General features: G+C 35.1%; 1 long non-coding RNA gene across 1 annotated transcript; it reads left to right on the top strand.

The window, feature by feature from the left end:
* The first annotated feature begins 32,668 nt into the window (after nucleotides 1-32,668).
* LOC143660989 (uncharacterized) lies at nucleotides 32,669-60,356 on the top strand. Its single transcript, XR_013164365.1, has 3 exons — nucleotides 32,669-32,842; nucleotides 57,859-57,967; nucleotides 59,555-60,356. It is a non-coding gene; the product is annotated as an uncharacterized LOC143660989 (long non-coding RNA).
* The last annotated feature ends 11,733 nt before the right edge of the window (nucleotides 60,357-72,089 follow it).

The raw sequence follows: 72,089 nt of genomic DNA, 5'->3' as shown, positions 1-72,089 counted from the left end.
AGAAACATGGAAGAGTATGGGGAAAAACAGATTAGGAAAGGGAGAGGAGCAAATCAAATGTGTCATTTCAAGTGAAATCAGACTCTCAGCCTGATAACACAGGCACTCTGACATGTAAACTACATTGCAGTGTTTGTCCTCTCACAGCAAGAGCTGGGCTTTATATTCCTTTACCAATCTGTCATTGACTACAGGCTGTCTTTGGAGGAAGGGGTATGTGACAAAAACTCCAATACTTATATAAATCAATTTTCACTAAACTTGAAGCAGTTGTGACCAGTAGTGTTCAGATACCTTTTCACAGAGAAAATACTTCCTGACTTGATTGTTCCTTTTTCAAATGTGAATTTTTTAAAAAGATATTTAAACCTTTTTCTGTATCTTAAAGATTGTGTAGATTGGTCTTGGGGAAGGAGGGATAAAATTTGAGTAAATCTAATGACAGTGATATAACCAGGGACTGAAACAATTTTCCCATCATCCTTTGGTTCTGAGCATTTGTTGTGCCCTTTAAGATATCCATCCTTTTCTTTTAAAATCTAAGACTTTCACTTGAAAGATTTTATTGCAAAAAAAAAGTTCCAGAAGTCAATAAATTTAGAGGATAGTGGGTATTAGGAAAAAATAATCAACATTTTAGGGCTTTAATTTTATCTTTTTTAATTGTATAGGAAGAATGAAAAAATAAACATGTAAAGCAGAACTGTAATGTGAAGACATTTGTGTTGTCATCATGAGATGCATAGGCATTGTTAGTTTAGCATGTGTGCAGAGTTCATGGCCCATAGCTTTCCTCAAGTGTCTCTTATTTTTATTATGAATTCCCTTTTAGTGTGTGTATTTGTTTTGTAGGGCTGCTGTAACACACAACCACAAACTGTGGGCTTAAAACAGCATAAATGTATTTTCCCACAGTTTTAGAGGCTAGAAATCCAAAATTAACGTGTCAGCAGGCCTAGGCTCCCTGAGAGGCTCTAGGGAAGAAGGCTTTCTTGCCCTGTCTGACTTCCAGTAGCCCCAGAGGGAAGGCTGTGGCAACATGATTCCGGCGGGAGCCTTGGCCTTCTTGCTTCATCCCTCCCTCTCTGGGTCCAAATTTCCCTCTCCTTGTAGGGGCACACGTCATATTGGATATGGCGCCCACCTCAATCAAGAGTGACTTCATTTTAACTCAATGACATGTACAAAGACCCTGTTTCCAAACATCTGGCACAGACTGAGACATGAACCTTTATTATAGAAATTTACAGGTGTGAAAGAAGGAAGCCAATCAGGGGATCACGCAGCTCTAAGAGTAGTTGGTAGGGAGCTCCATGTGAAAGTGTTCAACACTTAGGGGAAATCAACAAGGCCAGTTCTGGGGCTGGAGACAAAGACTTTCCTCAGCCTATGAGAATGTGGGCACAGCAGAGGAGTCTCGTCACACAAGGGTAGACTTGATTATAATTAGTGTGCGCAGAGGAAAGAGTGTAGATTGCTTTGCAGATAACAGTAAACATGATAACATGACAAGGACTCGGAAGGGGGTAGGGTACAGGTTAACATCCTTTGCAGAGAAGAGTCTGGTTTCCTACCTGCATTGATGCTCTCTGCACATCCCCCCTCTGGTAGGGCGCTAAGCGTAAACACCGACCCAGTTCAGGTTGCGTGCTTTCAGGGTTTACAGAGACTTGGGGAATGGCTCGGCCCCTGGGTTCCCACAGGGGTTTAGAGCTTGAACGTTTCTTTCTGGGGAACAAAATTCAACACACACCAGAGTGAAGCGAAAGGATAGGCCCACAGAGTTGAACTGAACTGGTAGCCAAGCCCTGACAGCAAGCTCTAAAGCAGAAGTTTCAAAGTGTGATACACAGGCCAGCAGCATCAGCACCATATGGGAACCTGTTGGAAATGCAAATTACAATATCAGTCTTTCCAGTCTTGTCTTTTCTCTCTTTTTTTTTTTTGCATAATATCATTTAAAATATTACTTTAAAATCCATGCTGGGGACTCCATTATCTGAAGCCACACAGCCTCTTCCTATGATTTTTCTCTTCACATCTTTTTCTCATGTGCCATGTTACTTTTAATGCAATGCTGGCTTTCTGACGTCATGTTATTCTGGTTTTCCCTTGTCTCACTTAGAATTTCTCATGTATGCAAGAGCCACTTTATGTATTTTAGCGAAGAAGTTGATGCTTAAACTGTAATTCGAAGGGCTGGGACACCAAAGGGATTGTATTGGGTTTTCAGAAAATTGGAAAGTGCAAGAATTTCAAGGGAGGCACCAAAGGTGATGGCACCTCTGGAATGACCAGAATGGGTGATTCGTAGGGAAATGCCTGGATGGCTCTGGAAAAACCACGTGCCTGTCATATACAAATACCCATGTGTCTGCTATAAACTTTCATTGAAGAATAATGGCTTATTATTACTATTATTATGCTTCTGATAGCGTACATGTTCTTCTCATTAAACTAACCAAAACCTACTGGCAGAGGCTAGGAAAGGTAATTTAAATTCATTTAAACCTTTTGACTCAGAGGGAATTTTAGAAGGTTAGGATTGAAACTATGTATCAAACAAAGTATCCGGGCATATCTTTTCATTCTATTCTTTATTGTAGTGAGTTTACCTAAACTTTTACCTTTACCTTTTCACCTTTTTCCCCCTTTTTTTTTTTTTTTTTGGCATGGGCAGGCTCTGGGAATCGATCTCAGGTCTCGCGCATGACAGGAGTGATTGCTGCCACTGAGCCACCACACCACTCAGTTTTCACCTTTATAACCTAAAAGTAGGTTTGATAATAGTGAGTATATCACATAGCAGCACCCCCTAACAAGTATATAGACCTTGGCTAAGGAGGACTCTAAAGGGAGATTCTGCAGAAATCTAGCATGGTCTTTGGAAATCAAAGTTCTAAGAAAAAAAGAATCCCAGTTCTGTAGTTTTAAGTCACGCCCATGGGAGATGTTTCTTAATATATTTCCCATACTGCCTTGCACACAGATACCATTCAATAAATGCTGCTGTTATATCTATCACTGTCTTCACCAACACCTAAGTTTGTGCACTCTAAGAAATAGAACCCTAATTTTAATAGGATGACTGGGCCCGTTTAGTTCAAACAGTTATATTTAACAGCACATGAATTTGTTCTTAAATCAGAACATTATAAAGATAACAAAGAGATATGTTTGAGAATGCCTAAACCCATATTATCTAAAAAGAGCTATAAATATTTTACTTTACATGCTGTTGGCCTTTAGATAAAAGAAGGTACTCTCTGTAGTGTGCATTTTGCTCCTTACTCTTCTTTCAGTGAAAAATCAGTAAAAATTTATTTCTGTTCAGTCCTAACAGGGAACTCTACTATGGGTCATCAAGTCAAAGATATCTCACAGAACACTGATGGTCTGCATCTATCTTGCTATTCCAAATAATCTAAATTCCACAGGACATAATTTTGTTTTCATCCCCATGAGTGTGGAGACTAGAAATGAAATTAGAAACCTCCAGTTCCCTCACAAAGTGGATAAGGTCATCTGGAATGTCCTTGACCAGGCCCTAAACTTGCCACCCTTTGTACAATGTGACAATCAATTAAGAGCTCAGTGATAAAAGTAAATACTTTGTTTTTTTGGTTTCTGGACTAAAGGAGCTGTCCTCACGATCCCTGTTATCTTACTAGGCCTTACCCTGAGCTTTGAGGCCAACCTTTTTAATAAAAGCATGTAATCTTGCAAATTTTGTCCTATCTTCATATATTCCTCTGTGACATGTGTAAAGAAGAGGTATTACAATATGATTTGAATATTTCTGATACCCTTTGACCAAGTAATATCTTATCTCATTTCATTCCTAAAACATTTATATGAAAACACTATGAAATTATCTGGATAAAGGTTTTTTATTTCTTAAACTAACAAACTTATGGTAATCTCTAGAGAGTAGCTAACCATCTCTATTTAGACTTACGAGTATCTCTGTGGGTACCACATTTTCCTTGTCACAGGATTCTTGTTTCAGAGATCTCATTAATGTCATTGAATATTGTAATTTTTCATTGTATTTGAAAGCTAACAGTTGCCTTCAAGTAAAATTATATATATTTTTGTTCACTCATTTATTTGTAAGGAAGAACAAATATATTCTACAAAATCTCTTAAAATGTAGAACTAACAAAAGATATTTCATGTGTTAATAATCACAAGGAGGTGAAAAGATTAATGGTCTATGGCAATCATACTTTATAAGTATGAAGTGTACAAATACTGCTGTTCATAGCATTCAATGACTAATTTTCCCATAATAAACATTCACAGTACAGTGCATGAAGGGATTAAACTGAGAGATGGTTAATGGTGCCTAACCATGAGTAGTTAATCAGTAATTCTTATAATCATCAAATTTACAAAATTTTCAAAATCATATGAAAAGTTATTTTCACTCTTATATAGGAGGAATTCAACATCTGAATGTTTGAGAATGTAGACCATTAAATTGTTTGATGATTTTTAAAAATCTGCTCTGCTTTCATGTCTATCTAAATAAAGTTTAATGGATAATTCATTTGTTTGAATTCTCAACAAATGTAGGTCAAGATTTCTTTCACTTAATATGTTTAGTTTAAGCTGTAGTCTTCTGAACCATATTTCAATTTTAAATTTAATCAAGGTGGAATTAAAATTTTGGAGTGCATAATTTTTACAACAATATCCCTAAGAGTCTTTTGTCCTAGGATTATTCAAAGTATAGTCTTTAGTGATTATTAATTTCTATCAAAGTTTTTCCTGCCATCAAGAATTTTTATGAATTCCTGTGGTGTCATTCTTTGGAGAAGTTGAACTCTTTATTGCTCAATCAGTGGTTTTTTTTATGCTGTATGGTGGGGGTCACACTTCATTCTTTTTCAGTGTGAATATCCCATTATTGCAGCATCATTTGCAGAATTTTTTATTTTTTGGTGGTGGGGGGAAGGTGCATGAGTTGAGATTCGAACCCAGGTCTCCTGTATGTTAGATGAGAATTCTACCACTGAACTCAATCAGTATTTTCTATGCATTGTTATGATAAATAATGGCTTTTGAATTCCTTTGGGAACTCTCTCTCTCTCTCTCTGATTTTTAAGTTTAAAACCAGAAGTTTATGCTTGATTAAATGAGGTTCCACCAACCATCACTCAGTTTATTCCCTTCATGTATAATGTAGTATGAGTTGAAATGATATTTTTATTTTTTCACATGTAAATATACTGGAAAAGTTAATTCACCCGAAAAGCCTTAAGTATCTCCACTGAGGAAGCATTAATATGACAAGATAAAAATGAAAATGCCTCAAAGGAAATAGATAAATGGAACAATGTTCAGCATTAAGAAGGAATGAAGTCTTAAAGCCTGCAAAAACATAGATAAATCTTGAGGACATCAAGTTGAGTGAAATAAGCCAGATGCAAAAAGACAGATATTGTATGATCTCTCTACTATGAGCTACTTATAATAAGTAAACTTGTACAGTTAAAATCTGGAATATAGTTTAATTGGAAATAGAATGGGGGTAAAGAACGGGAAACTGACAATGTGTGCAGAATGTTTAACTAGGTTGAATTTAAGTGTTTGGAAAGGGATAAAGGTGATAGTAGCACAATATGGTGAGTGGAATTAACAGCACTGAATTATGTGTATGATTGTGGTTGAAAAAGGTGGTTTAGAGTAAAGTATGTCACTAGAAGATAAGCTAGGGGATAGAACTGGTGACTGCATAACACAGTGAATCCTGTGGTAAACTTGCATGAAGGTTCTTCCATGAATTAAAAAGAGTTACTATTATAAAGAGTTAATAATTACAAAGAGTTAATAATACACTATTCCAAAGAGTTAATATTAAGTGGTATATGGGGAAAATGCACCTACTATAAACTATGTACTATGGTTAACGATAATATTTTAATATTCTTTCATCAACAGTAACAAATGTACCACACCAATGCTAATGGTCCATAATAGGAGAGATAAGGAGTACAGGATTTTTTTTTGTTTTTTGAGTAATGAAAATATTCTAAAAATGGTTGTGGTGAGGAATGCACAACTCTGTGATGATACTGTGAGCCAATGATTGCACACTTTTAATCAATTGTATTATATGTGAATATATTTCAATAATCTGCTAAAGAAAGAGAAAGAGATAAAATATGATAATAATATATAATTAACCAAAATGAAAGAGTAAATAAATTAATAAAAACAAATAGCTCAATTGAAAAAGAAGGACAGGTAAATTCCCCAATTGCTGGGAGTGTGTTCTAGCACCTCCACAGAGATAACATGTGGCCTTTAGCCAGAAAGGTAGGGGACTAGAAATGAGGTCCCTGTGTAAACCAGAGTGTCTGTTCCTCCATTCATGGAGATTAGAAAACCTGCATAAAGCACTTTTGTGTCAGTGTAGGAAACCATGTTTTCTTCCTAAGTCTCTACGTATAAAAAACAGTTAAGTCTCCCCAGTACGGAAAACCCGGCTGCGAATTAACATAAAACTGTCACAATAATAAAGTTAAAAACTGAGTGACAGAATTTATCATAAAGAACATTTATGAGATGCAACAAAACTAAGATGCAGATCCTTTTTGAAAGAAGACACAAGACGTGGGGATAAAATGTTCTGTACAATCTATAGAATAAGCAAGGGAGTTTGCAGCTTTTGGCCTAGGGAGGCCAAGGTGCAACTGTCTTTGGTCTTCAAGTCTGGGCTCATCAGACACCAGTTGCCTCTGTCACACCACCCACGTTTGACCTCAGTGAGACCAAGGGCGTGCACTTGAGTTGCATTGGTGGAACAGGCGTGCCACATGTGCCCACTGGCACCCAGGTTCTGCCCCCTAGATCAGTCTTCAAAATGTACTGTTGATGATATTGCCAAGGCATCAGTTGACTGGAAAGGTATAAGGATTTTGGTGAACTGACCATTCAGACAAGCCAAGACTAAGGCGGGTACCTTCTGCTTCCCCTCTCATAAACAAAGCCGTTGAAGAACCACCCAGAGAAAGAAAGAAGCAGAAAAACAGTAAACACAGAGGAAGTATCACTTTTGATGACATTGTCAACATGCCCCAACAGATGTAGCACCACTGATCTTGAGCCAGAGAACTCCATGGAAGTATTAAAGAGATTCTTGGGATTGCCCAGTCTTGGGCTGCAAGGTTGGTGACTGCCACCCTTGAGATATCATAGATGACAGCAGTGGTGCAGCTGATTAAGAACTACAAAGGAAAATATTTGAATAAAGGATCATACGACAACCAAAAAAATAAAAATGTAAAAGGAGGGGGCAAGGTTATGCCTAAAAAGATGAAACAAGGCATCAAAATCACAATAAAGCAAAACAAAATAAGAGATGGCTCTGAAGACAGACTGCCTGGGTTCAATGCCCAATTCCACCATTTGGATGTATTAGGTACTTTTCTTACCTGCTATTTATCAGTGTTCCCACATGCAAAGAAGAGATAATTATAGTCTTTTTCTGATAATGTCCTGTCAATAAACCCTGTCCATAAAGGAATAAACTTAAAAAGATAAACAATAGCGTAAAAGATATCCTAAATGTCTGAAAATTTCTAACAAAAACCATTCAATAATTCATAAGTCAAAGAGCAGTTATTATAGATATTACCAAATGTATTTAGGGTTAGGAAAGAAGAAAATTAGTAAATCTGTGGAGTAGAGATATATGGATAACTATATGAAAATTTGTAGCCTTAGATATAGCTACTAGAAAAAAGGTTGAAAATAAATGACGTAGGCTTCCAAATCCAAGATTTGGGTGAGAATAACTAAATAAGCCCAAGAAGGTGGATGGACTAGCGTTAAAACAGAGATCCACAAAATGGAAAGCAAAGAAACAGTAGAAAAGCCAAAAACAAGAAGGTATAAACTCCCAAAAAAAGAGGTGAAAATATAAAGTTTTTTTCCGTTGGGTGCATAGTGGGGAATTGATCCCACGTCTCCCCATGAGAGTGCGTATTCTACCACTGAACCACCCATGCACACTATAAAAATATTTTGAAAGCAAACAGACAATTGTCTAATAATGTATAAATAGTCAAAATGAATAAAAAATAGAAAATGTGTTTCAAATTATTACTGTTTACAAAATTAAAACTCTAGCCAAAATCAGACTAAAAATACCATCATTAATTAGGTTTGATCATGTAGTAAACTGAATAAACTGCAAGAAAAAAAAAGAACAGAAAAGAAAGAAAAAAGGAAGACAAGAATGGATGAAAAATAAAGAAAAAAATCCTCCTATATAAACTTCCAGAAGCTAGTAAAAAAGGGAAAGTTCTAGCTCATCCTATGAAGGTAAGTCACCTAGATAAAAACCAGGCAAGGTCAATTAAAGGGAAGAAAATTATATTCAAGGTATATTTAAATAGAGATGTGAAAAATCATGAATAATATATTGAAGACAGCATCAAGCAATATAATGAAATTACGTCTTGCTCCATTATGGAGTTTTTCAAGGAATGAAAAAAATGTGTTAACATTAGAAAGTCATTTAATGTCATTTACCTCACTGAAAAAGAAGCTATTGTATGAAAATCTTTTATGTGAATACAGTACATGCATTCAACATAATCAATCATGACCCATGTTGGGGAGGGGGGGAACCTCTTTGCAGTCCAGGGATACAAAGAAATTTCCAAAACCAGATGAAAGTAAAACTCCAAAACAAGCACAATAATTAAAGTGAAATATGAGAACATCCCCTTTAAAACATATAAAATTAGATGGATATCTGATAATGCTCTTATAACCAATAGTTACTATATCCTACCCAGTACAATAAGATAAAGAATAAATAATAGCTGTAGTAATAATAAAGAAAAAACATTTACAGACAATATGACTATCAATATAGAAAATCCATTAAATTGTAAAAAAACAATATTATAACTAATAAGAGATTTCAAGAAAATTGTTTGGAAACAGCATCAATACGAAAAGATCAAGAACATTTGTATAGGTCTTTAATGAATTCATTGAACATCAGGATACATCAGTGAAGAGAAAAAAAAAATCAGGTCCATGAAACTTACAATCAGAAAATACAGCTACAAATTCTGGGTAGCTGATCACGTAACTCATTTAATTATTTCAGGTATTTGATAAACTTTAATTCTTTTTGCCTTTTTTGAGATATTAGTCACTATAAAATTAACTCTTTTAAAGTATACAATTAAAAAAGCATAATTCCGTGCTTTTAATATATTCCCAAGGTTCCACAAATGTCACCACCATCTAACTTCAGAATATGTTCATCACTCCAAAAGGAAACTGTCCCCATTAGCTGTCACTCCCCTGCTTCCTCCTCCCCCAGTTCCTGATAGTCACTTATCTACTTTCTGTGGATTACCCTACTGTGGATACTTTATATAAATGGAATCATATAATATGTGTCCTTCTGTGCCTCACTTCTTCACTTTGCCTAATGTGCTGGGGAGCAAGCGGGACAATTTGAACTTTCATGTGTTACAGGTTGGAATGTGAAGTGATCTAACGAATATGCCCAGGTCTTCCCTGCACAGAGCTCTGCACACAGCTTCACTGCACTGCTGGGGCTGAGAGATGCTTTGCTGACAATACCATATCCTCATTATTATTTATCTCAATATAATGAAAACATGTTCTTTTCTTCTTTGGCAGGGACTCCCAAGTAGTCAAGGCGCAATCGCAATGCTCTCTTCTCCTCACAGAGGTGTAATTTAAATTCTGAGATCCTGGGAATGAGAAATTAGAATGCCTTTTGCTTCATTTATAAAAGCTGACAGCTTAATTCCGAAAACTCTGGACATTCAGTTAATGAGATGCGAATCAACCATTCAACATTAAAAGGAAAATCTATAATTTGGCCTCTTCTAGAGAGCTGTGTGAAATGTCAAATTACTTTAGTCTACAGATAGGATTTTCATAACTTTTATGATGTAAATGTTTCATAATAATGTCAGAACTTCTGCTCTATTAAGTTAGCATGCAGCTGATCCGATACAAATTGCCTTCGACACTAAATTGTATTGATGTTTTACTGCAGAGATAAACTTGGCTGTGGAAAAGTGGGCCATGCTCCATCAGCAACAAAAGGAAGATATTTGGGAAATGAAGTGTCCAAGCTACTTACCACTTCCGGAATTGCTTGCCTGGAGCAACAACTCTGAGGTGTACCTACTTAAGCTTGAGTAACAGAAATAGAGAGATCTACATTGGAATTGACAGTCTGCTTTTGTATGGTAATGTTCTATTTACTCTAGCTTCTCTTTTTATTCAGCTTTCAAGTATATACAGTGTATTCATTAAAGGCACTCTAGGCTGCAAATTCTGTAGAATGGTAGGTCAGAGGTTCAGCTTCCTGATCCGAGAAAGCAAATGAAGATGTTGACAAATGAGATTTCTACAAGTTGCTGCATTCACATGACTTCCCAGAGAACATGCATTTCTCCCCCAAATGCCAGGACTGATTACTGGCTACAAATAATTTGATAATAGCCTCCATCATAACATGTGTACACGCATTTGCATTTCTAGAAGGTTTTTATAGCTGTCACAACGCCTTTAGTTTGTAAGTTATGGCAGATTTTTCAACAGAAAAATACCTGTAGGAGCTTAGAAAAAGAAATTCAAGAATGCTGGAAATGAGAATTCTTTTTCTTTTTTTAATAATTTATTTATTTTTAATTGTGGCAAAATACTCATAACATAAAAATCATTTAAACCATTTTAAGTGCACATTTCTTTCAACATTAAGTGCATTACCAATACTGTGTAACTTTCACCACTATTCCCAGACTATTTTATCATCCCAAATGAAAACTCTTATCCCTCCACAGATATTTTTGCAAGGCAAGTATTTTTTTTTTTACTCTGAAGCATCATATAATTCATTTATTTTTTCCATTTTTTTAAAAGCCAATCACTAGAAAACATCACATCCCAAAGTAATCTATGCAAGTTCTGGAATTCTTTATCCAAGGCATGTACTGATCACCTGTAGAATCTGAAAAGCTCAGAGGAACCCACATCCACTTCGTCAAAGTCATCATATTATTATATGGGGAATCTCTGTGTAGTGCTTCCGGGGCACACTCAGGAGGACTGAGACCACTGAATTGTATAAACGTAATTTTAAAAACTAATACTGTTTTTCACCTGTCATTCAAAAGCGTAATGGTGTGTTGTATAGACCAAAATAATGGTGCTAATAGGACAGAGCCACCTCACCTCTGCCCTTCTTCACACCATCTCCATTATAACTGAGGTTCTGCATTGTGACTTCATGTATTAATATCCTTTCACTGTGAATCATGAAAAGAAATATATTTAAATGCTGGAAATTCTGATCTATTGCATGCAAATGTTATATCCAAATAAGTAAACCTTAAACTTCAGACTCTATTTTATAAATATTTATACTATTCACCTGAAAATTATATTTCAATGACTCACTTCACAAAACAGACATTGATCTATATTAAACCTAAGAATATATGATCTTTTCTCCTGGATTTCTTAAATTAGACGCAAGCATTCAGTGTTAGTGAGATAAATTATATCCTATAGTTTTTATTTTCATAAATATAAATTTTAGCTTCAAAGACTCGTATTTTATCAAAATAGATTTATGTCATATTCTTAGCTGATATTGTTCAGATTGTTATAATGGGTTAAATGCAGATATATGTCCATATTACAAAAGTAGGTACTATTCTTTATAAACATATTATTAAAGGATAATGCTCAATATAACCAATATCGTCCTGTAGAAATTCACGTTATGTTATTAGCTATATTGACTTGCCAGGAGCAGATTACAAATTCAAAATAAGTAATGATGGAGGTCAGATGATATTTGTCAGTACCTGTGCATTGTACAATGAGATATCAGGGGTAATGTACTCTTTCATCAGTCCTCCTTTTTTTACTTCATTTGACTACTCTGTTATTACATACACCGTTTAGTTTTCAGTGCTCTAAATGTCCCATGACTGATTGTTATTTATTCTTCAAGCCATTGATCTCTGGTCTTGGATCTGTTAGTCTTGTCTGTTTTCACTCTTTGCTGCATCCTTTAGCTTAGCAGGTCTCAAAAATGTTAAGAGAACTTTTAGGAATGCATGAAGATTATCCAAAGGATATGATGCCCTAATAGTTATAAGGGAATTGGTTTCCATATCTTTAACTTCCGCATTCCTAAATCTGATTTTCTTCAGAATGCAGCTGGATTCTTTTTAAGCTATATTCTAAGATTGCCTCTCTCACACTATGCAAAAGAAAGCCTCCAGGTTTTAAAGAGGGAAGGGTATAAGATGGCGTGAGTTCAGTAATAAATATTCATGTAGGCCAAGTCCTCTTATATTCATAGTAGAACTTTGTGCTTTTTCCCATATTACACATGTTTTTAAAGGGCAAAAGGAATGCTAGAAGACGTTTTCCCTTGTTGAATTGTCCTGGGTCCAAATATATTGTCAAGGCATACATTACGCCGAAGTGATAGTCCTGAGAGTGCAAAGCAAAGAGACTCTAGGTAAGAACTATATTAAATGGTTGCATTTTATCTATCCAGTTAACAATTTTTGGCAATATTCCTCACCTTATATAACTAAATATTGTGTGGGTATGTATGTCTTATGTATCTATCCATGAACTATTCTAGAAATGAGATTTAGAAGTAAGAAAATTTTCAAAGGCCTATACATTAACGGGTATGACTAAATTCAAAAATAAAGGCATTCTTTTCTTTTTTTTCCCCTATGAAAGCAGGCCGAAATGTCTGATTGACTTCACAATGAACATGGGTATGACTATCACATTAATGTAAAGATTTTGCATAAATGGAATGATCTAAATATAAAACTCTAAGACTTTACTGAAAATACATTTAAAACATAAAATAGATAAAGTTATTTTAATCAATTGACAAATGAATATTTAAATTAATAATATTTTAATTATTACAAAATTTTTTTAGGTATCTAGGATTATATAATCCAAAATTTGTGTCAGTTCCTATGCCTGAACAAATAATGCAACATTGTGCACAAGAAAACCTATATAATCTATATTTATTTAATAATTCTTGCTAAAGATTTTATAAAATATTTTCCAGAATGTGAGTTTAGATGAATATGATGACTGGATAGTACGTGATTTTTGCAATGAAGATGATGTCTATTCTTCCTTCTAACAAATTTGAAGGAATACCTAGTCCAAAAATTAGTTGATTCATTTCAAATAAATTTTTATATGGATCATTGTGTGATTACTGGAGTACAACTCGGTTCAAAAAGTTAAGTGGTTTTAATATAGCCAAACTCCTCCCAATTCTATTGATTTATGTGAATAAGTCCCTTAATATTTACATACAGAGAAACATCCACAAAAAAGAAACAAAATAAACCCTGTGAAATTTCAACAAAAATTATCATTCCTTCCTAGAAAATTTAATTGTATGTCTAAACTTTTGATGTTAAATATATCTACTCATCAAAATTTATAATAGTTATGTTGCCTTGATCAATTTTCTTCTAATTATAATTGTAATATTTATAATGCTTAAAATGTAAATATTATATTCAAATATCAGTAAATATTTAAAATATTTACGATGAAAAATTTGGAAGATTTCTTTTTTACTTCTTAGAATGTTATGATAACAAGAAATTCAAATAATATACATATTGTTTTTTTTTTCAGGCACTTAATTCCTCTCTTTCTTTTTTTAACTTTTTTATTGAATAATATAACATGTAAACAAAGCAAAGAAATAAAAAATTGATAGTTTTCACAGCACTCCTCAGCAAGAAGTTATAAGACAGATCCCAGAATTTGTCATGGGCCACTACATGATCCTCTCAGATTTTAAACTTCTAATTGCTTCAAAATATAGGAGTTTAGAAGGCTTAAATGCTTTTCTATCACTACAATTGACTATTTTTCTTTCTTTTTTGTGAAAAATAGCGTACACAAAAATGCAAATACATTTCAAAGAACAGCACCAATTTAAGGTGCTTGGGCTATGACCATTCTAATTTTTTCATGTTGGAGGGGTCTGTTACTAATATGGGGTAAGGAGATGGAACTATGTGATGTTCTAGAGAGCATGGGCCCTCTAGATTTCAGGACTTATTGGAGCCAGGGACCCATCTTGAAGTTGTAGGATTCTGGAAAGTTACTCTTGTGCACTGAATCCTTGTGAAATCTTATATATTGCCTTTAGGATTGACTAGAATGGTCCTGGTTGGGGTTTGGCAGGTTATGATAGGTAGCAACATCTAACTGAAGCGTGCATAAGAGCAACCTCCAGAGTAGCCTCTTGACTCTATTTAAACTCTCTCTGCCACTAATTCTTTATTAGTTATACTGCTTTTCCCTCTTTTGATCAGGATGGAATTATTGACCCCATGGTGCCAGGGCCATATTCATCCCTGGGAATCATCTCCCATGCTGCCAGGAAAACTTTCACCCCTGGTTGTCACACCCTATGTAGAGGGGAAGGCAATGATTTTGCTTGTCAAGTTGGGCTTAGAGAAAATGAGGCCACATCTGAGCAACAAAAGAGGTCCTCCAGAAGTAACTCATAGGCATACCTATAGGTAGTCTAAGCTTCTGGACTGTCTACATAAGCTTCACAAGAGTAAGCTTCAGGATCAAGGGCGTGGCCTATTAATTTGGGTGTACCTAAAGTTTGACACAGTGTCAGGGGATTACCTGATGGTAGGGTTTAATAGTTCCATATTTTTCCTCCCATCCCTCAAGAGATTTTGCCAATACTTTTTTTTTGAGGGGGGGGGGGAAGGGTGCATGGTCTGGGAAACAAATGCCAATACTTTTTGATTATGTGCTTAATATACTCTAGGATGTATCCAGGCATTACACTAATCCATACAGGATTAAAGGACCTCTTTCTTGTTCTGGGCTTCTTGTGTTTCAATTGTTCAATGAGCTACACAGACCAGTTGAGTTAGATTATGTGCTATAGAAAATATGTATATTAGATTTATTTCACAATTTTGTTGCATAGAATTATGATAAGACATCAATAAGTGACTTCAAAATATAAAATGGAATACATAGGATGTAGTGGAGAAGCTTATATACAGTTGAGTATTGCCAGGTAAAAGAAAAAATGTGTTTGGAAATTGGGTATGGTTTAAGGTGATGAGTATAGCTGCCAAGTTTACAAGGGGTGTACTGTCATGGTTAGGTTCATGTGTCAACTTGGCCAAGTTGTGGTACCTGTTTGTCTGTTTGGGCAAGTGCTGGCATGTCTGTTACAATGAGGACATTTCATGGAATTAGATCATGATCACGTCAGCTGCATCCACATCTGATTCCATTTGTAATCAGCCAAAGGGGAGTGTCTTTTGCAATGAATGATGCTTAATCTAATCACAGGAAGCCTTTTAAGGAGGATTCAGAAGAGACAGGTGCTATTCCTGCTTCGACTGGTGAGTCTCTCCTGTGGAGTTCGTCCAGACCCTCCATCAGAGTCGTCAGCTTCACAACCTGCCCTGTGGATTTTGGACTCTGCATTCCCGTGTTCACATGAGACACTTGTATAAATTTTGTATTTGTGAGTGTTCTCTGTTGATTCTGTTTCTCTAGAGAACCCTAACTAATACAAACACCTAGAGCAATATATAAGATTTCACAAGGGTTCCATAGACTAGAGTAACTTTCCAGAAGCCTACAACCTCCAGATGGGTCCCTGGATCCAATAAGTTCTGAAACCTAGAGGGCCCAGCCCCTCCAGAACATCAGCTAAATCCATCTCCCTACCCCATATTATTGACAGCCAACATGAGAAAGTTAGAATGGCCTTAGCCCAAATACCCCTAAAGAGAGGGATAAAAAGATCAAAGGTGATGGTGGAGTTATGCAGAGAAGGTAGGATTTAACAAATGAATATGATTGCTGAATCATTATACTGATATTTCTTTTAGTCTCCAGTATCTTAAAGCAGATAGGTGTAAAAACCTAAAATTGTGGAATTGCAACCTATACCAAACTCTGAAATCCGTTCTACAGCTAATTGTTGTGCTGTGCTTTGAAATTCATTGCCTTTTTGTTTATATGTTATTTTTCCAAAAAAGTCGATTATAATGATAACAGAAGTGTTTATTCCTCCTAGCCTCCCATATTCTGGAGCAGCTAGAAAGAAAAATCTGAAAGGATTGTGTGGCAGTCCATGATAAACTCTGGGATCTGCCCTGTGGCTGCTTATTGAAGAGTACTATGAAAAATATTGCTTTTTGGTTTCTTTCCTTTGCATATATGTTATATTATACAATAAACAGTTAAACAGTGGAAAATATAGGAAAAATGAAATAAATGATCCTAATATTCAGCTGTGATATAAGCACACAGGAAAAAAAATGTTCCAAATGACTTTAAAACAGGGTGATCTAATTATTCATCTCTAGTGGGAAAAACTAAAAAGGAAAAGAAAATCATTAATCATTTTTGGTAGTCATACTGATGATGGTAGTATAAGTATTTAATTCAGAGAATACTGTGCAGGTATTATGGGATAACATATGAATAATTTATATTGGTATCATGTAATGCCTAGGATTTTCTATATGGGACCAAGGTTAGAGAGACATAAGTCCACTGAAGTTAAACAATAACTCTGGAATGCTGAATTTGATTTAGAAATATTAGTATGATCTCATGATGTCGTTGTTTTCTTCTTTGTTAGCGGTGATTCCTGAGACACCTTAGAAAGAAAATGAGCTAACTAGTACCAAATTATGGTCTCTAAAACCTTTTTCCTACTAAATCAAACCAGGGTTTCACAGAGAAAGGTGCATTCTGGGTCTAGGACGAGAAATATGTTAGATGAGTCTGGAACATCTTATTATAACAAGAAAGCAGAAGTAGTTTTCATAGACTCCTGAAATCACCCCAATGATCTCAGAAAGCCAAACTGAATATACTCCCACTGACTCGGGGATAGGAAAGTTTGACCATCAAGAAAAATAATAATTGCAGTAAATTGAAATATGTCACATTTATTTAAATCCACAAGATCATAATGGCATTAAAGAAAATAATAGCAACAATTTCCCAATATTACAATGTTCTAGGGAACCCAGTCACTATTTTGAAAACTGGAAGGTAAGGGTAAGAACCAGTCAATTATTTTGCTTTTTCTATTCAAACTGTATTTCTGGGTTATTAATTGAAGAAGGAATTTTCTCTTTATAGAGTATTATAGTCTTAATGAATAAGGAATGATAGAATTAGAATATCAACATTTGTAACCATTAATGAAATTGCAAATCTAGGCAGTGATCACCAATGGCTGCTAATAAAACTCAAATGAAGTTAGACATAGATGCCTCCTAGTAGAAAAATGCAATAGCAACTATGGCATTTTCTTGTCAAAAATCAATCATAAATTGATCGAACTTTTAGATCCAACCACTCATTTACAGGAAATGTATGGGACAGAGGAAGAAGTTAGATGTCATCTCAGAAACTTAGTCACTGTCTATACAGATCATGAGATAGTGGATAGACAAAAAAAGTGACATTTTCAATAGATAAATTGTACCTAAAAGAGAGTATGGGTCATCTATATGATCTTCATTTTACAACACTATAACCACTAACCAATGTGGGTAAAAATAAAAATCCCTTTCATCATTGCACAAGTTCCATTTCAAAGGCTCAATAGCCACATGTATACAGCATAGATATAGAAACTTCCCACTACAACAGAAAGTTCTAGTCAACAGTAACACTGAAGATTAACAGAATCTTCAAGCAAATATTAATGCGTGGATTTATTTGGCTCCTAATACAGCAAAAAGAATTTAACATATACATACAAATGCATTTATGAGATGTTAGAAAATTTTAGAGCTGTCCTAACATTTGATTATATTAAGGAATTGTGATTTTTTTAATATTGAAATGAAATGTGGTATTTCAAAAAAATCAGTCATTTTTTTAGTGATGATACACAAATATTTACAGATGAAGTAATATTATATCTTGGGTTTGTTTCAAAATTATAAGAGTTGGCAAGAGTGAGTGGTGATGTACATGAAATAGATGTGAGCACATATTGATAATTATTGAAACTGGATGTTGTGCAATATTGTTGCAATATTATCTTTTCTTTTATATTTGTTTGAAATTGGCCATAATAGAAAAGTTTTAAAAATACTATTACATTAGGATAGAATTGTTTAAAGCATATAGATTATAAAGTTATGTAGAATATAAACACAAGTTGAAAGAGCAAAAGCAACAATTTATGACTATAAAAGTCAAATTTTAGAATAATGATATTGGATATCAATTCATGAATTATTTAGCTACCAATGGATACACTTATAAAATGATATACCATTTCATTTAAGATGAAACTATGAGTAATACTAGAAATAAAATCTTTTGAAATAGATTTTTCAAATTTCTTTTAAGAACAAAATTTTGAAGATCATTGCTCAAACACTAAAGTAAAAAAACTTACCAGGTCTTCTTGCTTAAAATGAATATTCACATTTCAGCTGCCAGAGATTCTAAATCAGTGGATCTGAGGTTGAAATTAAAGAATCTGCCCTTATTAAGAAAGGAGCTTCCGAGTAGATATTGAAAATAGAGTTATTTTAATAAAATTTTCAGATATGCTGCATCTCCAAGCATCAGAATTGCCCTCTGAGAATTCCTCCTACTGCCAATGAGATTTTTGCTCCAACACTAGAAAACAGCCCAATTTAGCAGCTGTCCCGGCATAAATCATCTTTACTTTCCTTCACCCTCAATCCCAGAGATCCATTCCCAGAGACCTTGCAAGTTTATGTTAAGATGCCAAGTATATGATTTTCTTCCAATTTTACCTGACTCTATTTGCTCTACTTGCTCCTAAAATTACAAGAAAGAGGTGAAAAACTGTTCTCTTCATGATTTCTCTCATGATCTCCTCCCAAATGCTTAGTAGCTAGAGAAACTTGTCATTTTTCAATACAAATATAGAAATGTAGGGTTTTTTGTGTTGTTGTGGCAATTATCATAAAATACTTAGGCTTAAATCCACACAAGCTCCATAAGGAACTGAAACAAATCCCCAACTTTTTCAACAACAACATAGTATTTTGGAAAATATTTGTTTGTTTTATTTTGTTTTGTCACTAAGTAGAGAAAAATGAAAGCACAATGAAAACCAAAATTATACCTTTTATGCCATGAAATACAAATCTTTGAGCCTAATCAAAAAGTTATTTTATTATTACCATTACAGCCCTAAGCATTTCACTACTTTGGATGTGGCTGTGAACTTATCACCCATCTTCTCATCTGCCTGATTGACAATGTCAGAGTTACAAAGGATGGTGATCATCATTTTTAATCTTCATTAAGCCACCTACTTACTGACTGAAGAGTCAAAGGAACATGTCACTAATGCTTATTGACCAGGGGATTTGAGGTCAGATCAGAAAGAGTGATGCACTAGTGAGAAGCAAGAGATTTAGAAAATCAACTGTCACTCATAAATTCTCAAGAACACCTTCTGTTTTTGCAGAACTAAGAACAAAAAAATATTAGAGGGGTAACATGAAGAAGAAAGCATGATCCTACCTCTGATAAAGACAATAGTGGGTTTTATATGATAGATAGGATATACATCCCTTCCTTTCCCAAGTGCTCCTATTATGACATTTTGATTTTAATTACTTCCTCATTGGTCTTCTTACCACTTTTTTTCTATCCTAATATTCACTCTGATATGACAAGTTAATCTTCTGCAAGCTGTTTCTTTGTTCATGTTGTTACTGTAATACAAATCGCCAGTGCGTTCCCATTAGGTATTGATTGAAACCCAAATTGCTTGGTTTAACAAGCAAGATTGTTTGTGATATAGGGACCTAACTGGTAATAGTATTCCTCCTCCTGCTTTTCATCTCAAGCCCTTTGCTTTAGCCAAGTTGGGGTATAATTTTCAAACTTTACATGGCTCATGTGAAACATATGTCTTTTTATTATCAGTCACTCAATGTGGTGACGCTTTGAGCTTGGCTCTTTTTTTCCCATCACTTCAGCATCAGACAGCTGATCTTTTCCCTACTCTTGAACTCAGTATGTCCACATTATTTCTGTTTTCCAATCAATATCCTGCTGTTTTTTAGAATTTGGTAATACTCAGTGGTCTTTATAATTTCACTGCCTTATGCATTCACATTGAAATCCCTAACATATACAGGAATAAAAATGTTGTTAAAGTGCATGCCTTACTTACCTCCAAATACCAAAATTGTGACTCGACTTGGAATTTGTTGATAGGAACTAAAATTTAAAAACTGAAACAGCAAATTAATTTTGAAAATGATTAAGCCCTTCCTCTCAAAAAAGAGCCATATATTTTTACTAAACATACTTAGAGGTACCAAACTTTAATGCTTATGAAGTGAATTCTAATACCAATCTAGTTTCTCCATATTGCAGTAGTCCCATACTGAATTCTTTCTATACACCCTGTGATTTATAACATTTTTACTAATCATAAAATGTTTTTATTTTTTAAATAAGCTCTTGCTTAGGATTCAGTCTTCTGAAATTAAGCCTGCCAACTAGCAATTGCTAAAATTCCAATCTCATTGGAAAGTAAATATGAAAAATTATAAGTAGAGGACTTCAAGTATTAGCCCCAATATGTAAAAACCAAGGCAAACAACACTTATGTCCTTCAAAAGTAAAAGGGAGGATGGGCAACAGTGGCTCAGTGACAGAGTTCTTGCCTACAATGCTGGAGACCTGGGTTCGATTCCTGGAGCCTGCCCATGTCAAAAAAAAAAGTTAAAAGGGAAGTAAAGAATTTCCCAGAGCAAAAAAAAAAAAAAAATGGGAGGAATTTGCTGCAAGCAAATTCAAGGAACTTGAATCTACAAAAAACAAAAACAAAACAGAAAGATGATCACTTTTATACTTGATAAAAGAATAATTAGTTTATTTTTCTAATTTTTAAATTCATTTAAAGTGAAATGTTTGTTTAAAGTAATGGTAGTAGCATTGTATTGGTTAATTATAGCATATAGATAAGTAAAATTAGTGACAGCTGTGTCAAAGGGGTTGCCAAGGAGAAACTGGTAAAACTGTTACAGGGCATCTGCACTATACATGAAGTGACAGTATTATATAAAGGTTGATTTAGAACAGCTAAAAATTTATATTGTAAACTATAGGGCAAACAGTAAAAACAAAAATACATAAAAAAGGAGGATAATATATGCTGTGGGAGGCAAAATGGAATGACATAAAAAAGCTCAATTAAAACCAGAGAAGGCAGAAAAAGAGGAGGGGCATAGATTTTTAAAAAACATGCAAATATAGAAAACAATTACAAACATTGTAGATCTTAATCCAACCATACCATAATCACTTTCAATGTGAATGATCTAGCTGACCTGAATGATGCTATCAATCCACTTGATCTCTAAGGATTGCTCCATCCAACAACAACAGAATACATGTTCTTCTCAAGCTCCCATGGAGCAATCACTAAACAGATCAAATTCTGGGGCACAATAGAATTAAACTATTATATCATTAACACAAAGCTGAAAAAATCCCCAAATATGTGAAAGGTAAACAGCACCCTTCTAAAAAATACAAAGTCAAAAGAAAAGTCTCATGAAAAAATTTAAAATATTGCAAACAGTGTGAAATTGAAACTACAACCTATCAAAGCATTTGGAATTCAGTGAAAGCAATGCTTAGAGGGAAAATTATAGCCTTAGAGATACTGAAGCTAGATCAGAAACCTATAACCTAAGTTTCTACTTTAGGAAACAACAGAAAGAAGAGAAATATAAAGCAAAAATCAAGAATAAGAGAAAGAATAACAAAAATTAGACCAGAAATCAGTGAAATTGAAAACATTAAACAATAGGAAAAATCAAAGACCAAAAATATTTCTCTGAAAAATTTTAAGTTTCTAGCTAAGAAAGAAAAAGAAATAAATTGCTGATCTCAGCAAAAACAAAAAGGTTATCACTACTGATCCCATGGACATCAAAATGAGAATAAAGAAATAGTATGAAAAATTCAATGCCTGTAAATTTGATCATATAGGTGAATTAAATAGACCAATTACATGAAATACAGAAATTGCCAAAACTCACACAAAGAGAAATAGATAACCTGAATAGCTCTATGTATCTGATAAAAAATTGCAACAATAATTAATAACTTAAAAAAAAAAAGAGCCATGTTCAGATGGTTTCACTGATGAATTCAACCAAATATTTAAAGGATAAATAATAGCAATTTTCCACAACCCTTTCTAAAAATTGTGGAGACCAGATTTCTGAGCTCTTTCTGTAAGGGTAGAATTACCCTAATATCAGACCCAGATAAAGACACTACAGAAAAGGAAATTTCAGACTAATAGTCCTCAAGAACAGATGTAAAAGAATCCCCAATAAGATAGTAGCATAAGAAATTGAACAATGTATAAAATGAGTTAGGGCGGGCCAGGGTGGCTCAGCAGGCAAAGCTCATGCCTGTGGGTTTGATTCCCGGTGCCTGCCTATGCAAAAAAAAATTAATTACATTCAGGTTTGATTAATGCCAGGTATGGAAGGCTGATTCCACATTTGAAAATCACTCCATCTAAACCACATAGCAACAGTCTAAAGAATAAAAATTGCATATATCAACTATAACAAGGTCACAGAAAACAGATCAATATACAGAAGTTTATTGCTATCCTATATGCCAGCAATAAAGAATTGAAATTTACAAAAATGAAAAAGTACTATTTACTGTATCACCAAAATATGCAATACTCAAGCAATTAGTGGAGTCTATAATAAGACTAGAGGCTAAAAGAATGTACATAAGACTGCACTCTAACTGTGTTGATAAAATTGTTTCCCATGGAGGTACGTGTTTACAGTTCTGAAACTACTATATATGCATAATGGAACTGAACAATTATGTAAATTTATAGCAGATGATGGAGTCCAGATTCCTCACTGTTACAGTGGGAGGTTTCAAATCAGCAAGGGGAAAAACCTAGAATTATCTATGTAGAAAATGGATTAAAATTGAAGTCATCAATATGAGTTCATGTTTAACTTAATAGAGATATGGATGGATAGATATGTGTACATACATGAGTTTAAATCCACACATCTATTTCTTTGATCTATGAGGTCAGATTGTCAAGAAGTAACAATCCCTCATAGCGATGAGTACACCCAGAACCCATATCTGGGCTTATAATCCCATCCTTCAATAAGTCTTTCTTGAGAAAGTAGCTGATTCTAGAACCAAGGCTGTAAATATACAAGGTGAGCAGTAGTGGTGTCAAAGTGTTAACATCATACAGTGTCAGAAAGGATGGCGTGCTCAAAACAAACAAACCCTTAATGTGAAGGGATGTTAAAGAGACACAGGAGCCCTTTGAAGGACCTTTTAGTGAACAAAAATTTGAGCAACAAAATAAATAGTACTGGTGGCTCAGTGGTAGAATGCTCGCCTTCCATGTGGGAAACCCGGGTTCGATTGCCAGACCATTCACCCCAAAAATAAACTAAAAATTAAGTAAATAAATAAATAGTGTTAGATTATAACCCAAACCATAAAATAAACATCCATGAATCCATACAGATTAAAAAAAAATCAAGTAAATAAATAAATGGTGCAGAAGAGACATTTTCTGTGCAGAAGTACTCTAAATAAAATCTATAGCATAACTATTCATGCCTTAACTGTGGGTTGTGCATAGTAGCTTACTTCCAAAGAGGACAGTTAAAAAAGGAAGAAAAAAGTAACTTGACAGTGGAGAAAACTGACAAACCCCACCTCAGCCAGGTGATGACCATCAGTGCAATAAGTTCTATTGACAGTATGTACCTTTGATACCGTGTGACGGGAATGGCTATTTATCTCTATGGTCTTCATCCCCCAAACTCAATACACATCTCTAATAATTAGAAAAGCATTAGCTGCATCCCAATAGAAGGATATTCTATAGACTTCCTGAACTGTACTCTCCAAACTTATCAAGATCATCAAAAACAAAAAAAGTCTGAAAAATGCACAGCCAAAAGGAGCCTAAGGAGACATGATGACTAAATGTAATGTGGTATTCTGGATGGGATCCTGGAACAGAAAAATGACATTGGGAAAAGAAACTAAGAAAAACTGTGTATGGATAGATTTTTTTTTTATAATAATGTACTCATATCGGTTCATCAGTTTTGACCAAGCTATTCTACTAATGTAAGATGTTAGCAGTGGAGGAAATTGGATGCAGGGTTTATTGAAACTCTGTACTCTCTTTGCAATTTTTCTGTAAATGTATTCTAAACTATTCTAAAATTTCATTTTTTTAAAATCTGCAGGGTGAAAGAGATAAAATACTGTGACACAAAAATGATATAATTTGAGCTGCTGTTATAAGCAAAGGTAAGCTGAAAGTTCTCCCATGTATGAAAGCACCTAGAAAATACCACACAAGACATTCCCGAAAAGTAAAATCTCTCATATGATTAATCCTTTAGACCAAGATTTTACTCAAAATAGAAAACCCAGGAACAAGGAAACAGTGGTATTAAGAAAATTATCAGCTGAGCATAAGTAATTGTGATAATTATGGTAATAAAACAATGTAAACATCAACCCTATTTGTAAATTAGATAATTATAATAATCTTTTCCTCTAAGATTTCAAAATTGCATTTCCTAATATATTTCCTTTGAATCTGGAAAATACATATAAGCAAAGAATGAGGATTGTCAACCATTAGTTTACCAATTGAGTGGATTTTCCTAATTTTGTCTAAGTTGATGGGCTATATTGAGATCTGCCAAATTTGTATAAGGTCTAAGATGTGAATTCTATAAACAAAAGATGATTAATGCAGCAAAAGAGCCAAAGGAAGACATTTTGACATAGATTTTACGTAAATTATAATGGGAAATAAATTAAATGTAATATATGTGCATTATCAATTAAATCAAGTAAATGAAAGTAAATCCAACCCCTAAAATAAATAACAAAAACAGACAGCAATTGAGAGAATATATATATATATATATATGTATGTATGTATAATAAGTTAAAAGATAAGTTTTAAAAGCCGCCAAAATAAAAATAAATGAAGAAAAATAAATTCTGGTCTTCATTACCTTATTTGCAAATCCAAAATCTGAAACATTCTGAAAATTCGAAGTTTTTGTAACTTATTTCCTGGTAAAAGCTAACCTCAATTGACTTGAGATTATGTGCACTCTTTTTCTCACTTATTATGCATTTTCTTACTTTTTCTTGCATGAATATTCATCTTTTTTATTTCAGCAAGTCTGTCCAAGATCCTGGATATGTTGTGTAATTTATAATAGAAGGATTATATTATCTTTTACCTTTTTCAATAAAGAAATTCTGTGTTCTGAAACAACTTTGACCTCAAGGATTCCAGATAAGGCATTAGAGAATGAAGATGCACATTGAAGATAGCAAAGAACAGATTCACACTACAAAAGTAATCAATCAATAAATAATCAGTGAAATAGAAGCAGAGAATAAAACAGAAAAGTTCCCAAAGAATACAGAGCGAAAGGAAAAAAAATTAAAAAATTACAAATATGATTTAAATTGATAAAGGAGACAGTAAACAAAGAACAAACCTAGAGAAAACTTGCTTTCTGGTAGAAAATACCAGGATGGCTGAAGAATAAGCAATAAAGACATGTTATAAGAAACATTTACCAACGTCTGGAAAAAAAAGTTCGTATACCCAAAGACTTCAAATCACTCAAGGAAAATTACTTAAAAAAAAAAAAAAACTAATGACTTCATGTGGGTATGAAATTATCTTACTGCTTTTGAAATTTACCTATTGAGTGAAAGAAGCCAGCCTCAAAAGACTATATGCACAGTATGATTCCATTTATACGATATTTTCAGAAAAGCAAAGGTACCGTGATAGAGAACAGCTCAGTGGTTGCTTGTGAAGCTTAAAATGGCAAAACAAAGAAAAAAAATTCAGCGTCTAGGCAGAAAATAAATTCACTGTGAAGGAACAAACAGTCCTCCCTCCACTTATAATCAGTTCCAAAAGCCAAGAAAACACAGCAATGTTTATAATTTGCTGAAAGGTAGAGCAAAGATCTTCTGCCCCAAAGTTAAGTTACCCTGCAATGTGTTCACTGTGTGCAAGGGAAACAAACACATATAATATCAGATATACAACACCACAAGAAATATATTATCCATGTCATTCTCCATAAAAAAAAAATAAAAAATAATTGAAAGAGAAACAAAACAAGGCTCAAGGAGTGGTAATATAGGCTAAAAAACTTGTTAGCATGGTTTCAGTTAAACATCTAAGTTAAATCTAAATTCATGTTATTGTGATTAAAATAGAATGTAGAGTAAAATGGAATTTTTCAATAGAAATATCTATAATATTAATAGACACTAATAACCCCACCATTTATTAATACATTTATTAGTCAGAAATTATTGAATAGCTTGAAAAGATAGTGAATAAAAATGCAGACATACTTTTAAAGGAACTGTTTGTAAAATTGTAAACATATCATATATATCTTTTCAAAACACTGAATATCCTTCAAACACCATGTACACAAAGCAGGTAAATATATGTACAGATATAGCAGGTTTTCTGAAGTTGTAGTGTACTAAAGGGATTATTAGTCTTACAACACAGAAATGTTGCTAATATTTTTAACTTTCTTATTTTTCTGCCTAAATCTTCCCTCTATCTTTCCACTATGAAAGTCCTTGAAATAGTTTAGTACAGGAGTTGTTTACCTGGCAGAATCTTGGTGGGGAGAAAGAGACTCCTCCCACCAAAAGGTATGAAAATTTTTATATAAAATTTCTTTGGTAAATAGACAGGGGTACACATAATTAATAGAAATGATGGGTTGATAATTTGATTGAGTTGTTCTTGAATTAAGTTTTCAGATATTCCTGAGAAATAATTTCTTGTGGTTAAAAAATGGTTATTTCAGGACAATAAAGGAATACTGTTTTTTGGTCAAATTTGGAGATTCAGGTGTATAGAAATATAAATCATAGTTCCATAATTTGTTTGGGTAACACTATAGTAAAGACTAAAGTTTAATTCCTAGTGAGATTCCTATTTCCTCACTGTGTAGGTGTGTTAGTTAGATTCAGTTGTCAACTTGGCCAGGTGATCGTACCTAGATTTGTTGCTGCGGCTATAAGCCAATGGTACGTGAACCTCATCTGTTGCTAATTACATCTGCAATTGGCTAGGAGGCGTGTCTGCTGCAATGAGTGACCTTTGACTTAACTGGCTGGTGCTTAAATGAGAGAGCGCAAGATAGCACAGCCAAGCAGCTCGGCATTCCTCATCTCAGCACTTGCAGCTCAGCCCAGGCCTTTGGAGATGCAGAAAGAAATCACCCTGGGGAAAGTTGTTGGAACCCAAGGGCCTGGAGAGAAGATCAGCAGAGACCATCCCGTGCCTTCCACGTAAGAAAGAACTTCAGTGGAAAGTTAGCTGCCTTTCCTCTGAAGAACAAAATAAATCCCCTTTTATTAAAAGCCAATCCGTCTCTGGTGTGTTGCATTCTGGCAGCTAGCAAACTAGAACAGTAGGTATACAGACATATTTCAGCAAGTTTTGAAAAACACATAATGTGTTTTTTCTAAAGCATGACTTTGAGTCTTTTTGTAAATCTGGCTGTCCTTTCTAGATGTCCTCTAGTATTCTCCACAAGTAAGATGTATCCCTCTAAGAAATTCTTGGCCCAGTAGTGTGGTTAAGATTTTTGATACTTCCACTGAATATTTCACTTTGCTTTCTTTTATTTTAATGCAGCTCTGAAACTATGGGGACAAACAAATGTCATTATGTTTAAAAATTCTCTTCCATGTTATGTTAGAAACATTATGCTTGAAATTAATTCATCGAACGGTTTCCTTTACCTGTTAGCTGAACAGATGAAAAATTGATGTTGTTTTTTTAAGTTTAGGGCTATGATAGAGAAAAAACACACTAAGAAAACTTCAAATAGGTTTATCCCATCAATGTAGAGAAAGTAGACATTTAATTCCTTTTCACAATCCTTCTCAAAGGAGTATTATTGACCTTCAACAGTGTGTAATTTATTCTTGATAGACTATTTAGGACCACAAACATCTATATTTGTTGTTGGTGTTTTCCTGTCAGAAGTTGTTTAGGACATCCTTCATCCCCTTAGACATAAAATGTTCATTTCTGAACAAGATTAAATATTTGGTTAAAGCACTAAGGGATTCATGGTATTAAATTATTTGAATTAAGAGTAGCAAGTTTAAAACGTCCATAGTTCATTATATTTTTCTTTCTTCTAAACATAGGCATAACTACTGTGCATTCTTACTTGATTAGGGAACAAACAAATTTAATAGACAGTGGAGCTGAAAGCATAGAAAGATGTAGCTGATCTTTACTTTTTTTTTTTTTTTTTTTTGGCATGGGCAGCCACTGGGAATTGAACCCGGGTTTCCCACATGCCAGGCAAGAACTCTGCCACTGAGCCACAGTCACAATGTCCTTAGCTGAACTTTAACATTTCTTTTTTAATATCAAGAAATTTGTAAATACTTTGTTGATATGTACTGTCATGCCATTACTGACACTGTATATTTTACTTTGTGAGGTCCCTTTTACTGATGTGTTCAGAAAAAGCATCTGACAAGTGTATAGGAAAATAGGTTATATAACAAAACAGAAAATACAGAAGCTGCCCAGAAATAGTAAAGAAAATCACTGTGAAACATACCAAAGTTAACTCTAATTGTAATCCCAGAAATCTTTTGATATCAAGCTTCTATTTTAAAAATTTACTTTAGTATATTTTGAAGCTAGAATTTTAGTGAAACTGCTCTATATATTTCTGGAAGTGTTCTGTCAAATTCTGTGAACAAGACATAAAGAAAACAATTCAGTGAGAAAATCAACATGTATTCAACATTTGGATGTGAAAAGTTAGGTGTGCACTGTTGAAAAAAATGTGTGGTGATTGAGTTATTGCTCATCAATATTTTTTCTAAAATCTGTAGCTTTATAATCCTCTAACATCTAATGTTTTTAATCATATGTTGAATAAATATGATGGTAACAAATTAAATTCTCAGCAACATTAATGTTATTGCCATGTTAGAAAGAAAAATAAGAGCTGATTGAAGCAAGTTTGAAGTTTTATTGCTGTGTCTAACTCATTATAAGTGTCTGTAAGAATGATCCTGAAATTTCTGTTTTGGATAAATAGAATCACTGTTATTCACCAAAATAGCCAGTGGAAGAGATGGAGGGATCAGTGATTGTGTCAGAGATGGAGAGATAATGTGTTTGTATTTCATAGTATTTGGTTGGCCTTGACTCAATCAGATGGACATATTCAACAGGTAAACCAAGAAAATTGTTTCTTTTGGAGGTTGGAGAGGTGGCTATTGGAATCATGGATAAAAACGTGTGGAAAAAATAAGATGGGTAAAAAAAATAAGGAAAATAAATAAATAAATAATGGGGGGACAAAGGGTGAAAAATGGGTAGATTGAAATATTAGTGGTCAATGAGAGGGAAGGGTAAGGGGCATGAGATACAGGATTTTTTCTTTTATTTTTTATTTCTTTTTCTGTAGTGATGCAAATGTTCTAAAAATGACCATGGTGATGCGGACACAGCTATGGGATGAGATTTTGAGCCACTGATTGTATACTTTGGGTAGACTGTATGATGCATTTCTTTTTAAAGAGAAAGAAAAAATGTGGGACAAACTGTGAAGAGGCTCGGAATGGGACATGAGAATACAACATTTAAGGGTTTTATAGAGACTGTTTCTATAGAAAGGACCAATAACGAATAAGTGAATGAAAGAGGAAGAATGCGTGGTCTGAGAGGCCGAGAGGGGAGAAGGATAATTTCAATACCTCTTCAAAAATGTTATAATATAATATATAATAATATAATAATAGAGCAGCAGGAAGAAGGGGTTAAGGGATGGAAATCAAGCCACTTACAAATTTGTATTAATCAAAACATGTATATGAGAAAACTACCTGGAGCTTGGAAATTAACTGCCTGAAAGGAGAAGCCAGAAATATCTTCAGAGCTCACAAAGGGCCATAATAATTCCTGTTCTCACCAGCTAGAATGAAAAAAAATCTCATAATTCTCAGGGCATTGAGTAGAGTAGTAAAAAGGGGTTTTGCCTCTATAGTGGGGCAAAACTAACCTAAGTACCACCTAACAAAGCTTAAAAGTGAGATCAGAAAGAATGAAACCATGTCCAAGTAACTTAACTTTGACCTAGAAAAAAACTTACGAGTATTTATAAGAATGTAAAAATATACTACACAAAATTCACAATGTCTGGCATCTAATAAAAATATCACCAGATATTAAAGGAACCCACACTGAGGAGAAAAGTCAATAAATAAACCTGACCTGCAACTAATACAATTGTTAAAAATTAGCAGAAAACTACATTAAAACAAGTATCATACCTCTATCCTTTATGTACTCTAGATATTAAAAAAGCCAAAAGAAAAATTGAATATGTTAAAAAATTGAATATGTTAAAAATGGCCAAGTAAGAAGACAAAGTCCTAAATTAAATTTACAGACCTGAAAACTATAATATCTGAGATTAATTAAGAGGAAGAGATAACAATATAAAAAACACAAAATTAAACATAAAGGGAAAAAAGACCAGGAAAAAAAAAACAAAATAAAGTGTGAGTGCACTGTGGGAGAGTACCAAATCACCTAATAAGAAAAATTGGAGTCTGAAAGGAAGCAAAGAATGGATGGATCAGATGGTAGCAGAAAAAATATTTGATGATCAAATATTTTCCAAATTTGAGGAAAAGTATAAACCGACACTTTATTTCAGAGGGTCACTGAAATTGAGAAACTCATGCCTTCATGCTCCTTAGATGACCAGTGGTAGGTTAAGGATAATATCCGTAACCATATCCACCAATACAGGCAATTTCATCATACCAAAGCATCTATTCTTTGATATTGAGATTGTAGGTCATGAAATTCTCCTTTCTTATGAGCCATATTTTATTTCTGCATGTTTTTCCCTCTGAGAGCAATGTTTGATTACACATGACATATACACACACAGATACACGTATACAAGCCTTGCAAGCCACCTAGAACAGTTTTGAAATGCATGGACTGTCTGATTTTAAATCTCAGCTCTCCACTTATTAGATAAGTGAAGTTAACTAAATTACCCTCTCTTTTGAATTGGCTTTCTCATCTTTAAGTTGATAATAATGTTATTTACCTTATTGAGTTGAGTTGATATAAGAATTAAATTAATTGATATTTATAAAACACTTAAAACAGTGTCTAGTTCCTGGTAAACACTATATTGTTTTTTTAAATAAAAAGTGGATGATATGACGTCTTATTTAGTGTTCCCAACTTTTTCCTGTTGCTTCCTGTGAAATGGAGCTCGAAGGATATTAAGGAATGATGAGAAAGGAAGGAAGGAAGGAAGAAGGAAAGAACGAGAGAGAGAGAGAGAGAGAGAGAGACAGAAAGAAAGAAAGAAAGAAAGAAAGAAAGAAAGAAAGAAAGAAAGAAAGAAAGAAAGAAAGAAAGAAAGAAAGAAAGAAAGAGAGAAAGAAAGAAAGACATGGACGGGCTCAGGGGGTCTGAAGCTTGAGTTTACATCACACAGACTTCAGACAATTTTATTCTTAACCAGCTCCTGGTTATATACCACAGGATGACAATAGGCATGCATGCATTTCCTGAGGGAACAAAGTTCTTATCTTTCAGTGTTCTTCCTTCATACTTAAAATAACCATTTGGGGTAAACAAACATTCTCTTCCTCCTAGACTGTCTTACATAAATCAGATAACATAAAGCAGCTTACTGCCACCACCACCCTAATGCCATCTACTCCCAAGTAGTTCCGCAGGTCTTATGTTAACCCTATCTCCTACATTTTCCCTCTTGACTTTGACATTTTAATACTTTTATATCTTCCTTTCCTTTGTTTGCTGCTACATATACTTTTCCTTTTGCAGATTATTTTTAGGTATAGAAATTATTCTTATTGTAGAAAATTAAGAAAATATTCTTATTCTTATAAACTTGTATCCATTCTACATAACATGGTATGCATCACATGGTATGCATCACATTAAATATTTTGAATTTGTTTTTGTGACTATTACTTAATATTGCCTAGCTTTTAAAAATATCTTCTATTATTAATAATGCCACAATAAACACTCATAATATTTCTGTACATTTTCCTTTTTGCTCAAATAACTTTCTCTACAATGTCTGATTCCAACTTCTTCAGCAATGCTTCTGCCTTCCAAACATATCTATGTATCCTCTTTCCTAAATGAAGCTTTTTCAATCACACTAGGCCCATGACTCCTCTTTTTCTTGCCCATTCTTCATCTAATTACTCAAAATAATTATCTGTTAGTGTTGCTTTTCTTTCCTCATCAATTGCCTACTAAACAGGTTCTTTTAAAAACTCTGACCCCATCGTGATCACCACTATTCTACTGAAACTGTGCTGTTACACATCACAAACACCAAGTGGGACATGCTCAGCTGTCTGCATCATAAAGACTTGCTGATTAAAACTCCCACCATGGTAGAGGAGGCAGGGCAAGATGGAAGTGCAGAGAGTGTGGAATTTAGTTAGACCTAGGAATCAGCTAGAAAATAGCCAGTAACTGTCTGAAACAATTGTTTGGGAGACATCTGCTTCTGGACACTAATCATACACCAAACTGAAATGGGTGGAAGGGATGAAGTCACAGCAGGGAACTGTAAGTAAAGACTGTAAACTGCAGAAGCTGGCACCCCTCTCCCACTGGCACAGCAGGCTGTTGGAGAAAAAGAGGTAGTCTCTGTTATGGGCAAGGGAAGGTACTTCAATCAAACACCAATTGCAGTTTTAATTAACAAATTTCGACTGCTGAATACAAGCTCTGGGCACAGACAAACTTAGTGAAAGTGGGAAAGTAACCCTGAAGTCTCTCCAGCAGTTAGGAGATGGGGCTGCAAAGACAAAAAAAAGGAGACTTTGGAATTGGCTAAGCTCAGAATACTGGAAAAGGGCTGTGCTGGAAAAAAAAAGGACACGGAGACATAGAACCATGTATCAATTCCAGCTCTTGACTGACAAATTTTGGGGGCAGGGAGCTGGCTCTAAAATGGGATTTTTCTCTCTCTCTTTCTCTCTTTATTTTTTTATTTTTTTCTTTTTAAAAAGTATTCTAAGCAGCTCATTAGAGAAAGCCTCAGGCATATTCAATTGTCAGCACTGACCCAGGCAAGGGCAGACTTTAGATAGGTCTGAAAGACAAAGTAACAAATCCAGTGAAGGAAATAATTCCCTAAAGGGCAAATCTTTGCCAAGAGAAGAGGGGGGTGGACAGAGCTCAAGTGACTGCCCTCCTTCAAAGAATTCAGATCCTGGGGACTGAGATTCAGAATCAGTTTAAGCTTGTCTTTACTTCACCGTCTGTCTCAACCATGCCCCTGGTAGGCTGAGAATTAAAGCTTCCACACCATTTTATGCAGGTTGTAGCTGTGGGCTGACAAGCACCATCTGCTGGGCAGGATAGGAAAAGCACATAGTCTAGAGGCTCCACAGGAAAGTCAGACAGCCTGCTGGGTCTCATCCTTAGAAAAACTGGATACTGATTCCATTCTCCTCCTGAGACCGAGGCCTGCCTTGTCTGGGAAAATCTGATTGGGATTCATCATATCTTGGAAGATCTTACTAAAAAAAAAAGGTCCCATACAGGCAGGGCAAGAACCAGAAAAACAAGAGCTAAAAAATTCTGATCAGTAAACAGAAGCTATGCTAGAATAGAATAAGTTGAACTAAATACCAAAGAACAGATAGAGAACAAAGCCAATCCATAAGAAAACTCTTAGGTAAAAGAGTAAAAATGGCCTCTAGAATAAACTAATCAAGGAAATCAGATGCCTAGATACCAGCAAAAAATTACAAGTCATACTGGGAAAAAATGAAGATATGACTCAAAGGAACAAACTAACACTTTAAATGAGATTCAGGAGTTGAAATATCTAGTTGAAGACATTCAAACCAGCATGGTAAACCACATTAAAAGCAAATCAATGAGTTGAGGGAAGATATAGCAAAAGAGGTGAAGAATATGAAGACATTGGGCAACTATTAAAAAAAAAAAAACTTGAAAGGTTGAAAATGCAAATGGAAGAACTTATGGGAATGAAAGATGCAATACAAAAGATAAAAAAAACACAATGGAGACATACAACAGCAGATTTGAAGAGGCAGGAGAAAGGATTAGTGGACTAGGGGACTGGATATCTGAAATTCTACACACAGAACAATTAGGGAAAAGAATGGAAAAATAGGAATAGGGTCTCAGGGAATTGAATAACAAAGAGAAGTGAATAAATATACAACTTATGGATGTCACAGAAGGGAAAGAGAAGGGAAAAGGGGCAGAAACAATAATGGAGGAAATACTCAATGAAAATTTCCCATCTAAATATATCCCATGTAAATATAGTTTATCCCATTTAAATATAGTTTAAAATATTTTCTGACAAACAGACACTGAGAGAGTTTATGAACAGGCACCCTGCTGTACAAGAAATACTAAAGGAAATACTTCAGGCAGATAGGACAAGGTACGAGAGAGAGGTCTGGAGAAGAGTGTAAAAATGAAGATTATCAGTAAGGGTATAAAGAAATAAAAAATGAGAAACAACATATCAGAATAAAGTCATGATGCATGCAACAATGTAGATAAAACTTGAGGATATTATATTGAGTGAAATTAGCCAGAAATGAAAGGACAAATACAGTATCATCTCACTAATATGAACTGACATGAATGAATGAATTTTGACAGTTAAAGGTGAGAGCACAGGTTATCAGGAGATAGAAAGAGGGTAAAGATTTGGGATTTGTTGCTGAAGGAGTTCAAAATGTTCAACAGGATTAATTTTAAAGATCCAGAAATGGATCACATAATGCCATCTGATGGTAGTACAATATTGTAAGTAGACTGAACAAAACTGATGGTGAGTATAGATGAAAGAAGAAGGCTAGGGGCGTGTATGGGACAAAAAGGAAAGATACAAGGTAAAGAATGGGACTGTGTAACTTAGCAAAACCTGGAGTGGACAATGATGGTGATTAAATGTACTAATTTAAGTATGTTTTTATAATGAGGGAGAGCAAATGAATGTTATCATCGCAAGAGGGTTTAAGGATGGGGATGGTATATGGAAAAATACCATCAATGCAAACTAGGTCTATAGTGAGCAATAACACTGCGATATGGTTCCATCAAGTGTAACAGAGGCAATATACCAAAGATCAATGTGAATAAGAGGGGGATGTTTGTGGAACAAATGGAAATGTTTTCATATAGATTATGGTGATGAATGCATAGCTATGTGATTATACCAGGAACCATTGATTGCCTATTTAGAATGGATTGTATCCTGTCTGAACAAAACTGTTTAAAAAATAAACCTAAAGATAAAAGTGCTGGAGAAAATGTGAAGAGAGAAATGTACCTACTCACTGTTGGTAGGAAAGAAGAATGATGCAGCCCCTCTGGAGGGCAGTGTGGTAGTTCCACAGGAGGCTAAGTATAGGGTTTTCATATGATCCTTCAACCCTGTTATTAAGTATGTCCTTGGAGGAACTGAAAGAAGGGACACAAATGGACATTTGTGTACAAACCAACCTGCACAAACCAACAAGATCTCACTTCCTGTTCAGCGTTCCATGTAATTATGGTGTTCAAATAAACTGACCACACAAGTTAGTGTACTACAGAAAATATAAATTTTGCATCAACTAAACATCTCTTCCTTTGGTCTCACAAGGAATTTGAAGTTTTAAAATACAGCCAATATCATGTATTGGCTGAGAGATTTTAAATGGAGTGGAGAGGTCATTCTGGAGGTTATTCTCATGCATTGTGCAGATATCCCTTTTCAGTTTTTGCTGTATTGAAGTAACTAGAGGAAAAAGCTTGTAATCCAATAGCCTTGATTCTTGAAGATGATTGAATAAGTAATTCGATTTTACAGTGTGATCATGTGATTGTGAAAACCTTGTGACTGACATTCCCTTTAACCAGTGTTAATTGGTTTTGTGTCAGTAAGAAATAAAAGACAAAGTAAGAAAATAAAAGATAAAAAATAAATAAATAAGAAAATAATGACATAAAATAAATAAATAATAATGGGGGTTAGGGAGTATGAGAAATTTTGGGTGTCCTTTTTCACTTATATTTTTATTTTTATTCTTATTTTTATTGTTTCTGGAGTAATAACAATGTTCCAAGATCAATGGTGATGATGAAAGCACAGCTATATGGTGCGACTGTGAACCAGTGATTGTATACTTTGGATGATTATAGAGTATGTGAATATATCTCAATAAAGTTGCTTTAAAAAAATTCCACCCCTTTCCCAAAATTCTGTTCCCTTAACGTTTGAAACTGTCTTATAATGGATTCTTTTAGTGGTCCTTGACTGAAAACTGCACTCAAAATGGCTTAATTAAAAAGTGACATGTTTTTATTCACATAACTAAACATCTAGATTACATAGCTTCAGGTACAGTAGAACACAAGTGGTAATAAGGAATCAACTTCTCACATTCTGTGCTGGCTTCATTTGGGTGAGATCTTTTCTTGTGGTGGTCAGTTGCCCAGCTGCACTCCAAACTTAAGCCCTATTCACACAGCAATTCCAGAACAAAGGAGCATTTCTTTCCCAATCAGTCCACCATATTTCCAGAACAGTCTCATTGGCCTGCCTTCATTCCCATGCTTATCTCAAAGGTGATCATGTTGCCTAGAAATATGTCTTAAAACTACAGCTGATTCAACCTGCCTCAAGACAAAAGCAATTTTTCCTCAATTTTCAGTTATTCCTCCTTTTTACAAAGCTCTTAGTCATGCCTTTTGTTGTCCACTCCATAACAACAACAGGGCCTATAGCTTCACAAGTTTTGATGATTCTATATACTAGCATATCTTGCTTTTATTGCATTCTCATAATCCTACTCCCTAGTCCTCTCCTGAGGACTATCCCACAATCTTTTTGGCTGGCCTTCTTAACATTTTCCTACTATGTTCACTGAAGCTATTAAAATCTTCCTAAGGTTCTGTTTTAAACATCACTCTCACTCTTGCTGCTAACAGATATTCAAAGCTTTCTTTCTCATCTCTCTTCAAGTCTAGCCACCTTAGATTGGCATTTAATCCTTTTATAATGTGGCATTTGGAAATAGTCCAGTATTGCATCACAGTCTCCAGCTTCCTACTCCTTTGCGAAGTTGCCTTTCTTCTAGTCCAAATTAAAACAAAGATTCCCCAACTGACTTTTAACAAGTCACTTGACCTTTCAGTGTTTTTGGAGAGAGGTGAAACAAAACTGCAGCTTTACGTATTGTTTCATAGATTGCATTGTCAAATTGTGCAGTGCAAAGAACTTTGAGCTCCTCAGATTAAATACATTTGCAAATGCAATGTATTGTATCCATTGAGCCAAAGCTAGCTATAGGTAAATAGTAGTCACAGACCCCTAATTGAAACCCTGGGTGCCTTCTAGTAGACAATATTCATTCTTGGGTATTAATTTACTATATCGAATTAAACTTTTCAAGTTTAATGCCCCTGGTTTCTGCTGTCCATTTAGATGGGTAGATTTTCATTAAAAACCACATATAATTTAATCGGTCCTCTTCAGCAAGTTCTGAATTGTCTCTTGGTATTGATCATAATACATCTAAACAAATCCTTTGGGAAACTATAGAAAACCAACAGGGGCTTTTGTGCTATTCCTCTTCTAAAGAAGCTCTATTTTTCCAGGTTTTCTTTGTGAGTGAGATTGGCAATGTGTTTCCAGCTCACATCCTGAAATAAATTACAGCATGAACCCGAAAACAACATCTTTGATTTATACATAGAAAACCTTCTTTATTTCATTGTGTGTAGTTTTAAAGAATATCTCTCTTGAAAGGCTGAGCCTCCTGGGGTCACTCTTGTTCTCTAAAGATAGTGCTGTCTAAATGCCTTTAGGGCCAAAAGTATTGTCAAGCAGACTTCCTTGGCTCTTTAGCACCATAGAAACTCACGTTACTGTAACCTCACTTTCAACAGCTCGGTCAGATCTCCTTGGCTACTAGGTATTGGAAAAAGACTTCTGGTAGATTTTTAACATTTTCTAAGACATCTGTGACTCGTGTTTTGGGAGCCTTTCTTTCTACCTGTGTTTCTCATTCTTCCAGAATGTCCGATCTTGTTGAAGAGGATTGGTTTCCCCATCTCTAAGTACGCCTTGCACTCTCACTCCCACTGACTCTTATAGAATGCCTACTATGTTTTAGGAAATCTTCTTAGAATCAAATAGAAAAAAAACCTGCCTGCCTATGAGGACCATTTACTCATGATCTTTTATTCACACGCTAAACCTCTTCCTTTTTCTGCCCAGATTTTACCCATTCTTCTAGCTCCACCAACGCCACAAAATCTCCCATCTGAATTCTTGGCTCTTAATGCCTATTATAACCCCTTGAATCTTAACATGTATTACTTTATATTTGAGATCTTTATTCATACACATAAATCCTGTATCTGAGATGGGATTATAAACTACTTGTGGGGCCTAGGGGAAATTCTGCTTCTATCATTGATCCCCAAGTTTGACTTGATGGAGTCCTTCTGCTTTAACTCCACTATAAAGAATAATGCATGATATATTTATCTCTGAGTACACTGCCAACTAAAAGCATTCTCTTCCAAACCTTGTTTAGGGATGTATATATATAGAATTGAAAAACTGAACTGTAATTCATTCATTCAATTAATAAACACTTACGTCCTCTTTATCAGATGAAACCATGATATTAAATTGTTAAACATATTAGTTCAACATTTCACTGCTCTATTATGTCTTATTTAAATCATAATTTTAACAGCAAGGGCAATTAAAATTACATGTTTTGAAATTACATGTAAATGATTTATTCCTGAATTCAAAAAATTGAAAAATATTTATGTCAGGCATCAGTATTAGTGCTTGCCTGGTTATTTATGTTCATGAAATCAATAGTACTAGGTAAGATTGCTCCTTCTTTCTATACCACATTATCTCAGACTGCATATTTAAATTGAGATATAAAAAAGATACACAATATGAAAGGTAGGCAAAAATACTCAAAGTGACTAAATTGGATGCTGTTACTTCTTTAGCTTGGTAAATAAAATTTCTCAATACAATTCTAGTCAAAAATATGAATTTTGGACTAAGATACTTCAAAACAAATTTTTTTAAACTAATACTCTGATGTTAAGAGTAAAATTTATTATTGTTTCAAGTCACACAGCATAGATTCATAGTACAGACCATGAAAACAAACTAAAATGGAATGCTATCTCCAACAAATATTTACTATACAGCTTTGAAAATGTTACTTGTTATCCAAAGTCGCAATATTTCAGCTCTAAAAGAAGATATTTACAATATAGAATTGGCATAATGATTAAGTGAAGACCCACATGTTAAGGAGTCACAGAATATCTCGTTCATTTCCCCAACACAGTAGGTGTTATTAATTTACCTTAGTTTATTCATTTCACTTACTATAAATGCAACTAGGACCTTCACATTCCATAAAAGAAATGGTGGCTTACTTAATTTAGGTGGCTAACCCAGGAATAACATGGCACAGCGCAGATTTAACCCCAAGCATTTTGGTTTCAAATCCTAAGTGTTTCCCATGTTGATTGTTATATCCCCTCATGATTTATGATTACTTGTCAAAGGAAGACTATGGAAATACAGATTAAAAGCTTTAAGACAACTTCTTGAATTTTCTTTTCAAAATAAAAGGCTAGAAAAGATTTGAACACTTTAGGAAATAATAAAAGGTTCTAGAAATATCTGACAATTTATGTCTTCGGGTTTGCTTCAGCTTTGTGTGTGTGTGTATATATACATATATAAGACTGCAGATACAATGACCCATATAGTGCTATAAATTGAGTGTGTGCATTTGCATGTCCCCATATCAAACCTTAATTGAGGCCTATCTTTGAAGCTGTATTATTATGATATCAACATAGTATGAGACATTTTCATGTCCTTTTGATCCAAGTTAATCTTTGTTAAACATTAGAAACCTCATTGAAATAAATACCCATCACACACAATTTCTAGATTTTCAGGGGAAAATAGAATTTATTTAAATCGTATTTTCTCCAATTTTTCCTAAAATGCATATTTCCCACATACATTCATAAAGTAATAGACATCGATAATGTAAGATGGATAATATTTTGTTTAGGATTACCCACATGAAAATTCATACAGAACTGCAACATTGTAGGAAATTTTAACAATATCCTATATATGCTTCTATAAATCACAATCTCATTAGTCTCAGAATTGAATGTAATATTTTAAAAAATCAGTGATGAATTTTAAAATCCAGGAGTTGAAAGAGCAAGTTTTTCATATTTTGGTAGAAATATGTTTCAAATGTTTATCAATATCTATATATTTGGTTAATCCAACTGTAGTGACTGCTGTGATGCACCCATCCACATCTCTATGTGTGACAGAAACTACTGACATGTCTATGGCTGACAGCTTTTAGCTGTCAATCCTCTTCAGAAGTGGCTCTTGGCTTGAGAGTTCTGCCTGGTCACAGTCATGCTCCGTTTCCCAGGAAAGCTTGCATCCAATCACCGATCCACTGTGGTTGTTCTAGTTTGTTAGCTGCTATAATGCAATATACCAGAAACAGAATGGCTTTTTAAAAGGGGGATTTGAGAAGTTGCTAGTTGATAGTTCTAAAGCCTAGAAAATGTCCAATTAAAACAAGTCTATAGAAATGTCCAATCTAAGGTATCCAGGGAAAGATACCTTGGTTCAAGAAGGCCAATGACGTTCAGGGTTTCTCTCTCAAGTGAGAAGGCATGTGGTGAACACTGTCATGGTTTCTCGGTCAGCTGGAAAGGCACATGGTGAGTGTGGCGTCATCTGCTAGCTTTCTCTCCTAGCTTCCGGTTTCATGAAGCGCCCAGGGAGGTGTTTTCCTTCTTCAACTCCAAGGGTTGCTGGCTCATGGACTCTCTCCTGGCTTGTAGACTCTCTGCTTTGTGGTACTGCAGCATTCTCTGCTCTCTCCGAATCTCCTTCATTCTCCAAAATGTTTCTTCTTTATAGGACTTCAGAAACTTATCAAGACCCACCCAAATGAGTGGAGACATGTCGTCACCTAATCCAGCTTAACAATCACTCTTGATTAAATCACATCTCCAGGGAGATGATCTGATTACAGTTTTAAACATACAATACAGAATAGGGATTAGAAGAAACAGCTGCCTTTACAAAATGGGATTAGGATTAAAACATGGCTTTTCTAGGGTCCATACATCATTTCAAACAGCACAGTGGTATATAAAGTTCACAAAGAAGGACAACATTGAAGGGCCCTTCCAGTTTCACAGTTGCCTAGGGGGTGGTCTGGGACCATTGTCTGGACTGCCTCTCAGGTCTTCCCCACCTACTCCATTCTTTTCCCTTGCCACAGGTGTTGTCCTCAAGAGCACACCAGGGGATTCCAACCCGCAACACCAACAAACACTCTTTCCAACATAGCCCAGATCACCAGTGTTTCTCAAGGCACTAAGCAAAGACAATCTTATTAAAAGGCATATTTATGCCCCTCAAAAGTATATGGAAGCAGTTTGAAAACTGTGAGTCATAAATCATTATAATGGGTCAAAATAAACTTTTTTCGAAATAGCAAGAAAATCTAGGATTCATCACAAGTAGTAGGGGCAAGAATTCTTTGCTGGAATTTTGTTGCATAGTTCCAAGATGGGCAGGGCTGAGCTGTTTCTCACTGCTGTAATAGAAGTCTATTGAATGCATAATGTGCCAGGCCCTGTGCTTGGCTTTTTAATATTATTATTTTTTTTACTTTCAATCACAAGAGTTATCAGAGTGCCTGGAAAATCACAGGACCTCTGTAACCACTTCTTGTTTGAAATGAAAGGTGAGGACAGCACTTGGGATCAGGACACACTGGAACTTAATTGACTGTTTGGTCATGTACTATTTTAGGGCACTATCCCTCAACTTTTCTGCTCTTAAAGATACTTAACTGCACATTAATGTTGATGATGGTCATAGCTGTATTCCAAAGTGTGTGATGAGGCTTCAGTGAGATAGTTCATGCCAAAACAATAGTATAAACAATGAAAAACTTTACACATTTTGGAATTATTCTTATCTCTTGCTTATGGTTTCTAATAAAATACTGAATTGCATATAATTAAATGTGAAATACATTACCAAAAAATATCATTTCTGAAATGTTTTAATTTCAGAATGTATAAAGGGAAAGGAACAGAGAAGAAATAATACAGTGGCAAAATCAAGTTGGACTTAAAAGCAGATAGAAGCTAGTTGAAAAATATTTTCCCTAGATACTGGCTGTTACCATGAAGTTACATAAATGGAGGAGACAAGGGTATCGTCAGAAGTTATGGTACAACTTTCTGCAAAGAGACTCAGATTGAAAATATACACACAGTGTTTCACTGGTCATATTTTTCCCAGACATGCTTAGAAAAATAAATAATGAAAAGGAAAGAGCCTTCCCCCCAAATTGTACAAATGTCAAAAAATATAGGGTGGGCCGCGGTGGCTCAGCGGGCAAAGTGCTTGCCTGCTGTGCCGGAGGACCTCGGTTCGATTCCCGGCCCCAGCCCATGTAACAAAAACGGAGAAACAGAATACAATAAAAACAAGAAAATGTTTAAAAATGTTTCCCTTTCTTCCTTCCTTCCTTCCTTCTATCCTTCCTTCCTTCTCTCTGTCTTTCCTTTAAAAAAAAAAAAAAAAAAAAAAATATATAGCCACCCTCCTGAGTGTTATTGTGTCTTGCTGTCTAAGGCAAGGAGAAACATCATTCCTTCTGTCAAGACACACTGAAAATAATGTGTGAAGAAATGGAGGGACTCCCATATTTTCAGTGATGAATTGACACCATGATGCTCCCTGTAGTGAGCTAACTGTTCTCAGCAAAGTCAAGCAAATTGAAGGATTATGTAGAGGATACCAAGAATTAAAAACCTCTGGAAGCAGTGGTCACATTTAAGTGAGGCTCAAAAGTTATTTCAGTTTGCAAGAGGGCTGATTAAGAAGAATTTTCTCACTACCAATATTCATGTTTATAATTATTTTTTACTTTCCAAATATTGACATTTACTCTTTGAGAAACTGATATGGAGATGTTTATGGAAAATGAGATTTAATTATTTTTATAGTAAAAGTAATGCCTACTTATTAAAGAAAAGTTAAGACATATGAATAAGTAAAATATGGGACTCTAAAATCACCCACAATCTAATAAAACCCACAATCTAATAAAACTGCCATTAACCTTTTAAAAATTTACTTCCATAATATAGAGAGATTATTTAGCTTTGTGTAAGGCTTTCACTCTTATAATAAAGCAAGCATTGTGGTTAAGTACTATACTGATATTCGTGCGTTTAATTCTCAAACAATTCTATAAATAGACACTGATCTTATCCGTATTTCACAACCAAGGAAACAGGCACAGAAAGGTTAAGTGACTTGCCCAAGATTAGAGTTAGTTAAGTGATCAAGCCTCAATTGAATTTTTTGACTTTTTAGCCTATGCTCTTATACAACATGTCTGTAAACAAACCCTTATTTTGAGTAATTTGGCTTACTATAAGGTTTTCACTATTATACACAATTTAATTGTGAGTTTATCGTAGTTACACTTTGTACATATTTTCCCATTTATCACCTTTGAAGAAATTTCTAGAAATAGGCAGTTCAGAGGGCACACCCATTTTGAAAACTTTGATACATATTGTCTACTTGTCCTCAAAATAGGTTTTATCAACCTTACTCTAATTTGTATTCACATTTGCCCACTAACAATAGATTGTTTTCCACTTTCTCACCCATTATATCTGAAAATTAAGTCCAAGCCAATGCATATTGAAACTCATATTATACTTTATTGTTGGAAGACATTTTACGTATATAGCCACTATATTAGAAACACTTACACAAAACTTCAATTTCTAGTTCTTTTTCATGGCACTTTGAGAAGAGCTCTTAACTTCATTTTAGAGTAATCTCATTAATTATATTTATTCAGAACATAGCACAGCCTACTCTGTTAAGTACAATCTAATGCACCAAAGGTAAATAATATTTTTTTTCCTTAATTAGCTTAACATCCATACTGTAAGGAAGAGCTTAACTGGTCATTGTTCTCTGTTCCTGAGAGAGCCCAGGTAGGGTCAGAGGGCTGCAAATTGAGCTTGATCAACCACTTGAGTGCTGTGAGGCATCATTCTAGCATATTATCAAACCCAACAGGGTGGTGGGAACCCTGGAATTTATAACCCCATGGTCAGAAGTGCAGATGGCTTGGGCCCCATGAACTTGTGACTGGTTACTGAAGGGCACTCTGGTAAAGGATTGCCCTTAGGTTATGGAATCTCACCAACAACTGGTAGTTAAAATCAAGATCAAATTGACTGAATTACTGCAGTATTTGAAGCTGGTAGAAAGCTAGTGTGGAAGGTAGAGAGCTTTCTGCAACACTTTTCACCACCTAAGTGATAATTTATCCATGTAAATAGTTTATGCATAGGACAGAATAACAGCATTGTTATTACAGATACAGAGTATTAGCATGTTATAGGGAAGTAAATCAAAATACACCATTAATGCAATTATGTGATGATATTGAGACTGGCTGATTGTATATGTAGAATAGAATGGTATGTTAATATTTTTGTTTGTTTGTTGTTAATTTTTTTTAATTAATAAATAAAAATTTTTTTTTAAAATACACCATTAATTCTGACTGAAGGGGTCCAGAAGTTTGCACCATGGAGTTAACCTTAGAGTTGAGACCTAAACAAGGAAGAACATTTAATTAGGTTGGAAAAATGCAGAGCCAGTGAACATGATAGCTGGGACAGTGAGCATGATAAGGGAAGCCACAAAGACATAAAAACTCCATTACTTTTTCCTGGAAATAATGAACTCAAATTGTAAGAATTTTTATTATGAATTGGGGGTGTTTAGTGGGAGACGGACGTGGTTTTTCCATCTATAAATACAAATTTTATCAGCTATTCCTAGTTTTGCTCCATTAACTTTGTAAACAACACTGTCCCCTAGAGGACCAGGTATTTCTGTTGACACAATCTGCTCCACGTAAAATATCATTAAAAAGAAGGGGTATTAAGCACCTGCTTTGAGCCGGACACTCTTTTAGGCACTAAGGAGAAAAGGACTGTTCAGATCCTTCTTTTAGGGGGCTTGCATTCTAAGGGAAGGAGAAAAACAATAAGCAAATATGAAAAAATTAAAAAGGGAAAAGGTCAGTATTAACAACTATGACAGTAATAAAGGCAGGAGATGTGATAGACAAGATGCAGCAGCCCAAGCAAAGATGTGGGGGCCACATTGCAAGCACAAAGGAGAAGACCAGTGGTCAGAGACACTAGTCACCAAAAGAGAAGGCTTAAGTGATTGTGATAGTGCTTTTCGTGTACTTCGGTCTAAATTATAATTATGATCACCTTTAGACCCCTTTACAAGATTATTTGATACTTCTTCCTTCATTTTCATTCTTTGTCTGTTCAGGGAGTATGGTCAGAAAATTTAAGCAGTATGATTTCATTTTTGACTCATATCTTCCCCAGTCACTAAATAGTCTCTTGCCTGCAATCAACATGCATTGTCCTTTTAGACTGTGTCTTTCTAACCCTGCTCACATGCCAGCCTCAGACTTTTTCACCAGACTTATAAAGGTCAGGAACTCTTTAAATATTATATTCACAGCAATTTGATACATCAATGCCAGACAATGATTTTTTTCCCCTTGAGAAACAATTATATAAAGAGGTCACCAATCAGAATCCAACTTTCAGTCCATGTCCTGCCTTCCACATATAACTATTTCTGTTTGATTACTACTCACATTTATCAGCAATGTGGTGGATTTTTGTTTTCATTTTACCTTGGGATTTTTTTTTTGTCTGAATATACATTGTGAAATAGCATTATCAATGTAGAATACTTTTTTCTTTGCTTCAAGCACATAGGTTACTTATCTAAATAATACTAATACTACCTAAAATTTATGTTTATATTATTATAACTGTTAACCATTTTGACAAAAAAAAAAAAATGTCATTGCATTTTTTTTACCCTAGTGGGCCCTAAGGTATACTAAACAGTGTAGTCATCACCTTACAATATCATGGAAAATTCTATGAAAAAATATTTTAGCAATTTCTTCAGGGATTTGTACCCATTTACATGAACCTAATTAAGGAAAAGGAGCCAAATTAGTCAGCTATTGCTAAGATAGCTTTTTGTACATCAACCTTGGCCATTGGAAACTACGTTTCCTAAATTCCTTTTTTTATGGTTCCTAAATTTTTGAAATACTCTTGCCAATGCTGTAAAATGAATTTTAAGTATTTGTACAAATCTACCTTGAGGAAAGAAGTGCTTTGGGGTTTTCAAGCTGTTTGGAGATTGTCACTTGATGCATTGCTTTAATCATTTTGCTGTTTTAATCAATGTGCACATGTGTTCAGAGAGATTTGATGAGCATAATATAATGAACGCCAAAAATAACAAGCAGGAAAACTTCTGGGCCCTCTCCAATTTCAAAATATAATGTAATCTCTAAACCAAATGAAAGTATCCCTGGTCCAATTTGTCCAAGTTCAATTTAACTCCTCCCAAAGAGAAATAAAGGGAAGGGAAATATAAAGGAAGTTGGAGCTCAAATATCTTTAGCGATACTATGACCATGTCAAATAATTGTCCTTTTCGTGTGAGGAAAAGGACTTCAAAACAAATGTTTCAGTGATACACAGACTGTCCTTTTAGTACGTGTTATAAGAGAAATGAAAATGTGTTTAGGCATCTGAAAATGAAAACACCAAAGTGGAATCTAGGTTTTTTTTTGTAATCCTTATTCAAGTGGCATGTAAATACTTAAATAGTTAGAACATTTTCACCATTTATTATATGCTTACTAAGTGTCAGAAAGTGTGCTAAGCACATTGAAACATTACCTCATTTTAATCCCCACCAGAATTTAAGGGGAGAGATAGTTATTATCTCCCCTTTACAAATGAGCACAGTAAGGCTTAGGGATTTTAAGCATCAGAAAGGGGATTCAAACAAATAACAAAACAAAGTCTAATTAAGCTCTTAGATCTTCTGCCATTTTGCTGTGTACTGAAATATTAATGGCCTTGAATCCAAAACATGTTGTAAACATGTTGACTCCATTTAGAAGGTAAACAAACAGAACAACGTGCTTTTGTAAGAACTGATAACCAGACGTCGATTGGAGGATACGATGTGGACTGACTTGATGCCAACCAAGAGAGGCACTCCCTCGGTAAAGATGTTGCTGATCAGACCTCTGGGGAGTGAGAACCCAGTGCAGACACCGTTTTGATGAGCATCAGATAGAAGCAGGCTGACACCAGGGTGCTCTGAGTCCTGGCTCGGACACCTGTGCTGGGCTGGAGCCTCACCGTCGCCCTCCCGCACGCGGCTCGGACTGTCCACCGCTGCGCTTCAGACCCGGCTCCCCAGACCTGTCCTCAAAGGCCCACTTGTTTCGCTCAGCCCTCAAGCCGAGGGACTTTGGAGACTCAGGTATCCTCCACCTTTAAATTGCATACAGCATGATCAACCTGCTTTTTTTTTTTTTTTTTTTTTTACATGGGCAGGCACCGGGAAACGAACCCGGGTCCTCGGGCATGGCAGGTAAGCACTCTTACCTGCTGAGCCACCGTGGCCCGCCCTCAGCCTGCTTTTAAGTCGAGTTGAGATTGCTTTCGATTCCTGGCTGTATTTGCTTTGGTCTTCTTACAACAATTGCAAGACCCATTTTAGAAAGGTTTCCACATCGCTAATGTTTTCATGTGTGTGTGTGTGTGTGCGTGTGTGTAATGATTCCTTCACTGGGGCACAGACGCTTCATCACCAGGCCTCCTGACTTCTTCACCTTCTTCTCATATCTTCCCATCACACCTTCCACACCCCCACCTGCAGATCCCTAGTCTTTCCTGGATATTCCCCTTTTCATCTTATTTACTTATTTATTATTATTTTTTTTACAATAATAATGTTCTTTTGTGCCTCCTCTCCACTTTATGCCTCTTTCTGTTTTTAATAATCAGTTCATGAATCACCTTCGCATTAAATCTTTCCTTGAACTTTCCAGTTTAAGCAGAGTATTGAATAGGTCTTTATGTCTTGAGCCTAGTCATCGCTGAGTTACTTTTCTGTACTTCCCAGGGTTTGATGTTAGTATTTTTTTCCTTTCATCTCCATGATCCCATGATCTAGTTAATGTCAAACAAAATATAAGTAAAAATGAATGAATGGTTTTCTTGCTTGTTGTTTTATTGCATCTCTCAACAGAAAACCTATTACTACAAAACAGAGGGGGAAAAAAGGAATTGAAATTTTAACTATTACTAAAAAGAAGACATTATGCTTATTTTACCCTATTTTAAAGCACTAATGAAGATTCTAGGGCCTGCAGCCCATCTTAAACAAATTAAAAGTTATTTTGCACTTGCTTTGAAATTGCATGCCTAACATGGTTGCATTATTTACAAAGATCTGAAGACCCTGTATCTTCTGGTCTTCAATATCCATGCTATTGATTTCAGTATATTATTAAGATAGTTTTCTGAATTGATTTTAAAAATAAAAGTATGCTTTCCATTCTTTAAGGAGAATGGAAATGAGTTCACAAAAAATATTCTATAAAAAGCAACATGATAAAGGCTAAATGTTGTATTAGATACTGAGGTAATATTGGCATAGGAAATGTAAATCTTCAAATTGTTGCTCTTTTAGAGTGGCTGGCTGCTCTCCAGATTATCGATGTTTGGAATTTGTCATATTACTTATTAAAAAGAACTATTCAGAAAGTGTTACAGCATATAATCTGTTAATGGAGCTAAGTACATAATATTTTTCATTATTAAATATCAGTATGAGAAGATCATTTAAAAGTGGCTCACAGTATCACTTCCCGTAGTGACATCATCAATCAGACAAGTTTATAAAATGTCATTGAACATTATGAGTTGCCACAGAATCTTTACACTTTCCCCCCAAAATCACTTCTGTTCTTTTGTAAATCTGCAAAACACTAGCCATATATGTGGTTGGAGGAACACAATTCAGATACATAGGCAAGTCCACCCAGTGGCAGCTAAGCAGCTTTAAACCTCAAATAATCTCATGGAACTATCTTCAGAGTAAGACGTTTTGCAAACAATCAAAGAATAATTCTTGCTGGTAATTTGGTAAAGAATAAAATTTATTTTCCCAATAATTTACATGTCTTAAAAATAAGAAATGAAAAATATCTTTAAAAACTACTTTATTTAAATTCTCAAATTATTGCTTCTTCAAAATTTTAAATAAACTTGCCAACGTGGAAAATAGTATGCACATGATAAAATTAACTATATAAATGGGAAGTCACATATAACTAGACTGAGAGGGAATATGTAGATATAAAAGCAATTAAAGTGTTTGGAATAAGGGAATTTCTTTGTAGTTTCTTAAACATTCTTTAATAATACTGCACCATGCTATTTACGTAAGAATTAGTCTGGTAAGATATATTCTTATTATATATATATATATATATATATATATATATATATATATAAAATCTCAAGTTATATAAACCACTATATTACTTTGAAATTACTTTAAATTACTATGTTACTTTATAAAACCTGATGACTGATCATTAAGGAACATATTAAAAAAATGAAAGAAAAAGTACATGAAATGGGTAAGTCCCCTTCAACCCATCCTTCTGATTGATTACAACAAAACTCTTGATAAAATGCAAAATAATAACTTGAACTCTGAAAAGTGAACAAAAGCAAGCAGATTCTGGGCAGGAATCAAAACTTGGAAACATGAGCTCTCTTTTTTATTTTTTTTTGCATGGGCAGACACAGGGAATCAAACCCTGGTCTCCAGTGTAATAGGCAAGAACTCTGCCACTGAGCCACCACTGCACCACCCTCTTTATGTATTTTTTGAATCTTGCCCCAACGGTGGTCCCAGATGTTGGGTACTGCAGAAGATACAGCAAAGATATTTGAAACTCCAAGAGAAGCCACCTCTTCTTCAGCAAGAGGAACCAGGATAACTTGCAATAGAGGACGAAAAAGTATAAGAACTCTAGAACAGTAAGAGCTAGAGAAAGAGACCCTTACCATTCTCTGATGTGAGATTTGAACTGTTGCCCAAAAATGCAAAACCAAACTTATAGTCTGAAACTAACTGGGTTAATTGCCTGTTAAAACAAAAACAAGCATTCTTAAGAGGATGATAACTGAACCCACTGTGTATGCAACATGATATTCAAAATATTCAGATATAACCTTAAATTATTCAACACACAATGACCCAGAATAGCAAAACCCAGTCTTAAGTGAGAAGATGACCCAAATATTTACATTAACAGATAAATATTTAAAATCAGTTCATGTAACTCACATGAAGCAAAAGAATACACACTTCAAATTAATGGAGCACTTTTAAAAAATAGTAAAAAAAACCAGATGTTTTAGAACTGAAAAATACAATGTCTGAAATTTTAAATATTACTCTATGCCATCAATAGAAAAATGTAGATAGAGCAAATAGTCAGTGGGCTTGAAGATAGATCGAGAGACATTATACAAGCTGAAAAAAAATGATGAGCAAAGTAATATGAATAAAATGAACAGCGCTTTAGAGAAATGGGGAAAAATAGCATCAAAAAGTCTAACAAATATGTCATTGGAGTACCAGAAGAAAAAGAGAAATAAATTGGGGCAGAAAAAATATTTGAAGAAATAATTGCCTAAAACTCCCCAAATTTTGTGAAAGATAAATTTACAGATTCAAATAGTTCAGTTATCCCTAAGAGGAGAAACTCAAAGAAAACATAACAGTCATTTCATAATCAAACTGTGAAAACCAAATATTAAAAAAAAATCTTAATAGGAGCTACAGGAAAATAACACATTGCATATGAGGGAAAAATGATTTGAATAATCGTGAATGTATCTTCAGAAACCAAGGAGACCAGAAAACCATAGACTGACATCTTTAATGTGCTAAAGTAAAAGAACAATTAACCCCAAATCCTCCATCCAGTGAAAATACCCTTTAGGAATAAAAGCAAAATAAAGGCATCCTGGGAGGAAAACTATGAAAATTCATCAGCAGCAGAATTACTCTACAATAAATGCTAAGGGAAATCCTTCATACTGAAGAGAAGTGAAACCAGATGGAAATGTGGATCTTCGGGAACAAACTAATAACAAGAGAACTGGTAAAAACCTTTGTAAATGTAAGAGTAAATTGTTTTCCTCTTAAAATCCTTAAAATATGTATGTCTGACTAAAGCAAAAGTTATAATGTTGCCTGTTGTGATTCTGAATATATGTGGATGTAATACTCAACATAACTTAGACCTAAAGGGCAGTGCAGAGCATACTAAAGGGGCCTCAAAGCTTGCATTTTTTTTATGGAGTGGTACAATATTAGTGCTTGTGCTGGTTTGAAAGGAAGTATGCCCCCTAGAAAAGCCATGTTTTAATCAAAATATCATTTCATAAAGGTAGAATAATCCCTATTCAATACTGTATGTTTGAAACTGTAATCAGATCATCTCTCTGGATGATGTGATTTAGTCAAGAGTGGTTATTAAACTGGATTAGGGGACGACATGTCTCCACCCATTTGGGTGGGTCTTGACTGGTTGATTGAAGTCCTATAAAAGAGGAATGATTTTGAAAAAATGAGAGATTCAGAGAAAGCAGAGAATGCTGCAGCACCACAAAGCAGAGAGTCCATCAGCCAGCGCTTTGGAGATAAAGAAGGAAAACGCCTCCCGGGGAGCTTCACGAAACAGGAAGCCAAGAGAGAAAGCTAGCAGATGATGCCCTGTTCACCACGTGCCCTTCCACCTGAGAGGGAAGCCCTGACTGCGTTCGCCATGTGCCTTCTCACATGAGAGAGAAACCCTGAACTTCATCGGCCTTCTTGAACCAAGGTATCTTTCCCTGGATGGATGCCTTAGATTGGACATTTCTATATACTTGTTTTAATTGGGACATTTTCTCAGCCTTAGAACTGTAAACTACCAACTTATTAAATCCCCCCTTTTAAAAGCCATTCCATTTCTGGTATGTTGCATTCCAGCAGCTAGCAAACTAAAACAGTGCTAAATAAACTGGTGAAAGTTTAATCGTATACTATAATCTCTCCAGAGCAAATATGCACACACATGCACACAAAATATAATAAAGTAAACACCAAGATAAGGGGAGCAAGGGTAGGTCAGTGGTAGAATTCTTACCTGCCATGTGGGAGACTGAGGTTTGATTCCTGGCTGGTGAACCTCCTCCCTCCAACCCCACATCCCCCCCAAAATTCAACAAGTGGTGCTGCAATAACAGGTACTCACATGGAAAAAGAATGAAATGTGATTACCACCAAATAGCATACCAAAAAAAAAAAAAAAGAGATAAATGAAAATAGAATAACAAATAAAATTAAAATAATCCAAAAGGGTGAAAAGAGGAATAACGAAAATAAGAAAGGATTCAAACAGAAAAGAAATCCTAAAATGGTAGCCCTATTCCAACATATCAACCATAATATAACAGCCTGAACACACTAATTAAAAGGCAGATATTCTTCCTGTGGATAGAATTAATGACCTCCTATATACTGCTAAAGGAAAAAAAATTAATAAAAGGATATAGATAGACTGACAGCAAATAGATGGGAAAATACATACCATGAAAATAGGAAGCATAAGAAGGCTCAGGTAACTATTTCACTATCAGATACAGTCAATTTCAAGACAAAGCATAGTGCCAGAGATAAAGATATTACAGATATTATATAATGATAAACGGGGCAATTCATCAGGAAGACACAACAATTACAAATATATACCTACATGTGCATCAAAATACGCGAAGAGACTCGTGAACGCAGGGAGTGAGCAAGGAGCACAGACGTGGGGCGGTCTCCCTCTTCCTCCAGCGTCGCCTCCTTCTGGCCCTCGGGGTGCTGTGTATGCCCTAAGGTGAGAACCTGGGGCCTCTTTTGTGAAGTGGCAGCTGAGGAGACTCCAACTCTCACATGGTGGACAAAAAACTCAAGGAAGGAGTCAAGACTGAACAGCATTCATATTAAGTTGAAGGATGGTTCTGTGGTGCAGTTTAAGATTAAGAGTCATACACCACTTAGGAAACTAATGAAAGTCTACCATGAAGGACAGGGTCTGTCAATGAGGCAGATCGGATTCCTGTCCGACAGGCAGCCAGTCAATAAAACACACACACACCTGCACAGTTGGAAATGGAGGATGAAGACACGATTGACACGCTCCAGCAGCAAACAGTAGGTGTCTCTTAAAAGGGGAGCCTGGTACTTTTCTACAGAACTCTGTTCCTACAGACCAAGAATACATTCTCAATTAGAAAAACCTCAATTTGGTTCCACCTATTCTACTACTGCAATATGGTCTTCGCCATTCTTTCATTTTACCCTTCCCCATTCCTTTATTTATACAACTTTATACATAAAATAACTGGTGTATGTGCACAAGCAAAAAACAAAACAACACAAAACATGAATAATTGAGAGGACTGAAGTGAGAACTACACAATTCTGCAAATATAAATTGTAGAGACCCCTAGCTCAGTAATTGATATAACTAGATAAAATATCAGTAAAGACACAGAAATTCTAAATAACATTATGTTCCAGCTGGATCTAATTGACATTTATAGAACACTTCATCCAAAAACACCAGAATATTCATTATTTTTCAAGTGAACAAGCTACAGTCACCAGGGTGTGATATGAAATCACAAAATTTAATCTATGACCAAAAAAGACTTAAATTAGAAAGCAATAACTAAAATATATGTAGTAAAATTCCACATACCTGAAAAATAGAATAATATAAATATTTTTTAGTTATGATGGTGGTGGTGGTTTGAAACTGTATACCCCGGAAAAACATGTTCTTAAACCTAATGTATTCTCGTGGGGGTGGGCCCATTGTAAGTAGGGCCTTTTGAGGAGACTACTTCAGCTAAGATGAGACCCAACTGATTCAGAATGGGGCTTAATCCTCTTACTGGGGTCCTTTATAGACGAATGAAACAGAGGGGCAGGGGGGAAGCTGTGAAGCAAGAAGCTGAAATCAAAGAACACAAAAAAAGACCAGCAGACACCTCCGTATTGCCTGTCATGTGTAAAAGGAATCAAGGGTTACCGGTAGCTCGTCTTTGAGAAGAAAGCATTGCCGTGATGAATCCTTGATTTGGACATTTTCTCGTCCTCAAACTAGAAGCTGATAAATGTCCATGGTTTAAGCCAGCTCATTTCATGCTATCTGCTTTAAGCAGCCTGGAAAACTAAAGCACTTATATACTAATAATAAAAGACAGGATCACGACAGGCATTCAAAGTTATTTTAAATTACAAAGCAAGTATTCTACTGTGTTTGTGTCATCTCCAGTCATGATTATTTGTATAATTTTTCATGTAAATTATATTCTAACTATAGCCCAGGCAATCTGTTCAGGTGTGCCCAAGGGTTACAAGCAAAGGGGGCCAATTATTAGCATAAGTGGGGGATAATACAGGCTCACAATATAGTTATTTGTTCTAAGTTGTCTAAAATTTGGGTTTCAGGGTAAGTTTCTAGAGTAGAGTTGGAGAGAGGAAAAATTCCTTCCACACAGTGTCATCAGATGCTTGTTTTGGCTCTTGGGCCCACAGATGCCATGTAGATGAAATTTCACTCCTTTTATATTGGGTTCCTTAACAAAGCTAAGGCTTATATATCAAAGACTTTAAAGTCTGATGTCTCTTCCTACATGAATGATAATAGCTAGTGTGTTTTGAGCTTTTACTACTGGATATTTAGATTGTTTCTAAGTTTTCACTATTATAAAATTATCTTATGACCACCTATGCAAAATTTGTACTTATGGTATTTCCTTAACAAATAGCTTCTTAGATGTGGACTTACTGATGAAAAGTTGGGTATTGCTCTATGTTGTGTGATTTACTTTCAACCTCTTTTGAAAAACCCTTGCTGTGTTCTATTTGCATACCCTTGACCTGTTCTTCATTTCAAGTACTCCTAGGCAGATTAGATTATTCATGCACAGATTTATCTAAGTGGTCTTCACCATGGAGGCTTGTATTACTAGGTAATTTTCTATGATATTTGCATATTAAAGTTGAAGCAAATTTTATTTGATAGCAATTGTTAAACAATTTCAAATTCAGTCTTGAATGAATTTAGCACTTCTGGATTGTTGGAGTTTAGATTAGCTAACTACAGTAAGTGAAAATGGAAAGAAGTGGGTGGGGTTTTCACTGATTTGCAGCTGATGTAAATTTTTATCTTTAACGAACTTTTGGTGAAATAGTTTAATTGATGTAATTAATAACGCTATATATATAAAATTCAGAGGCATTGCCTTCAGCACACCCGTTTTTCAAAGAATACTATTTGAAATAACCTAAATTAACACAATACCTGACAAAAATCTCACATAGAATTTGTACTCTAAAGGAATTTATTTAATTTGGATAACAATTTGAAAATATAACAATACCAGTATAGATTATACTGTTAGTAGACTGCCTATCTACATTTTAACACTCTTTTTTTTCTCAAAGGATGCTGATGTTTTTAGAACACTTTTCCATTTGTTTCCAGTACACATATCCGCACATAACAAGTATGTAGGTAATTGATTCATGTTTTTCCAAGTATCGTTTCAAATAAACATCAAAACATGAAAAACTTAAGCAATGCATTTGAGGATCCAAATTTAAAATAAAAGCTACCATTTACCTACTATGCTCGAAACACTGTATTGTAAAGATTAATGCCATTATTATTCTTATCTCAATTTTGTTAATGAAAAACCTGAGGATTGTGGAATTCAATAATTTGCTCAAAGCTGCACAAGCTCCTACGTTTATATGAGCATGGATCCCATTCAAGTTTGGCTTACTCCAAATCTTAGTCTATATTCCTTTTATTATACCACCATATAAGACAAACTGACATAGTGAATTTATTTTCATTGTTTATATTCTCGATATAGTGACTAATTTCACTTTATAAATTATAAGAATGCCCCTAATAAGTTAGTCCCTAATTGGGTATTTTTAGTTAATAAGAATGTCAACAAGTATTGTCAACATTAGGATATTAACAGGTGTTCTACAATTATTTTTGCAGGTCCCAAGGTTGAAAAGAAACATTGTGTAAATTTGTTAACAATGCTGTTTTCAGAAAGGCACTATTTTTGGTATGTCAGAAAGAAATTGAAAAGTAGAGCATCTGCAGTCTGCCCACTGGCACACCACCACCATTACTACCAAACAGAACCCAGAAATAAAAAAGTTTTACACACATGTGCATGCACACATTCATTCCCACCCAGATCACCACTATCCCAGACCAGATAAAACAGAGCCAGTCCCTGAAGGCTGCTGATGGAGCCCTCATGTCAGCAGAAGAGTCCTGGACTTTGTATAAAAGAATACATAGAACGAAATTTATGGGAAGTTTCCAAACAGAAGCTATCAGGTTCACTAAGCCCACAAAGCAGCACTGCAGAGTGACGTGGAAATCTTTAAGTCTGCATGAACACACCATTTTTTCAATTGGTTTGTCAGGCAGTCTTCCAGCTAGACACAACCAAGAGGATGAAAATTTAGACTACCTTTCACTATATTAACAAGGTATCAGTGCGGGACTGAAAAACGAAGAAAGTCGTGATGCTAAGTGCTGGATGGTGTCTGTGTACCATCTCTGAGGATGTGCAGGAACAACTTCAGACATAGAGCCGGGGGACTGCATAGGTTCAGTAGAAATCAGAACTCCTGTCCATTGGCCTTCATCCCCACTCTTTGCCTTTTGTTTTTAGTGCTTTTTACACCTCTTATTTGCAGATGTAATATTTTTAGATGAAGCATTTGCCAAATGCCACCTTCCAGAGAATTTTTGATCATCTATGTAGCAAACACATACATACATTAGATTAAAATCTAGTCAGGAAATAAGGTTCAAAAATATTCTGAGTTTATAGGACCCCATTGTGTATACACTAAGTTTATGTCTCAAGACAGATTTAGTGCAAAGGATTAGAGTTTCAAGTGTGGACCCTTGTGAATCATTTTTTTTTCTGCTGCTAAATGCTAATACAAATTGAAACCAAAGTATAATTTTCCCAAGAAACCTACTTCTTCATGGAAGGTTAATCTTTTAACCATTTACATATCATCAGTTAAATTATACAAGGAGTCTAAATAGTTTCATTCAAATGTTATAGAAGGAGTCTAAATAGTTTTGTTCAAATGTAAAATCCTATTCCATGATTTTTGGCTATGGAGTTTTGGTGCTATCAGACAACTTGACTAAGAGTCAAGAACAATAACAACAACAATAAAACCTTTCATTATGATTTCCTATTAGTCATTTATCAACCAATAAATGTTCAATGAATTCAGCTGTGTGTGCGTGTATCTGTGTGTGTGTGTTAAGGTGATTGGTGGACTTTCAAAACAGAAAGTGTCTTCTTCCATTCTGACAATCATGTTTAATTATCACTTTTGTAAACAGATGACCCAGTCTGTGAGTTCAGATATTCACAGTGAAAGAAGTTAATCTGTTCCAAATATTAGCCATTTGGAGTTGGGAGCAACAGTCAAATTCTAATATAGCTTGTCTAGTAAGTATTAACCATGTGATTATTATTGTAAAATAAGTGGGTTAAGCTTGTAATATATATAATGCAATGCATAATTTATTTGTTATATTCTACATAGATTTCTAAGAGTTTTTTGTTTTTCTATTATTGTACTTTTGTTACATATTTCAAATAGTAGTAGCACATTTCCCCTCTTTCTCATTTTGTCTAGATAAAATAATAATAATAAAATAATAACAACAACAGTACAGGTGAATGGTTTCATTTGTTTCAGGTAAGAAGCATATATTTCTTCTCAAAATTGATACGAAAAAATATTAGTTATTTCATGCAGCATGAAAATGACTGAATGTACAAAAGGCTTACATGGCTACAGTTCCCTGAAGAAAAACGAAAAATGCCTGGAACATCCTGCAGTGGGTTTATCCACCTACAACCACACAGGGACCAATTATACAGATTGAGGATGGCTTGACAGAATCAAGAATGAGTTCAGCAACCCCTGAGAGAGAATCGAAGATTAGATCAATACAGTACTGGCATAAATGAAAAAAGAGCTAATTAATACAGGAGGCCAACCAATAAATTAGGCAATCATGTTAAGGGAAGACGTGGGACTTTAGCTGACCTGAAATTTCCTCTGTATCATATGGGAGCCATTGAGTTAGCCTGGATTCCACAATTAATTTACTAGAAGGTCTACTTGTTAGATGCAGGGAAAATAATGAAAATCAAGAGTATGGTATTAAATATATTAACAAATAAAACAGGAAAAAGAAAAGAAAATTTCATAATGACAAGGTATGGCTACCTGTGTGTAAATAACAAACAGATTAATGAACAAGTTTGTATACATTGCTAATACTTAAAAATTTATACCAGTAATTCTATGGCCATAATTCTTCCTAAAAACTCAAAATTGTGATTTGCAATAGCCAAATCAAATTTTATAATGAAAAGTTAACAAGGTTTAAGAAAAAGCAATTCTTAAGGGTTTATTTAAATGTTGCAATTTAATATCGAATATCAAATGAAGATATCATAAAGTGGAGCTGTTTATTAATTCTGTAATTAGTTCCAAATTTTGCCATAGACTGCTCAATAAATATGGATGTGTAAATCACATTAAATTTTGATCATATCTAAATTAGTATTCCATGAATTTGGGGAATACTTTGTGAAATCTTGTGTCTACATTTTGGAGTAATTCTCTTCACATGGTAATGCTGTTCTTTAGGTAATGGTTAACTAAAAGAACACGTTTTTCAAGGCAGTGCTCGATGAAAAATCCAGAGTTGACTGTTAAATGGCATATTTTGCTCTCACTTTACCCAAAATTACTGCTTTATAGATCATCCGAAATATTAAGTAAATCATGTAATCATAAAAAGTTGAAATAAGTAATACACCAACACAAAATAATAATTATCCATGTATCAACCACCTATTTTGAATTGAAATTTGAACTTATCTGATCATGATATTCCACATACTTATTCGTGATTTACGTTAATAATGTGTTGATCATTGTATTTGTTTCCTATTGCTGTGTAACAAACTACTACAACCTTGGAGGTTTAAACAAAACTTCTATTTTTTATCTCTCAGTTTCTGCAGGTCAGAAATCCAGGCGTGGCTTAACTGGGTTCTCTGCTTCAAGCTTCCCATCGCTGAAATCAAAGTATTGGCAAGACAGCATTTTCATCTGAAAACATGACTAGAAAATGATCTGCATTCAGACTCCCTCTGATTGTTGCCAGAATTCATCCAGCTTGCTTCTTTAAAGCCAGCCTCATAGAGACACTGTCTTTGCTTCTTTAAGTCTCTAACTTCAGGGAGACCTGGACCCTCTTTTAAAGACTAGGTTATTTCCACTCAGGATAATCTTTCTTTTAGTCACTCACAAACAGTACATAGGGACCTTAACTACATATTCAAATCCCTTTACCTTTGCCATATGACATAACCTAATCCCAGGAGAGGCATCCATAGTATTCACAGTACCTGCCCACGCTCAAGGGGAGGGGATTAGTCAAGGTGAATATAGGAGGAGGCAGAAATCAGGAGGGCCATTTTAGAATTCTACCTACCACACTTGTCTAAAGTCTCCCTTCTCACAGAATATCCTATCTCTCTGAGCAGTTCACCTAACTGGAGGACGTCTTGTAATTTTCAGTAATGGATTGGTTTCTGTTGTTGTTTTTGCATGGGCAGGTACCGGTAATCAAACCGGGTTTTCCGGACATGGCAGGCAAGAAATCTGCCCCTGAACCACCACTGTACCACCCAGTAACGGATTGTTTTTGTTTACATTAATTTGAGAACTGAAACTGCAGAATTAAGGACACAGCTACGTATATTGTGTTCAAGAGATTTGACTAAATAAATCATTGCTTTATTTCTCTGTTCAGATGATTTCTTGTTTTAATTTTAATTGTGGTAAAATTTGCACACTGAATTTTACAGATCTTAGCTGTATAGTTCAAAGATTTGGGACAAATGCATACACCCATTATGGTGGCTGTTTTCTGTATGTTCCGTTACTACTTTCTTTTTTTTTTCTTTCGCTTTTTTTCTGCTACCTATGGGCAGAATTGATGTACTTTTTTAAACGACTCCATTTTATCTTCACCATTTATGTATTATTTAGGTCTCTCTCTTTTTTATTTTTTCTAAAAATTCGTGGTTGCCTTAGGGATAACAGCTGACATTTTTAAATGGCCTGAGTCTCCTTGAAATAATATTATACTTCCCATGTACTATCAGAGCCTTGTAGCAGTATAGTCCCAAGTTTTACTCCCATTCCTTGTGCTATTGACATCATATGTTATAATTTTACATATGCTATAATCAAACAAAATACTGTTTCTGTTTTAACTTTGAACAGTCATTTGTAATTTAAAGCAATTACATTTAAAAAAATTATTATGCATTTATTTACTCTCTTTTCAGGTCTTTATTTGTTCATGTAGCTCCAGGTTTCTGGTTTTATCTTATCCCATTCCTTCTGAAGAACTATCTGTAAAGTTTCTTGTAGAGTAGGTCAGCTGTCAATGAATTCCTTCAGTTTTCATATTTCTGTGAAATACTTATTTCTCCTTTCTATTTGAAGGATACTTTTGCTGAGAGTAAAATTCCCAAATGGCACATATTTCTTTTCTTCTCTTTTCTTGCCTTCCTTTCTCTTCCCTTCCCTGCTCTTCCTTCCCTTTCCCTTTCTTCTCCTTTCAACACTTTAGTAATGTCATTATATTGTCTTGATTCTTGTTTGGTTTCTGATGAGAAGGCTAATGTTGTTTTTATACTTATATCCAGAGTGTTCCTGATTAATTCAATTGATGGGCATCACCTATACATGTTCAGCTTAATATTCAGTCAAGGATTTAAGGGGATTCTTATGCATGTTCCTGGAATTCCTCTTCAGAGCTCTCTCCTTACTTGGTACTCTGTACCTACAATTCTAGGTACCATGGTAATGCCACTCTTAGTTCTCTGTCTCTTTACTTCATTGAGATGCATTTTGGGGCTCTCCTGAACAGATATTAAGAAAGACCTTTGTGCTGGTTTGAAGCTGTTATGTACCTCAGAAAAGCATGTCCTTTTAATCCAATATTGTGGGAACGGACTTATTGTTGGGTGGGAGTTCCTAATTAGGTTTTTTTCCATGGAGATGTGATCCCACTTATTCAATGTGGGTCTTAGTCCTTACCTGGAGCACTTTATGAGAGAGAACTCAGAGCCAACACAGAGAGCAGAGAGATGGAACCAACACATTAACATTTGGAGAAGCTAAGCTGAGAGATGAAATCCAGAGTCTGTGAAGACCCACAGATGCTTAGAGAGAAACTAGAATCAAAAGCTGAAAGCAAAGAACCAGGAGCAAGGACCAGTGGACTCCAGCCATATGCCTTCCTAGCTGACAGATGTGTGACAGATGCTGGTGGCCTTTCTTCAAAGCCAAAGTACCTTTCTCTGGATGCCTTAATTTGGACATTTCCATGGCCTTAGAACTGCAAATTTGTGACCTAATAAATCCCATTCATAAAAGCCAATCCATTTCTTGTACATTGCATTCCAGCAGCAGCTGCAAGCAGATACAATTGTGGTGCTCACCTCATTTGTTGCTCTTCTTTCATGAATCTGGTTTCTGCACTGTCTGTTGTGTCTGAAAACAGAAATTTCACATATTTTGTTTTGGATATATAATTTGAATTCCGAATTATGTTTTGTTTTGTTTTGCTTTTTAAGACTAGACATTAGTAAGAGCTTTCCTTATATCTGCTTGCCACTGAATTCAACTGATGAAAGTACCCCAAAGTGACTTTCTGGCATTTTAGCATAAATCACAAGTATTTATGTAAAATGTATAAAAATATTTTGGGAAGTATACATTCAATCTATAAATCTAAATCAGTTCATTTTAATAAATAGCTTGAAGTTATTATGTAAGGAAAGAAAAATTGTCAGGCATTCTATGCAAACCTTATAGCATGAGTAAAGCCTTAAAAGCATGCCCATACATGGTATCTTAGGGAAATATCTGTAAGTTCGGTGTGATTAGACCTTGGAAAACATGGCTACAAAATGGAAAGTGGCTGCTGTTGGTAGGAAGTGGTTCTCTTCACAGGAGCTAACACTGGAACAATCCTTTGGGATTAGATTACAAGTCCTTCAGAGGCATTTTGAATGTTGAGAGTGAAGTTTCTGTGACTCTTCTTTGATTTTCCTTTTGACTACTATGATAGATTTGCTAATTGAGCCTGAGGAGAACTCCACAGCACTGAAAACAATAGCTATGGATCTCCTTTCATGAGCATAGCCAACTTTCTTGGTCTTACTATTTCAAGACTCTTATACAATGTAGTATCAAAAGTGTGTGCCAGATCCTCCCTCTGAATACTGAAAGTGTTTAAATGCTTATTTCATATTTATTTTTATCCCTTTTCTCATTTACTTCCAGACTATTTTCCACAGGCAAAAATTACTTAAATGAACTGATCATTGGAAATATGTTTGTGATATCTAGCCAACTTTAACAATTTTTATTACTTCAGAAAAATTCCATTTGCCTCTTCCAATAGGAAAGACTCTTTGATGTCATGATGGGCTGAACAAAATCCAAACCCAGGGCTTTGTACGTTTCATGTTAGACTGTTCATTCCCCCTTGTCTTAGTTTGCCAGGCTGCTGTGACAAATATCATGCAATAGGTTGGCTTAAGCAATGAGAATTTATTGGCAAACTGTTTTAGAACCTAGTCATCCAAAATCAAGACTTCAAATAGGCCATGTTTTACCTCTTCTGGTGCTTGCTTGCCACAGTTCTTGGTGTTCCTCGGATTGTGTCTCTGCCTCCTGTCACATGGTGATCTCTTTTCTTGTGTCTGTTTCCACTGACTTTCTACTTCTTGTGCTTTCTCTGCTTCTAGTTTCTTCTCTTTAAAAGGCTTTGAGTGACATGGATTAAGCCCTGCTGTGATTCAGTTAGGCCATACCTTAACTAAAATTGACATTTTCAGAAGGTCCTATTTACACATGAGCTCATACTCATGGGAAAGTGGAGTAAGATTAAGAACATGGTCTTTCATAGGGGTACTAATTCAACCTGCCACAATCTTTCTTATGGATAACTAACCTTGCATCTAAATTTTGGAAAGTTTCAAATTCCTCTCTTCCCCTATGGGCAAAACTTGTGTCTAGGTTATATTTTAATATTCTTATTAAAACCTTTTGGAATGCATGGAACTTTAATAAATTAAAAGGTGTTAAAGCCTAAAATGTAAATAAAAATCACCTAGAAATAGATAAAAAGTAAATTAAGACTTTTCTTACAAGCATAAAATTTACAATAAAAAACATATATCACTAGACGCCAGAAATAAAGAAACTAGAAGTCATGATAGTATGTATGTGCATCAATATTACACATTGACGAGATAACACTGATCCTTGGAGCAGGGTTGAAGCTGTCTTCTGAATGATGCAGTAAAATCCTTCTCATGTAAAAGTAGAGAGTATAGCATAGAAATAGAATTTGCCTCTTCTGTAGAACCTAAAGAAATGTCAGAGCAAGGACACTGCATATAGCCTTTGGCAACATGCTAAAGCACTGCAGTGCCCTCCTGAAGACATTAGGATCCAAGTCTTCTTTTCAAACCACATTTAAAAAAAATAATAAATTGCTAATGTATTTTCAGAGGATCCAGAGAATGATCAAAATGGATAATGGTACCTATTTAACCACAGACATTAAGAAGAGCATAGACTATCATGGATATTTCAAGAAATGGGAAAACTACTGAAAAAAATTCATTAAGAACAACAAAAAAATAATTGGCCATGATTTGGATCACACCAGTAATCCAGAACAATTTTTTAAAGGCTTTCTTCTATTGCATATTAGCAAATATAGGATGACCTTAAGCATGAGAACTGAAAAGTACAAAATACATGTCTACCTTTAATAGCAACAGAAGCTGTCCACTTCATTGGTGAGTCTAAAGGGGATTAATTAGTAAAGTTCCTTGATTGCTATAAGTTATTTTTGAAATAATAAAAAAAAAAAAAGGAGAAAGGAATGTAGACCTGGAAAAAAAAAAAACAAAGAAAATGTTAGAGGCACAACATGAAAGAAATTCAGAATAATCCTCACTGAAATAAACTTATCTTCTAAATTTAAACAGGATACTAGTGTGAAAAAACAGGGTCTTTCATTTTAGATACTCTTCAGTGTGGATCAAAGCAAGCAAAAGAAGTATTCATCTTTGAAGCTGAGCTTTCTGCTTGACTTCGCATACCCATAGTGCTTTCCACTTTCAGTTTGCTTTGATGAATTTATCATTTTCACATTAAACAATATGTATGCAGACATTGGGCTAATTGCTACGGGGGCACAATAACAGATAAGCATGAGTTCTTCTCTCTACGAAGTCAGAGTCCAACAGGAAGGGCAGGCATGAGAGATTCACTAGGGCAATGCAAATAACTATACAAGTTGTGCACTGACCATTAATGTCATACTGTTCTGCTTGTAGACATCATGAAATTGAGTATTTACTCATTAAAACAACTTTGGAAAGATGAAAATCAATTAGCTTTCTCCTGAGTTTAGTGTTTTTCTTTTTTTTTCTCTCTCTTTTAATATAAATATTGTTGGGCAGCCACAAGCTAGGCTGTATACCCAGCAACCAGAAAAAGTTGTCCCCACACATTAAAGTGGCTTTACCTTGATGAATTAATTGTAGCCCAAATTCTAGCCTCATTTTTTTCACACTCACAAATTTGATCAGAAAAAATTAATCACAATTATTCCCATGAGAGTCAAATAAGAACAAAGTTCCCAAGATAATAAATAAAAACTGTATGAAAATGCACTGATTTATATGGACAATAGAGCTACCATATGGATCAAACTATTTGGATTTATAGAGTCAGCACATTCTCTCCTTGCACGCACATTGACAATGAAAGCCAAGTCATAAATAGCAGGTGTTTTAATGAGAATCCGGATAAGTAAAGTATTTACTAGCAACTGAGGTAAGGTAGCCTAATGTGCATTTACACATATTCATAATTGTATTACTTTTGAAATTGAGCTCATAATACTTAAAGCTTATGATAAATGCCAAACCCACCTTTATAATTAGGATGGCATCAAAAAAGGGGCAATAATACCCAAAGTCCATTTGCTTAGACTATTTTTTCTCTGCTATGCATGTGTGTGTGTATATATTTACATTTATACTATATTTATACATTTATATTATAAATGCATATATTTATATATATATGCAGCCATTGTGCTATATTTGGATGGATATTAGCACTGTTAGCCTCTCTGGCTCTCCTTTCTTTCAGTTTCTTCTTCAGACTGACACATACTTCAATTATGTGTGTTAATACCTTTCCCTCTGTCTCTGATAAGATGTGTGATTTCCTTTCAAATCATTTCAAGTTGGTTTTAAAATTTGTGTCAGAACATTCAGTTGCTGAGTGGGAGTGAGATGAAGGTTATACAAAGCTACAGAATAATCACAACTCATATTTTCTGATCATCAGTCTTATTAACGGCTGATGTTTTTAATATTATTATGGCTACTTGCATCTTTTTCCCTTCTAGTAGCAGTTATGGCACTTTGAATTTCCAGTTGATTTAAAATGGGGACTATTTAGCTGGAAGAATAAAGAGATTTTATTAGATACATGGTTTTACGACATCATAGGAATTAAGAGAATTTTATACACACAAGAGAAAGAAACAATAAAAAAAAGCTTTCACAAAGATTTTGTAAGCGAAAATTAATGCATTATCTTTCTGATAACCCACGTGAGTCACCAACTTACATAACGAAAAGTGTATGTAGAAAAGTTGCTAATGTTATCTTGTCTGGAGATGTGCCTCCTTTAAAGCTCTATGACTTATATTATTGTCAATACTAAATCATAGGTCTTTAAAGATCACACATGAATTAAAGATCATATTCCAAAATGGACTGATTCCTCCAACAAGGATGGGGGAAAGAATACATGCAGCATGCTAAAGTAACGAATTAGGCAAGAAAAAAAGAATTGTAAATAAAAACACTGCAGAAATTAAAAAGCATATTAAACATTCAAAGCCACAGTTTCCTCAGGTGATAGATTAATGGGCAAATTGGCAAACTTAAACCACTTCTTCCTTTATAAGATTATTTCCGTTTCTATTTTGCTATTAAGCCCCTATAAAATTACTCCTACTAATTATCAATAGAACAAATATAGGTGTTAGTTATATTATGGAATTAAATGCAAACTGTGCTTGCTATATCAAAGCAAATTACAAGACTTCAAATAAATTTTATGCTTATGGCTGTTTGCTTTGACCAACACTCCCAAGATTCCATATTTATCTTCTCGTCCAATGGGTGCTCAACAGAAAAAAATCAGAAGCAAGTAAAGTGATCCCTAATGTTCAAATTCAGTTAATTTTTTTAATCAAGATGTATGGTTTGAAATGACAGAAATAGTACCAAACTGTTCAGTATTTAAAGCATTGTATCATGTAACTAAAAAATATTGAGGAATACTGGTTTGGATACTACATAAAAAAGATGAAGGGTGGGCCACCGTGGCTCAGCAGGCAGAGTTCTCACCTGCCATGCCAGAGACCTAGGTTCGATTCCCGATACCTGCCCATGCAAAAAAAAAGAAAATAGTTGGAGGCCCTTTGTCATTTCTTTCCTTTATTCTCAGACTACCTCTGTGGTGGACCCTGGTAACACTACTCTGAATTGTCCTCACCTTCTATATTCCAATAGTTCTAAAAATTTTCCTAAGATTGATGTCCATTCTTTTGTTCTATGTCTCACACCTATCCTTACATGAGTCATTGTGGCCAGGAGGGAAAATACACTAATTGACAAGGTTTGGATTATGAACCTGTACCTTACTTAGCTAAGAGTGGTGACAGATGTGCTCACAAAGGGAAGTGGAGGTGGTGTGGTGGCCATCCTTCTGCACTGGCTCCTGGGACCTGGCTCACAGTTGACCCAAATGAAAGATTTTTGAGTGAAAGCTCAGTCGGCATTATTGTCTTCAGCATTCACAATTTCATCGTATGTTGTGTTACAGTTTGTCTTATTTCTACCACAAACGCTTCATAAAGAAAAATATTGCTGTTTTTGCTTGTCCATTGAACCATCATCTAGTGGTCAAGAATTCCCCCTCTGATCAAACCAAACCTGTTGGGAAAGGATCTGATAGGATATTTGCTCACTAGAACAATCATCCTAGCAAAAAATATCCTTTCAAAACTTTGTAAATGTGGAAAGGGTGTTTCAAATCTAATACTCTCATGACTTTTGATCCTAGAGTATTGCATCCACGAAAGTCAAAGGAATGAAATCTCTAGAGCAGCCATGTCTAAAACAAGTTTCTGTGTGACGGGAATCTTCTCTAAGCTGTGAAATATGGTAACCACCGGCCACATGTGGCTATGGAGTACTTGAAATGTGACTACTGTAATTATGAAACTAAATTTTTTAATTTAATTTCATTTTAATTAGTTTAAATTTAAATATCCACATGTGGTTAATGGCTACAAATTGGACAGCACAGGTTAGACAAAAAACAACACGGGAGCATGCTTCTTCTGTTCTCTGTAATATATTTATGCAATACAGTTTTTGGAGCATAACAGGTTTTAGTATCTGCTGTTGCTGTTCTTGTTGATATCAGGACTGAGAACCAACATTTCATAGATACTTACTATAAGCCAGACGCTGTGCAAAGTTCTTTAAGCACTTGAAATAAATTTCTTGTTTTCAGAGACCCTCCACATTTTACGTAATAATAAAGAGCATTTTTAAATGTTTTGTTTGACAGTTAAAGACTACATACAGCCCAACGTAATCTATGAATATGAATAGTCTCAATTTCACAAAATATGGATAACATTACCCTAACAGAACACAATATGTATTCTACTATCACTTAGGATCACAAATTCAGCAATGGGAAAGAATATTCATAAATGGGTGGAAGCTTCGACTTGAAATCCTGTACATTTTCTCTGAAAGGCATTTCTGAATCACAATTACCATGCACCTGTATTCTAATGCATTAGCAATGCTCTAATTGTGACTACAATTCACTCTGATGACCTCTCACAATTTAAATTGATCTAATATCAGACTAGTTTGGGGGGATGCTTTTTCTTCTTTATCGTGTCATCCCATAATTGCAATGAAGATAATCCCTAATTCCCCATTGCAAAGTCAGAGACACTGAAACAAGATTTTACAAATGTTGGGGAATCCAAAATAACAATAATCTCCACAAAAACAAGTAAAAAAGTAAATCTGCTACACAGAGGTACATATGACTAGATTATATATCTTATAAAACGAGAGTTACAAAAAGGGTTAAGAAAAATAACTCAATTAAGAATGCCTGGATTATTAAGTATGAGAACTTTAACAATTCCATAACCTCTCTATGCCTCAGTTTCCCCATCTGTAATTGGGATAACAAGAGTGCTCACAAAATAGTATTGTAATGATTAAATTTTAATCAAGCAATGCACTTACTATAACACCTAGCAGGTGGTAAATGTTTAATAAAGATTAGCTAGTATAGTAATTATTAGTATTATCATCAACGATCAAAATATGGTCTCTATTAAAATGTTTCTTAGCACAGTTTCTGCAGTTTTTCCGTGTGACAGAAACCATCTGCTCTCCAAACTCTACACTGCATCCAAGCACAGCTGGATCTCTACAATTCCAGAGAATAGACAACAAAGTCCAAGTGTCTTTAACTAATTGTTCAAGCTCCAGAATTCCTATCTGGTATCCCTAACATTAGCACTGGTAATGGGAACAATGCCTTAAGGGTGATTCTTTATCCCAGCCTTATCCCAGGACCTCTGTTAGATACTCATACCACAATATTCAGATAATCTCCCCAAATTGTAAACATAAAATCAGTCTCAGTATATTTCTTGCTAAGGTTGAAAATTTTATAAAGCAGCTACACATTCACTGCTCATTTAACATGATTCTCACAACCCCTTGGGTGATCAGTATTAACATATGTATTTCAGAAATCAGAAAGCTAAATAACAATGAGGCCAAAAGTTAGATACAGGTTTGGTGTCACAAATAGGAAATGGGGTACGGGGGGGTCAGTTCTTGAACATAGGCCTTAAAAGTCCAAATCCAGAGTACTTTTCTTTCTTCATTTCTAAACTGTAAACTTTCTGACAATGCAATCCAGTGGTCAGGGTTAATTTGTGAGTAAAACAAGAAATGAAAGGATGTGATACTTCTCTCTATATATCCTTATGCTAGGTTGTGATGTCACTTGCAAAAAATGATACATTGTATATTTGGCGATAAGGATCGTCTTGCAGAATCCCAGAAAACCAAATGTTCTAGTTTGCTAGTTGCCAGAATGCAGTATACCAGAAACAGAATGACTCATAAGAGGTGGGAATTCAATACATTGCTAATTTACAGTTCTAAAGCCAAGAAAATGTCCCAATGAAAGCAAGTCTATAAAAATGTCCAAGCTAAGGCATCCAGGTCCAGGGAAAGATACTTTGGTTCCAGAAGGTCAATGACATTCAGTGTTTTTCTCTCAACTGGGAAGGCACGTGGTGAAAATGGTGACAGTCTGCTCACTTTCACTCCCAGCTTCTTGTTTCATGAAACAACCCCTGGAGCCTTTCTCCTTTTTCATCTCCAAAGGTCACTGGCTGGTGGACTCTCTGCTTTTCATGGCTATGTCATTCTGAAGCTTTCTCCAAAATACTTCTTCTGTTATAGAAGTTCGATAAACTAATCAACACCCACCTGGAATGGGTGGAGGCCTGTCTCCACCTAATCAAGCTTAATACTCACACTTGATTGAGTCACATCAAGTTAAAACATACAGTTTTTAAAGTTAAAGTTTCCAGCATACAGTACTGAATAGGGATTAGAAGAAACAACTGTCTTTACAAAATGGAATTAGGATTAAAACATGGCTTTTCTAGGGTAAAACCTTTAAAACCAGCACACCAAATAAACTTCATAAACTTTAAAAAAAAAAAAAAAATCAAGGAACTCACTGTTTTATAGGGAGCATACAGTTAAAAAAAAAAAAACAGTCTACTCTAAATGAAAAATGGTGAAAAGACCACTAATTATATTTTATTTTTTCACTCGGCTGCCTTGTTTATGTTACATCTGTTACCTAAAAATGTACATTGTTACTATTTAAATTCAGGTGTTTTTGTCTCATCTCCATATCAACTATTATTTTCTCTTCGGGATAAATTAATTTTAATTGCTGTACTTTCCTACTTCTAGTGTTTTCTCACAATTTGTTCTTCAATCTCAAATTCTTTAATTAGGGAATTTACTTAAAGAGGATGATAAAAGGCACAAAGAAATTTGACGTCAAAGCAAGTTACCGAACTGAAAAATATTCAAGTGAATTCTATATTTATTCATCTTAAAATAAAACTTCAAAAGAAATGGACTCCTGACTGTTTCTTAAAAATCAAACAAAACACACACACAAAAAGCAATAGTGAATACTACGTAAATGAATAGATATTTATAACTCATGTGTAAGTACCTACTGGAGTCCTTCTAGCTTTTTTTATATTTTCTTTCTGGCCTTCCTTTGGGTGGAGGGAGGTTACCATTCTTTAATAGAAGGACATTCTGAGTAATTTTACTACTATACTTAAACCGCATAAAAGGGAGGACTTCCTGGAAGATGGCGGCTTAGTAAGACGCGCGGATCTTAGTTTCTTCTCCAGGACACCTACTAGGGGAGTAGAAACGATACAGAAAGCGCCCAAAGCCACAACAGAGATAAAAAAGACAGCGTACCCCATCCTGGAACGGCTGGCTGGCTGAGAGAAGCAGCTCGGGTGAGATCGCCGAGGCGCGCGGGCCTTACCGGGCGGGGTGGCAAGCGGCCGGAGTTACTCCCTTCCCCCTTCCCGGGCCGGCTGGGAGAATTGGAGAGGTGGTCCCCTGAAACCAAGGCGACTGGCGCCCACACCACGCGCAGCCCCCGGACCAACTGAGAGAATTGGATCGGAAACCCCCAGGCTGCGGAGAACGGTGACCCCGTGACTCCCGGGGAACGTGCACTCTCTCGGGCGGGCCGCTGCCGCTGGCGCCCTCCCGCCACACTTGTTGCCCAGGGCCGACTAGGAAATTCGGACGGGCTCTTTCCCTGCCTGCGGCGACCAGCAACCCTCCCTGCGTTCGGACCCTGGGCCGGCTCAAGCCGCTTCGGCTAGCGAACCCCCAGGACGGCGAGAGTTTTCCAAAGTTTAAGGTCCCACAGCACCTTTTACTGGTGGGACCCGCAGACAAACGTGTGCCACGAGCGCCACCTACTGGGCAGGATAAGAAAAGCAGAACCCAGAGATTTCACAGAAAAATATTACAACCTTGCTGGGTCCAACACCAAGAGAAATCTGAATAAACGCCCAGATGCCAGCAGCAGAAGGTAACTGTCCACGCTCAAAAGATTGAGAATATGGCTCAGTCAAAGGAACAAACCAATAGCTCAAATGAGACACAAGAGCTGAGACAACTAATGCTGAATATACGAACAGAAATGGAAAACCTCTTCAAAAATGAAATCGATAAATTGAGGGAG

This window comes from Tamandua tetradactyla, chromosome 2, assembly GCF_023851605.1.
Source record: "Tamandua tetradactyla isolate mTamTet1 chromosome 2, mTamTet1.pri, whole genome shotgun sequence".
Classification (NCBI taxonomy): domain Eukaryota; kingdom Metazoa; phylum Chordata; class Mammalia; order Pilosa; family Myrmecophagidae; genus Tamandua; species Tamandua tetradactyla.
The sequence above is the reverse complement of the archived record's forward strand: the minus strand, read 5'-3'. Positions and strand labels throughout refer to the sequence as shown.